This window comes from Taudactylus pleione, unplaced genomic scaffold, assembly GCF_031769625.1.
Source record: "Taudactylus pleione unplaced genomic scaffold, aTauple2 ptg000041l, whole genome shotgun sequence".
Classification (NCBI taxonomy): Eukaryota; Metazoa; Chordata; class Amphibia; order Anura; family Myobatrachidae; genus Taudactylus; species Taudactylus pleione.
The window spans coordinates 60,697,901-60,769,989 of NW_028284443.1; the positions used below are offsets into that span (position 1 = coordinate 60,697,901).

A 72,089-nucleotide genomic window follows, 5' to 3' on the forward strand; every position below is an offset into this window, starting at 1 on the left:
TCCCAAATGACAAAGTTCAGGAAAATGACCTTAAAAAAACATTTAAATCATCAGAGGAGAAACGTAAACTTGCCAGTATGCCATTTACGACACGGAGTGGCAAGGAACGGCTAAGGTCTTTCCCTATGTTCATGACTAGTGGTTCAGCTTAACATGACGATGGAAGCCCTCCTCCCACTAAAAAAATCAAACGAGTTAAGCTGGCAAATGTACAGCGAAGAACTGTGTGTTCTAAGAAGATATCACAAATCCCCAAGGAGAGTCCAAGTGTGGTGGCGGTTGCAATGCCTGACCTTCCCAACACTTGATGGGAAAAGGTGGCTCTTTCCACCATTTGCATGCCCCCTGCAAGTGCTGAAAGGAGCACCCACAGTACACTTGCTGATATGCAAATTGAAGATGTTACTGTTGAAGTACAACAGGATGAGGATACTGGTGTAACTGGCGCTGAGGAGGAATTTGACAAGGAGGATTCTGATGGTGATGTGGTTTGTTCAAATCAGTCTCCAGTTGAGACAGTTGTTGTCCGTGGGATGAAAAAGCCCATCATGGTCATGCCTGGGCAGAAGACCAAACATTGCACCTCTTTGGTCAGGCAATATTTCTATCCAAATCTGGACAACAACTGTCTTGCCATATGTACCATATGTAAAGGTGAAATAAGTAGGAGTAGGGATGTTAACCACCTGGGAACATCCTCCCTTATACGGCACCTGCAGCACATTCATAAAAGACCGTAAGCAGTCCAGGGACACCTAAATCCCGTTGTCCTGTTGTATCCAAGCACCTGCAAACCACACAGTCAACTCCCTCCTCATCAATTTCCTCCTTAGTCAGGATCAAAAGAAGTCCTGCAGGCCATGTCACTGGCATGACTGACTCTCCTATCCAGGATACCTCCGGTGGATCCTCATTGCTATGCCTACTGCTGCCGCTGCTGCTGTTGCTGCTACTGGGAGTCATTCATCATCCCAGAGGGGAAGTAGGAACACCACTACTTTTACTAAACAATTGACCCTCCAACAGTCCTTAGTGTGGAGGATGAAGTACGACAGCAGTCATACTGAAGCAAAACGTATAACTGAGGCCTTGACTGCTATGTCGGTGTTAGACGTGCATCCGATATCCACCATTAGTGCAGTGGGATTTAGAAAATTGATGGGGGTAGTGTGTCCCCGGTTCCAAATCCCATCTAGATTCCACTTCTCTAGGCAGGCGATACCGAGACTGTACAAAAACGTCAGAAAAAAGGGACCTCAATGTCCAGAAAAATGCGGTTCTACCCAATGTCCACTTAACCACGGACAAGTGGAACAGAGCAAACTATGGACTATATGACTATGACAGCCCACTGGGTAGATGTATCACCTTATGCAGCAACAACAGCAACGTCACCAGTAGCAGCATCTCAGAAACGCCAGCTTGTTCCAAGGCAGGCTATGCTGTGTATCACCGGTTTCCGTAAGAGGCACACTGCCGACAACCTCTTAGAGAAACTGAGGGAAATCATCGCCCAGTGGCTTACCCCACTTAGACTCTCCTGGGGATTTGTGATATCTGACAATGCCACCAATATTGTACGGGCATTACATCTGGGCAAATTCCAGCATGTCCCATGTTATGCTCACACAATAAACTTGGGGGTGCAGAATTTTCTGAAAAGTGACAGGGGCGTGCAGGAGACACTTTGGGTGGCCCAAAAAATATCTGGCCACTTTTGCCATTCAGCGACTGTGTGCCGAAGACTGGAGCACCAGCAAACACTCTTGAACCTGCCCCGCCATCACCTGAAGCAAGAGGTTGTGATGCAGTGAAACTGAACCCTCTATATGCTTCAGAGGATGGAGGAGCAGCAAAAGGCCATTCAAGCCTATACATCCACCTATGACATAGGCAAAGGAGGGGGTATGCACCTGACTCAAGCGCAGTGGAGAATGATTTCCATGTTGTGCAAGGTTCTCCAGCCCTTCGAACTTGCCACAAGTAAAGTCAGTTCAGACACTGCCAGCTTGAGTAAGGTCAATCCCCTCATCAGGCTTCTGCAGAAGCAGCTGGAGAAAGTGAAGGAAGAGCTAAGATGGAGCAATTCTGCTTGGCATGTGGGACTTGTGGATGAAGCCCTTCATTCGCTTTGCCAGGATTCCAGGGTGGTCAATCTGTTGAAATCAGACCACTACATTTTGGCCACCGTGCTCGATCCTAGGTTTAAAGCCTATGTGGTGTTTCTCTTCCCAGCCGACACAAGCCTGCAGAGGTGCAAAGACATGCTGGTGAAGACACTGTCAGCTGAAGCGGAACGTGACACGTCAACAGCTCTTTCTTCATTTTCTCCCGCAACTGGGGCTGCCAGGAAAAAACGTAGGTATCCTAAGCAACCCACTGGCGGTGATGCAGGGCAGGCAGGACCAAGTTTGGACATCAGTCCAGACTGAAGGACCTGGCAACAATTTGTAACATGTCTATTGTCACTGCATATGATACTGTCAGCATTGACAGAATGGTGGAGGCTTACATCAGTGACAGCATCCAAGTAGGCATGTCAGACAGTCCGTACCTGTACTTGGAGGAAAAAGAGGCAATTTGGAGGCCCCTGTACAAACTGGCTCTATTTTACCTGAGTTGCCCCCCCTCCAGTGTGTACTCCGAAAGAGTGTTTAGTGCAGCCGGGAACCTTGTCAGCGAAAGGCGTAGGAGGATGCTTCCAAAATGTGGAGAAGATGATGTTTATAAAAATGAATTATCAACTCTTCCAGGGAGACCAGCCTCCAGAACGTACAGATGGACCTGTGGTGGTGGATTCCAGTGGGGACGAATTAATACTCTGTGAGGATGAGGATGTACACAACACTGAAGAGGGTGAGGAATCGGTGGATGAGGAGGATGAGGATGACATCTTGCCTCCGTAGAGCCAGTTTGTGCAGGGACAGATTGATTGCCAGCTTGTTTTGTGGGGGCCCAAACGAACCAATCATTTCAGCCACAGTCGTGTGGCAAACCCTGGCGCTGAAATGATTGGTTTGTTAAAGTGTGCATGTCCTATTTATACAACATAAGGGTGGGTGGGAGGGCCCAAGGACAATTCCATCTTTCACCTCTTTTTTTTCTTTGCATTATGTACTGTTTGGGGCCTAGTTTTTCAAACTGCCATCCTGTCTGCCACTGCAGTGTCACTCCTAGATGGGCCACGTGTTTGTGCCGCTCACTCGTGTCGCTTAGCATAGTCATCCAGCTACCTCGGTGCAACCTTTTGGACATAAAAACACTATTGTGAGGTGTGAGGTGTTCAGAATAGACAGGAAATGAGTAGAAATTAAGGTTATTGATGTTAATAATAGCATAGGAGCAGAAAAACCCACAAATTCAGTGATTTTAGCTGTTTTTATGCTTTTTTTAAACAAAATACAGATCCAAAACACAAAACCCAGAACACAAAACACGGAAGGGTGGTTTTGGCAAAACCAATCCAGATCCAAAACACGAAGAAAGATCCAGATCCAAAACACAAAAAGTGGCCGGTGCACACCCCTAGTTTATATTTTGGTTACTGTATTGTAATGTAATGTTCTGTGTACCCTTTACTGTATGTATGGTGCTGCGGACCACTTGTGGTGCCCTATAAATAAAATGTAATAATAATATTACTAATATTTCTACAAAGCTTCTGCATATAACTTCACTATTAGAAGTATAGGTCTAGGTTATATAAAAACAGACATAGTTTAATTCAAATACTATTATTTTTTAGATTTTATTTTTATAATTTGAAAGGCATAAATATTTATAGATCCTGTACATTTTCAAAACAAGGAGTAGGGTACCATGGGGAATGGAGACCCACAAAAATTACTATAGTAAACATACTGCAAAACAAAAATAGTCAATAACCAATTTTATATAATACAGACACATACAGATATGGCCTCTTGTATCTTTGTCACTTGTGCGGCAAATCACACCATGCATAGTGCAAGTCATACACTTTCGAATGGGTATGGGCACTGTGTTCGAATCCACTACTCCATAGGATTGCATGGTGCAAATGCAGTGTATGGCATGGAATAATGTGGTGCATGCGGCCATGGTTAATCACTTGACATGATGCATGCACACGTTTGCAGTGCAATTGGCAAAGATGCATGAGGACAGATCTATAAATCAGACCAAGAGGGTTCACCCCGTCATCCCAGGGGTGTCTTAATAAGGGAAGGGGATATAGGAGATCTAAGCAGTGAAAAAAAGGTATTGGTAATTTTTGTCCTTACTGCTAGTAAAATATGTCCTAACAGGTAACAGTCAAACTTGTGGACTAAAAAAGATACTAGTGTAGCAGAGCCAGGGCCAAGTAAAGGCAATTCTCATGGCAGATGACATAAAATGTCATACCTATACCCAGAATGGATATGTAAATGCACAAATCCTAAAATCATAAATTATGTCACCAACTAAATTACACTGCCCTAGTTAGATAAAAAATGGGAAAAAATAAGTGCTCCTTCTCTGAGGTATAGGGAATAGTTACTTTTATAATCCACAGCCGTCAAATCTTCTTAAATAAATGTCAATAATAAAAACAGTGAAAATTGATTTCTTATAATTTCATCATAAATAAATGTTTTATTTGTTTCAGTACACTTCAGTAACACCCCTTCAGTTTCATACAGCACCTCAAATAATATTAATATGGCATTTACCATCGTGAAATACTGTCACACTTATTTTCAACAAAGTAGTTAACATATATATATATATATATATATATATATATATATATATATATAGATACATATATATAGATACAAGTAAGATGGGAGCATACCAGAAGCAACCTTTTCAGAAAGGCACAGTGTTAAAGCATTAGGGTTTAAATGCTACCCCAAAAGTAGATCACCTTCCCTGCAGAATGACAGGTCCCTCTTAAGGTGGCAGATACTGGTAGCTTCCACAGATAACAAAGGTATTTCAGCCAACAGCCTTTGTTAAGGTATGTCTATGTGTCATAGTTCCCAATATATAGGGGTGTTTGAAGTGCTTCTGCCGCTCCCATAAGCTTATGGCATGAGGCAGTTTATTTAGAAATATTTACTTTTACTGGAAAGTATAGCCTAATCTCATGAGATAAGGAACTGCTCCTGTGTAACTAAGCATGTTTAATCACACTCTCTGAACTTATTTCTGGAATGCAAGCCACTTCCGCCGGAAGTGAGGTGATCATCCTCCAGTCTACAGCAGTGCGTTCCACCCGCTTTAGCGCACAGCACTTCCGCCGGAAGGCTCCTACCTCTATTGTGCGTTACACTCATTTCAGCGCTCATTAATACATCCAGAATGGATCTATGTTCAGTGCACATGCTCGCTTTAAAAGATGGCGGGCGCACTGGTTACTATGGTGACCCTTTTAGTTTATATCCCAATTGGTTTAAAAGGATAGGAAGTAATTAAATACATCAGAGATACTTATGCTCCTTTCATGGTTCTAAATGTGTTGTTTTCATGTAATTCTATCATAAGGTATACCACTGTCTATTTTGCCAGTAAATGCCTCAATATACAGTCAGGTCCATAAATATTGGGACATTGACAGAATTTTCTGATTTTGGCCTCTATACACCACCACAATGGTTTTGAAATGAAACAAACAAGATGTGCTTTAACTGCAGACTTTCAGATTTAATTTGAGGGTAATTACATCCAAATCGGGTGAATGGTGTAGGAATTACAACAGTTTCAATATGTGCCTCCCACTTTTTAAGGGACCAAAAGTAATGGGACTATCAACTAAAAAGCTATTTCATGGACAGGTGTGAGCTATTTCCTCATTATTTCATTATCAATTAAGCAGGTAAAAGGTCTGGAGTTGATTCTAGGTGTGACATTTGCATTTGGAATCAGTTGCCATCAACTCTCAATATGAGATCCAAGGAGCTGCCACTATCAGTGAAGCAAGCCATCATTAGGCTGAAAAATCAAAACAAACCCATCAGAGAGATAGCAAAAACATTAGGTGTGGCCAAATCAACTGTTTGGAACATTCTTAAAAAGAAAGAATGCACCGGAGAGCTCAGCAACACCAAAAGATGCAGAAGACCACGGAAAACAACTGTGGTGGATGACAGAAGAATTATTTCCCTGGTGAAGAAAAACCCCTTCACAACATTTGGCCAAATCAAGAACACTCTCCAGGAGGTAGGTGTATATGTGTCAAAGTCAACAATCAAGAGAAGACTTCACAAGAGTGACTATATAGGGTTCACCACAAGATGCACACCATTGGTGAGCCACAAAAACAGGAAGACCAGATTAGAGTTTGCCAAACATTTAAAAAAGCCATTAAAATTCTGGAACAACATCCTATGGACAGATGAGACAAAGATCAACTTGTACCAGAGTGAAGGGAAGAGAAGAGAAGGAAAGGAACTGCTCATGATCCTCATCAGTGAAGCATGGTGGTGGTAGTGTCATGGCGTGAGCATGTATGGCTGCCAATGGAACTGGTTCCCTTGTATTTATTGATGATGTGACTGCTGACAAATGCAGCAGAATGAATTCTGAAGTTTTTTGGGCTATACTATATGCTCATATTCAGTCAAATAATTCAGAACTCATTGGACGGTGCTTCACAGTGCAGATGGACAATGACCCGAAGCATACTGCATAAGCAACCAAGGCGTTTTTTAAGGCTAAAAAGTGGAATGTTATGCAATGGCCAAGTCAATCCTCTGACCTGAATCCGATTGAGCATGCATTTCACTTGATGAAGACAAAACTGAAGGGAAAATGCCCCAAGAACAAGCAGGATCTGAAGACATTTGCAGTAGAGGCCTGGCAGAGCATCACCAGGTATGAAACCCAGTGTCTGGTGATGTCTATGCATTCCAGACTTCAGGCTGTAATTGCTTGCAAAGGATTTGCAACAAAGTATTAAAAAGTGAAAGTTAGATTTAAGATTGTTTAGTTTGTCCAATTACTTTTGGCCCCTTAAAAAGTGGGAGGCACATATAGAAACCATTGTAATTTCAAAACCGTTCAACTGATTTGGATTTAATTACCATCAAATTAAATCTGAAAGTCTGCAGTTAAAGCACATCTTGTTTGTTTCATTTCAAAGCCATTGTGGTGGTGAATAGAGGCCAAAATATGAAAATTCTGTCAATGTCCCAATATTTATGGACCTGACTGTATATAAACCTATATGTTCTATAAAAAATGGGGGGACCTATATAGGTTTTAGTGGTGCATATTGCACAGACTTCCATTTAAAGTGCTGATCAATATAAATACAATAAACAACAATATAAAGTGCTAAAAATATTATGCTAAAAATATTATAGGTCTAGTATATTACACAGATGTATCTTTAAAGTGCTTGTAAATATAAATACAATAAAAACAATATACAATTTTAAAATGAATCCAAATAATACATGAGAGGTTAGGAACTGACATTTAAAAGAGGCACAACATAAAAATACAGTTTTGTATGCCCTGTCTACCTTACTACATGAGTCTCTAAACTCCCTGGGGGACAGCTAGCAGCAAATGTCTTCTCATATGGAATTGTAGAGTACACAGGGATATATATTCACAATTCTGAGGTAAGGAAACCATTTCAACTCAAAGACATTATTTAGGCCATATGTCATAAGAGTTTTTATTTCATATATTAACTTCATTTCTGTTTTTGCTAAAGTGGTTTCTATCTCCGTTAATCGCCAATTGTTTTCAACTTTTGTAATACCTATAATTGATTTTATGCCTCCAATGGACAGTTATGTTTCTCTTTAAAATGTTGTGATAGGAAGTGGTTCTCAAAGCCTTTTTTAATATTTTGCAAATGCTCTGTCCATCTATCTCTCAATACCTTGTAGTTCTCCCTACATACTGTAATCCACAATGACATTCTATCACATATATGCAATTTGTTGTGTTACAAATAATGAACTCATTTATCTTAAAAACTTTCTTTGTGGATGCTGAGCAAAACTCTTCCATTTTTGATGGTTGATTAGTATGGGACTTACAGATGCTACATACTGCACATCTGTGAAACCTTTTGTTCATATTCTGACCATCTTTTTTGCCCGGTATAGCACATTTAACTAGACAGTTTTAAAAATGTGGTGCTCTTCTATATGTATATTTCGGATTAGGGGGAATGATCTTATTTAAAATTAGATCTTGCTTTAAAATAAACCAGTTATTTCTAAAACTATGTTCCACAGTCTTGTATTGATGATCGTAGGTGGTACAAACTTATATAGGCAGTGGGTTACCCTTTATTTTGTCTTTTTTATATTCCAAAAGGGTATCCAGGGGTACACCTTTGAAGCCTTCTATTGTTGTTTCAATGCCTACAGCATCGTAACCTTTCTCTACAAATTTATTTTTTAACTCTTGTGCTTGGATTTAAAAAATTGAGGTTTCCATACAATTTTTATGTAAACATTGGATCTGACCCTTAGGGATATTTCTCAACCAAGTTTGGTGATGGTGGCTCTTACTACTGATATATGAATTGCTATCTATAGGTTTTATGTAATTTTTAGTAGCCAATTTATCTTGAATTTTATAAATAGTGAGGTATAAAAAGTTGATCTCTTGTTTGTGTATGGAGAAGGTAAGTGAAATATTAAAATCATTAGTATTAGATTTTCACAAAACTCTTTTAAACTATCCTCCAGTCCACTCCATATAGAAAATATCATCAATAAAACATATGCATACTAGTAAAAACTCAGGTGTGAGCAGAGATCCAACTTAAGTGCCAACCGTATTGCTATTTTCTGGCTTAGCATGGCTCTAACAGCCTCGTAACTGGCACTTTGATCATAGAATGCCGGTTCGCACCACTAAACAACCAGCTTAAAGCACGGTACTGGCATTCTCCAACTTAAGTGGTTCTGGTTGGAATTTTCTTGGGGCCATTAAACATTACTCTGAATTGAATCGCCCCCATAGAGAGTGAAATTTTATGTATAGTCAGAGCTGGACAGGATTAGATTCATAGGTTTTATTTTTACATTTGCTGAAAATAAAAATAGCTGATGCTATTTGTACCATAAACCCTGGACTGGCGTATCAATATTTGAGCAGCTGTAATTAAGTGCACTCATCTACCCCAGGAGACAGCATCCGTACCCCAATTTTGCCACAATATATAGATACCTTTTTATAATATATACAAACATACTACTTCCTCAAATAAGAATGGAAAATAAATACGGCGGACAACTGTGCAACAGGAGCAGCAAAGTGGGAAATGACCAAGGGTGATCACCAACCCCCAAAATAGATATCAATCAAATACAAAAAGTGGACAAACCCAACCTCTGCACATCCAAACAATGAATAAATATGCACTAGACAAGATATACAATGTGAATAAAAAAATATGCACTTAAGCAAAATATACAATAAAGAACAAATACCAAACTTGTGGTCATTATCTTCCTGCAGAAAAAGAATGTTCAATGTGGTACATGGTGTAATGGTTCTTCTTATAAGGAATCTTATAGACAATGAGAGAAAAAAGAAAAAAACAAATTAGTGTAGTAGTTCATTACAGAGTCTTCCATATAAAATAATGAGACATGAGTTCTTCCCCTGAGTGTAAAAAGTAGGCATACCACACTCACGTTAGGGTGTTACGGATTCCTCATATAAAGGTATCTTTGACTGACTGGGAAGTTATTGTCACCAATGTGCGATATATCCAATAATAGTGCTCACCCATGTGGAGTAGGAAATATGGTATATAAAGATGGGCATACCCCAACTCACACTTAAAATGGGTGCATATGAAATGCATTGGTGGCAGCAGGATACAAGGGTACCTTTTGGATTTGGACATCAGTGACCTGTTGAGGATTAGTCCGGACCTATCATCCACTCCAGGTCATTATTATTCCATCTATGTCTCATTTACCCACTGGTTACCCAGTTCATTTATGTTTTTAAATAAGAAATAAAATTATTGAATGGTTTGTGAGGGCCAGTTTCATCCTACTCTATATTGGTACTACCCTTCTCCTATTTGGGAAACGAGGAAGAGATACCACATAGACTACAGAGGAACAGGACCAGCTGACTCTAAAGATACCTTTACAAGCATATGCACCCATTTTAAGTGTGAGTTGAGGTATGCCGATCTTTATATACCATATTTCCTACTCCACATGGGTGAGCACTATTATTGGATAAATCGCACATTGGTGACAATAACTTCCCAGTCAGTCAAAGATACCTTTATATGAGGAATCCATAACACTCTTATGTGAGTGCAGTACATCTACTTTTTACACTCAGGGGAAGAAGTCATGTCTCATTATTTTATATGGAAGACTCTGTTATGAACTACTACACTATTTTGTTTTTTTCTTTTTTCTCTCGTTGTCTGTAAGATTCCTTATAAGAAGAACAGTTACACCATGTACCATGTTGAACATTCTTTTTCTGAATTAAGATAATGACCACAAGTTTGGTATTCGTTCTTTATTGTATATTTTGCTTAAGTGCATATTTCTTTATTCACATTGTACATCTTGCCTAGTGCATATTTATTCATTGTTTGGATGCACAGAGGTTGGGTTTGTCCACTTCCTCAAATAAATTTACTGCTCCCTGTAAAAATACTGCTCGCTTAAATAAATATACTGCTCCTGAAATAAATGTATTGTCCCCTGAAATAAATATACTGCTGTTTTTTATATATTATTCTTCTCTTTGCTATGTATTAATAAGGGAGGCAAGACATTGTATAGGAATCATATAGAAAGTAGAATGTAAGCTCTTCTCATGAGCAGGGCCCTCTTACCCCTTATGCTTTTCCTTCCTGTAATATTACTCATGGAACCTAACCAACCCTCCTTCACTTCTGCCACCCTGCCGCTTATCTGAGTGTCATGACCACTGTTGCAGCAATGTTTATATACAATGTATAAACATTGTTAATTGTTAATTTGTCCTGCATTGTGTAAGTCACAGTTCTCTTTTTTGACTCAATTGTTTATGTACTTTGTTAGGTGCTGTGGAACACTTGTGACACTATATAAATGAGGGATATATATAAACTGGGAGTTGATGTACACTTTGCAGGATAGCTGGAGGCTTAATTAAAAATCAGACGCTTCCCACTTAAAAATTGGGAGGGTAGGCAGGCTTGCCTTACATGAATGAACTGTGGCTCCATTATTAACTATTCTCATCTGTTTTCTTTCTCTTTACCTCTTTTTTTTGTCATAGTAACATAAATTCTAATCCTGTATAAAGACTGTTTTCTTCTTTAAAAAAAATTATGGACAAAAAATAGCTGAAGTACTTTCAAACAATTGTAGATCTTCTACCTTTATTTTTTTATTTTCACCTATTGTCCAGATTGAGTAACTATTAAAGAACAACATTTTCTGGCATGCGTGAAAAGTGGTGCTTTAAAGCATCCCATCATCTTCTCAGTAAAATAGGCAAATATAACAGATAGTGGACATTCCTTGTAGGGCCATGAGTGTGCCTGATCTTGCACCAACTTGCATGTAGATGATGTGGACACCAAAGAGTGACAGGAAATAGCTCTGTAAATAATAGTTTTACTCTAAGCAGTATATATTTTTTTCAAATCTGATTTATTGATTTTCAAAGAAGAAACAATAATGGTATATACCAAAATATCAATAAAAATGACAATCTTAACATACAGAGAAATAATATACCCTGTTCATGCAACAATACATCACAATGAAGGTATCTTAGTAAAATGGATACATCTCAAACAAAGTGTCTGCAGCCAGTAAATTTAAATAAATGTAAGTAATATTGTGAAGATAGATTTATGACATACAAACATCCTTACTGAAAATGTGAGATGATCACCATCACTTATTTGGAGAAATGAACATATTTGAAAAGACATGTGATTCTAACACCTGCTCCATCAGAAGTCAACAGTTTGTCAATATGTGGCATTTATAATATTGATGCAGTACCCATTAGCACAAATAAAATATAAAGATATACAAGGAAAAACAAGGATAAAGAACCAAACTCAAAAAACAAAGGAAGGAAAGGAAGGGGAGGAGGAATTTTATCATGTAGTGTAGCATGATGCATCTTTAACCAAGCAATTCTCGAATCGACCCTAGAAAACAAAATTACCCAGGTCAGAAGAAGAATGTATTAGATAAGCAGAAATCATGGTTGAGCCAGTATTTGTCTGTGTAATACCCATTCTGTGGTTTCAATATTTTAAATATTTGGTCTTGGGTATTCAGATCCAGTTTGTCCATATATAGACCCCACTTTCTATATTATTACTATAACAACCTTTATCGAATTTTGGAAGTGTAGATTTTCTGTCGATGAACATGAGTTGGACCATTTGCCATTTTACTTAATTTAACAATGGAATAGAATTGAATATCCAATTATTAAAAAAAAAAATTTAAACTGACCAACATACTAAAGATGGGGATTGATGATTTTTTTTGTGGGGTCCTAGATTCCACCCTGAGAGTTTTGCACATAAACAAACCAGAGGGGCTGGTTGAAGATTTACTTTGTTACAGAAGTGTTTACTTTGTTACAGAAGTGTTTAATCTTACTATACTCGCAGACAAAATTATAAAAGGAGGAGGTTTAAGATCCTCATTGTAGAGTCATAATATTTATTTAATTGGGTGGATGTGGAAAGGCTCAGTAGGTATTTTTGCTATTGTAAAAGAAATTTATCTCAGCTAGATTTACAAAGAATAGTAGTTAGTTCCAAATATACAGTATATTTATCTAATTTGGTATGGGGAATGATGACAAAATTTGAACACCTTATGTAAGGTATCTGGTTCTGTAGTGGCATGCCAAATTGATGACAAGGAAGAGATATAATGCAGGAGATGATATTTGCCTTGGCAGTCAGAAAACTGCAGTAGATTACCTCCAGGATTGAAGATTCTGGAAGTATCAGCCAATCTTTTATCATGCCAAAGGAGGAAATTAGTATTAGAGAAAGAAGGGAGGAATGATGGATTTCCCCAAAGAGGGATACAATAGGTCATCCTGAGGTTTCTCCAAAATTGTTTTTTAAGAGATATCCATGAATAGTGTCATAAAATAAGGGTTATGTAAAATATGTATGGGGATATCTGAAGATTTGCAGTTTCAGAGAGTGCCAGAAAAAATAAATCTTTGTCAAGCTTTGATTCTGTAAAGATATCACTGTTCAGCAACCAGTCAACAGCATATCTATAGAATTTGGTACTCCCAAAACACCAGTTTATCTGGATGCCATAAGTTTTTCCAAGGTGATTTTTATTTTTTTTTGTTCACCAAATGAACCATGCCATGGTTCTCCTCAATACTATAATATCTCACATTGATTGGCAACATTTGCATCAAATAAAATATTTTCAGAAATTGATACTCCTAAGGATTTCAACTCATCCCATAATCGAAAGTTGGAGAAGTTTCCAATTTTCCAACAAAATTATAATCTATGTAATTGTTGGTGAGAAAATTTCCTCAAAAGATTTACAGAGGTTATCTGTAATCTGGTAGGGATTGTGGAGTTAGTTAGCTAAGGGTTAATAAGATGGAGTAGCTCAGACTTGGTAAAGTTAATACAGTATCCCACTTTGGTCCCAAAGGCAGAAATTATTCTTAAAATGTCAGGTATAAAAAAGTTGGTATCATAGACAAACAACAACATGTTGTCTGCAAACAGGGCTAATTTTAGTTCAACATCACCAATTCTGAAGGCATGAAAAATTGAAGAGGCTTGTAATGCAATTGCCAAGGTTTTCAGAGCTACCACGAGTAATAGGGGGGAAAGAAGGCAACCTTGCCTTGTTCCTTTATATATTGTTATCAGGGATAATAGAAATCCATAACAGGAAACTTGAATCTGAGGATGAGAAAAGAGCAATTTTAGGGTATTTACAAATCACTCAGGAAAATGAAAATGTAGAAGAGTCTGAAATAAATAAAATACCTGTTTGGTGTCTAAATAAAGAATCAAATTTGATGGGAAGAAGTAAAAGAAGTAGAGGAATGGATAGCTGAGGTGACCCGTCTGACATTGACTTCAGAGTAATGTCCCCAGATAAAGCTTGTTTGATCACGGTGAATTATTTGTGGGAGCAAGACTTTCATACTTGCTAGAATTTTAGTTAGCTCTTTTTAGTCTAGATTCAATAATGAAAAGCTTTGGTAAGAATCCGGGAGGGAAAGATCTTTGCTTGGCTTAGGTAACACTTTTAATATTGCTGAATTAAAATGTAAGGGTAATGATTTTGAGTAAAGCAGGGCATTAAAGACCTGCACCAATGTTTCACCTAATCTGGACAAGATGAGCTAATAGAATTTGCCACTTAGACCATCTGGTCCTATAGCCTTTGCTCCTTTGAGATGTTGCACAGCACACTTTACTTCCTCAATTTTTATTGGAGTTGTGAGAGACTGAGCCATCTCAGGAGTGATTAGTAATCTGAAGAGTAAGGGAAAGTTGAGTTTCTGGGAGTCAGAGGAGAGGTAGAACTTGATTAGAAGTTAGCATAGAATTTACCTCCACTATTTTAGCATTAGAGGAAGTAAAAGAGTCTAAAGGAGCTTTTAACAGATAAGTCACCATAAGGGGGTGGGAACCTTTAATAAGATTTGTAAGAAGGTGACCAGTTTTATTGCCAGACTAATAGAATCGAAAATTAATCAAGAAAATTAACTGATCCCACATTCCCTTCATAAATTCAGCAAAAAGAGTTTTTGCAATTAAGTATACATTTCTCATGTGGGGAGTGGGATGATATTTATAATGGATCTCCAATCGTCCCTGTCAGTAGACTTTCAAGTACTCAGCTGAGAAAAATCTTATTATTAGCAATGTGAAAAATGATATCACCTCAAAGGACCGATTTTTCTGCCATCCAAAATAATAGAGGTCAGAATCCAAATGTTCATGATTATTGTTCTTATATTCCTCCCAGGTGTTCTCCAACCTATTTAACTCTGCATTCTGGTTTGATCAAAATGCAATATATAGCACCTATCCTTGTGTATCAATGCCTATTTCCATATAGATTGTAAGCTTGTGGGCAGGGCCTTCCTACCTATATATCTGTCTGTTAATACCCAGTTTAGTTCTATTTATGTTTCCAATTGTAAAGCGCAACAGAATATGCTGCGCTATATAAGAAACTGTTAATAAATAAAATAAATAAAATTAATAGAGTTGGATAAGTAGGAAGGAAATTCCCATAGTCTAATAGGGCCGCTAACATCTGGATTATGTAGAGCTATTGAATCTAAATTGTGACCAAACAATGAGATTGTTTCAATCTGGGGATCTGTAATGTTAAGAAATAAAGCATGTGACACTAAAATGTAATCAATTCTGGAGAGTGAATGATTTGTATCTGATTCGGATCGGATTCGATGTGTATTCCCGATCAGTGGGATGCAATGCTCTCCAGATTAAAACAGATTGGAGCCTTTCAGTAGTGAGGGTGACATGTTAAGGGTGTCCCTGTTTCCAGCTTGCTACTTTGTTTCCACCCAAGGATACTCCCTACTACACTGTAACCCTGATTGTTACAATCCGCTCACCACTCTCTGTGATACACTACATCTCCATTGACTGCTATACACCCGCCCTCCACTGCTGCACCTGCCTGACAATGGAGATAGACTCCCAGTAGCTGCCACTCAGTCTGTCAGCACAGGTTAACAGCTCGTACTGGTGCCAGACCAGGATTATTACCGTACTAGGGAGACACTAAGGAGGCTTTCCAGTTGTCACATTACTACAAGGTGAGCAGACACACACACTCTATAGGCCCAAAGAATATACCTATCAGCCGGCCACTGTGACTTTATATTTGGTATCATGCCTACCAGGAGTTATCCATAGAAGATTCTGGATCACTTTTCACATCTAGTGCTCTGCATTTGGATCCATTTTTTAGGGGGGAACAACAATATAACATATCAAGAGAGCTCGGGGTGCACCCCATTTGCTACTTGCAACACAGGTTGATATGTAACATTTCAATTTTTCCCTGACACTCAATATTGCTCTGGACTTCCTCATTTAGAGATACTGATTTAGTCCATATCTACCTATGAGTTCATTCTCGGCCATAGATCCAATGAATTAGGTTTGTCCATTGTCCCTCACTGTTCTATATCCACTATATACTGGTCATTTGTAGTTGTATTTCAGTTCTTTTAATAATTTTCTATCTGTGTTAGCATATCAGAGAGTTTTTCTGTGTAATACTATGTACTAACTATATTTATATTGGATTATGCATATATGCACTTTTTACATGTCACATATTTAGAACTTGTTATTGTGTACAAGTGAACCAATTTCTTTATTATATGCAATAAATGTTTTTTATTTACCTGTTTTAAATATCATTGGTTCGGGCTAGACAATTGGCACTATTATTTTTTACTTCCTGACCCATAATTTAGGAACAGAAGGGGGGTGGTTGTAATAATGCTGTGATCTATTTAGAAATTCTGCGGACATTAAATTAATATCTCTGCATAGAAAAAGAGAAATTGTGAGCAAATGGTTGAGGGTCAGTAATAATTTTTGAAAAAGGGTCTAGAATACACATTTGTTGCATAAATATTACAGAAGAGCAATGGATGACCTTTGATCTTAAGCAATATAACCACATAACTTTGCCTTCAGGGTCTATAACAGTTTTGAAGATTTCCATCAGGATATGGCACTTAATCAATATAATGACACTGCAAGTCTTTGAATTAAATGAGCTAGAAGCCACAACCTTCCTATTTAGCATATTAAGTGTTGTGATTTCTGTTGGAGCAAGATGCATTGCCTGGATGAATGCTATATTTAAGTTCTGCTTATTTCGATAAAGAATCTATTTCCTTCTATTTGCAGGGGAGTTAAAGCCACCCACATTCCAAGACCCTAATTTTAGTTCAGGCATCACCAACAGTAAGTAGAAATATATAAAGGCATGTCATAAGAATTTGTACAAACATATTATAAAAAAATGGAGTTAGGAAGGGGGAAAAAGAAGGAAAGAAGGGAAAGCAAAGAGATAAGATAGAAGCAGATATATTAGTCTTAGTCACAAAACACATTTTAGTAAAACTATATGAGGAGAAAGTACAATGGTGACATAGCACTTCCAGGAAACCTATTCAATTTAAACAACATAGCAGTTGACAAAGTCATCCGACAAATGTGGAGAATGCAATCTACCATAAGCAGTGTTTTCATCCTCTAATGGCTAAAATCCTCCATGCTGTATATCACAAAGAATTTATACAGGGCACCACAATATAAAGCTTTTTGGAAAAAATAATGGAAACCAGCTTCAAAACCTTTCATGCAGTAAACCAGAGGTTCCAAAACTCTGGCATTACAGTCCACATTTTAAGGATGGCCATGCTTGGCCACAGGTGCTTAACTAGAACCTCAGTCAATTGATTTAACGATCTGGATTCAAGCATGGATATCCTAAAACCCTGAACTGTAATGGTAGATTTCGGGAACCTCTGCAACAAATTCTGAAGATAATTAATCCCTCCAAACATGACAAAAGTGAATGTAATATACTTGCAAAATCCAAGAAAAAATTCTGCATGTACTGTAGCAGGTTTTTTTTTTATCCACAGATTTACCTCCTTAGTAAATGTAACCACCACAATTATTATTGTGTAGCAAAAGAAGATCAAGTTAAGAAGTAATATTGAAAGTTTCAAGAAATTGTTTTTAATATAAATTATCCAATTATATTTTATAAATAATATATATTTTATAAATATATATAGATTTGTATGGGATCTACATGAGTCCTTACAGAGATGAAGATAATAGCACTTAATGAGTTGTTTTCACACTTGTCAATGAAACAAGTAATTAACCAACCTGCAAGTGGAGAACTTTCCATTGAGGACTATAAATATGAATAGTGAACTTGTACTTATTATCCTTCACAAAATCTTGTGAGGACAAAATGTGATAGCAGTAAGAGGATTTAAACTATACAGAGAGTTAAAGCGATTAGTTTTGCCAGCAATGCACAGATTATCATCAGTGGCATATACATTTATACTAATTCTAAAGGTGGGTACACACTATACAGATATATCTGCAGATCGAGTGATCTGCAGATATATCTGCAGATAAAGGTTGTTTGTACATACTGAACAACCATCATCTGTGCCTTTCTTCAGGTCCTAGTGACCAGGGGGCATGTCCCGGTGGGTGTATCCCACCCCTCTACCCGTTCTTACCGCTGTCTGCAGACCACTCGTACACACCTGCTGATGGACAGATCTGTCTGATGTTATGTCAAAGTTAAGTCCTTCATTCATCTATCTCTATGACAGAAAATAGATTTTGTTTATGTGTTACTTATTTGAGAGATGTACAAAATAAAGCTGTAGCACTTTAATTTTTGTGTGTTTCATTTTAGCATCTAAATACATCCTTCTAAAAATGCAGCTCTTGCCATCCTAATATAGTAGCAAATACTTTAGTCTCAGCTGCTGGGTGCTATGCCATGTTCCTGTGAGTGGGTGCATCTCACATGCTACACCCACCCTCAAACAGGTGCAGCCATGCCAAACATGCTGTGGTCCCACAGGATGTTGCTGTATCTGGGCCCAGAATTTCTCTTGGCATCCCTGGAGGTGACAGGCAGAAGCAGTAGGAAATGGGCTTAGTGGTGGGGTAGCAAGGTCATGGAGGGAGGAAGGTGGTTGAGAGAGGGGGAACAGGAAAGGCAGGCAAAAGAAGCAGATGGTTAGAAAGCAGACTGATGAGAGGAAAAAGGGGGGTCAGCAAGTTGAAAAGACAAGAGGGGGAGGATATGGGTGGATAAAGTAGAGGATAATGTGGACATTGAATATGGGGGTGTTTGAAAAAAAGGGTGTTCATGCTGTGGATGAGGCAACAAGTGAGATGAAAACTGGAGATGAGGCTGTGTGATGTAGAGACAGTGTGGATAAAAGTTGTTAAATGTTCAAAAATACAGGTAAAATAACAGTGATGCTAATGTATGAGCACAGCTCTGAAAGTGAAATATAAAGAGAGGTATGTGAGTAGTGGGATAAGGAATTAGCTAATAAAATAATTATTAAAGTGGATTGATGTGATGCAATGAAAAAAGTCAATACAGTACAAAAAGGATTTTCTGTAGTTTTGAAGGCAAAAATTACAATGTACAGAGCCGATCCAGTCTGAGGTGTTTTGAACAACAAAGAACAATCAACAAGAGCAGTATGCAGATAGGTAAGTACTTGCAATGTCCAAGCAGCGACTGCAGTAAGGATTTTCCTGGATATGCATACAGCAGTAGATGGTGAATTTGGTAACTCACATAAGTATGTTGCTTGATATCATTCAGAAAGTGTTCTGGTTTTGAGGATGTTTTTCCTCAGTTTATCTCTGGTGTATCTCTGTCTTAGTTATCAAATTGTAATTACATTTATAATATAATACTTTGAATCTAAAATTGACCAAGGCAGCCACAGGCTATGCAGCCTTACTGATCACTAATAACTAAATTTACAACATGTGTTATTGTGCTCACTGATTGGGACCCCACGCCACTTCCTGTGCTCAACACACACTACATTTGGATGCAATAAAGTCTAAGATAAACAATTTGTGAGAAGGGGGAGACCATCACAGATTCACAATAAATTCCTAACTTCCTTTATAAAAATTGCTCCTAATATAAAAGTCATGACAATTTACCTAAAATAAATGTCCGAAGCTGTGCTTTGCAATCAATATAACTGCATCTGATTGGAGCAGTAGTGACAATTTACCTAAAATAAATGTCCAAAGCTGGATATGGATCTGTGCTTTTGCAAGCAGAAACAGTGCTGTTGCCTGATGTTAGGCCAACTGCTGCGACAGTGATCATTAGTTCTGGCACTTGCCCCATCCCAGTGCTAGGAGCAAGAGATCAGACAGAAACTGGATTCATTTCCCCATATGTGTGACTCAGAATCACATAGAGCTGTAGATACTCAGCCATGACACTCCCATGATACTCCCACAATTCAGGTATTTCCATGCTCTTGCCTAGTTGCCACCCAATTGCTGCCCCGAAACACCCAAGTTTATTGTTAGTCATATCTGACCACGTTCATTCTGACTAGGACAGATATACAAAAATTCCCTAAATTTGCATCCACACATGTACTCTATGAAAAAACTCTTAATTTGCATCTGTGCACAGATATCCATCCAACTCAGAATTTGCCACACATGTTCAACAGCTACATGTGATGATTCACCTACACTATTAAAAGCAATCTGGTCACTTGCAAGTAGGGAACATTTTTTAGTCTATTGTAGATGTTCCCAACTGTGGTCCGCAAGGCTTCCTTATACAGTAGCTAAGGTTTTAGAGATATCCATGTTTGAGCACAGGTGGGTAAATAAAATCACCTGTGCTCAACCATGGATAGATATAAAACCTGAACTGTTGGGGAGCCTTGAGGACCGCGATTGGGAACCTCTGGTCTAGAGTATTTTAGAAACATTTCAATTGTTGTTCATAGCACTGCATGAATACACACATACTGTACACAGAGCAAAGCGCACAGCCAGAAAGCTGGATTTATAACTGATACACAACTTTGCTGACATACATATTTACACTTCAGTCAGGTCTAGTCACTGTTGCCCATATCCTTATTTAAGCTCAATACTCAATTAACAGCATTGTTTCAGACCGATAAAAGATTATTACTCTTTTTAAATAAACACTGGATATTTAATATCTACTCACACTTTCCCATTAATGTATGATTAGCTTTTTAAACACTTCACAGTGATTTACTTTAGGGAACTACATTAAGAAGTTGATTACCATCAATCAATATTAAATATACTGTACCGCTAATATGGAAGAATGAATTACCTTTTTACCCACTTCACACCTGTTTAATTTGGAAATACTAGATTAGTAATGTTTTAATACCAACATGTATTAAATAACCTTCATTAAGCACCTATTGGTATTTTTAGCTAGTACACTTGTAGATTTTATAAAATTTATATTTTAAGAATTGTTACATTGATGCAAATCTTTTAAATTGTATTTTAAACATAGTTGAGATGTGTATGTGATATTGCTTACATTTATTCTAATATAATTCTATGTAAACGTTTACTCTACTGATCCTACAACATTAAAAAATATCTTAAGCAAACTTTAACAAAAAATTACATTCCCTTCATTTAGGAGGCCATTGTACTGGAAGATGTGATCTAGGCTCCTTTATATGTTGTACAGTAGGTTCCTTTATATGTTGTTGACCTTGGGCAAGATACAAACCATTGGGTGAAAGTCAATAAAAGCAAGACAACATATTAGTGAAGCAGTTATTTTTATTATTATTTATAAATAATACAACATTAAACACTAAATATATGAATAGTCTGAATGGGGGTTGGTGCACATGCATTTTAGTCACTTACAGAATGCCACAAGAGGTAATTTTAAAAAATCAGGAGCTTAATTGTTTAAGTGAAACCAACAAATAATACATTACAATTTTCACTCACATTATGACAATATGGACTAATCTAAGGACTATACCAGAGGTTTCCAAACTCTTCCATTACAGTACAGGTTTTAAAGATATCCATGATTGAGTCCATATAGTTAAATCAAGTTGACTGAGGTACTAATTAAATCACCTGTGTTCAAACATGGATATCCTTAAAAAGTGGACTGTAATGGCAAAGTTTGGGAACATTTGGACACAACTGTTATCCTTAAAGGAATAAATATAAGAATCATATAGAACATACAAGAACAGAAAAAAAAAATTATTTAGCTACCTCAAGCAAAATCTGCAAATTGAGGACTTCTGACTCCAATTATATTCTCAAAAATTGTCGCAAAAGTTGCAACCAGATCAAGTTTATTAATAGTTGGAGGTACTGGTGAAGACTATTGGAGAAAAGCTGCAATGTTCCACCATGCAGTTCAGGACTGGGGCTGAACAGTGTATTCAACATTGCCCAACATCTATCGTATTATTGAGATCAAGAAGATCTTTTATTAAAAATATGATATTGTTTTAAATGTGTGACAATTAAGTCTATATCAAATTAAATGTATATTTGTGACATTGCAGATCTATTGCAGATATAAGAATTAAATGTTAAATTTATTTTAAAATACTATACATTTGGGGGTTTGATAGCACTTATTAATGTGTCTTATCCATTTTAACAGATGGTAGAATTTCAACTTCATACCAGGAGGACAGGAGTTTTTTCCTATAACTGTTTAGACCTATTACGTCTAGAGAAAACCACTTGTACCTATAATGATAAGCAGGAAATTGAGGGGGTCAGAAATCTGTACAGTGTTGCAGGTCTCACTGTATATTCATGCCAACCTGACTCAAATAAAGTTCAGCATACTCAAAAACTATAAAGTTATGAAAACAAAGACAGTGTAATTTGCTTATACATTAATTAATTCAATTCACCTTTGCTTTAAAATTAGTTCCTATATTACTATTTTAATTCTGATACAAACATCTTTTTTGGATTAAAAAAGCATTCTTGTACTACAGTATGCTTTTTCTATGCAGAACATTTATTATATAGCCCAACTCGACCTGTCTCTGCCTCACTCTCTTTAACTTTTGCTCAAGACAGAGAGACACATTTACTTAAATAAAAATCTTAGTTGTGGATGAAACACCTCCCTGCAATTCACCAGTCTGATGACGCTAAGCCCACATCACTGGTCAGGAGTTTTAGGAGCAGGAGAATGAGTGGTCACACACACATCAACCTCCTCATTGCCTGCTGTTTGGGTACCATCTTCAGCTGTGCAACACCTAGAGGAAGCAATAGAGAGCACAAAGTTATCAAACACTGACTGGAAGACATCCATGCATTTCAGAAATTCTAAGCAACATCATGAGAGACATTAAATCCATCCTCCAGAAAATGAAGAAGCTGCAAGTGACCATGACCAGCTATATAAGGGAGGTTGGAATTACATTGGCTGTCATTCTCAGTCAGCTGATTTACACCTACCAAGTGCCTTTCTCCATATATGTGCCAAAGGAATCTGGACCTCAGGGAGCAGAGACCTCACCACTTGCTTCTGCTGTATATTGTAGCCCTATGTTCTCAGCACATTCAGATGCAGAGACTAATATCGGCCATAGGGAATAATTTTAAAAAATTCCAAATTACGGGGATTTTTTTATGTAGTTTGTCCCAATGTTTTTTTTTAATTATAATATGTGGCAATAGCATGATTGCTAGATTTAGAGCACATTTTTTATGTCCTCCCCTAAGAAATGCATTTATTCTAGATTGTTTATTAATATAAATAAAAATGTTGACTATAGTATAAAAATGAGTGATGAATATTTGCACCAATGATAGTGTTTTCTCTTTAAGGTGATTCAACATGTGACTATGACAAATCTGTCTCCAATGCATGCTAAAAGTAGTAATCAAAATGCAAAAAAATGTCTTTGACACATACAGAACAAAGACCTTAATGGAATATTTTTGTAAAGAGCCATAAAGCTATGTGTTATGCTAAGCATAAATGATGATAATTATGCTACATATAAGAGATGAGTGGTTTGGCTCATATCACTTTGTTGTTTCGAGTAGCACAGAGTCCCAACTCGGATCTTCTCACCAAGTTTGGATCTAAAAACCAGATATTGTGTACTTTGGATTGCATTTAAGTTTCTCTCTCCTGATTTAAGGAGCCATGAGGTGTTCAAAATTGACTGGAAATGACTGTAAATTAATATTATTGATGTTTATAATTCTATATGAACAAAAACAAGCCCAAGTTTCATGAATTAAGCTGTTTTTATATTTTTTAAAAGAAATACAAAACAAAACCAAAACACTGGAATGTTGTTTTTTCAAAACCAAATACAAAACCAATACATTTGAAGGTAGTTTTTCAAAACCAAAACAAGGTGAGTACATGGACATCTCTACATATAACATATTATGAGGACACAAACAGTATGTGCAAGGTCATCATTATTCCAGATAGGACAGAGAACATGATTGTAATAATCAGCCTTTTCCCTACTTCCACTTTTGTGAATCAGAGCTACATTTTCTCATGTGAAGTTATTCAGGACTTCTCCTGTTAATAGTGAACAATTTATTTGACTGATTATATAATTTAGTAAATAGTGCAACCAGTTCCCCTTTAAGCTCTTTAAGTATTTAAGATATTTCAAATTTGGTTCCAAGGACTTGTTTGCTTTCAGTTTTGAGACTTCTCTCAGGATTCTCTGTTTTGTGTATGGAATCATAGATACTTTTGATCCATCAATATAGCTGCTACATCACTGGTTCATTTCTTTCATCTTGAAATGTACTTTATGTTCAGAAGAGTAAATGCTTATTTGGATTACCTACTCTACCTTGTTTATGTACTGTACACCTTTTCTTTTACTTTAACTTTTTTTAACTCTTATATCTCCTTTATGATGCAGTCCAGCCACTTGTGCTTAGTAAAGAACCCCATCTGTCATCACTCATTATACAGCTTATCAGCCAGTACTCTTGCTCCAGGTCCATCATACCATTTAATCCTGTTACTGACATGCCCTCTGATCCAGTACATGATCTAAACCTTGTTTTAGATAAGTCTATACTACCTAAACCAGTTCCTGATTTGCTCCATGGTCCATAAACATTTAATATAAGTAGTTCTCTATTGACTGTTCTATTTTAACTTTTATCTGAACTATAACATGATTTAAAAGAAAAAGATCTAAGTGTTCCAAGTCAACTAGTAAAAACATCTACATAAGGTTTGTAACTAATAGCTGAGAACAGAAGCTATCAATATATCACAGCTCTAATTAAAGATGCATTATCATTCCTTATATATAGAAATATTAAACATTGTCTATCTTATGAATAGAGAGCATATTGTCATGGACCTACCTCAGTCTGAGGTCACTGTTTTTGAGAGTTTAGTCTAAAGATACAGGGGGCAATTCTGAGAAGTAGTAACTAGTAGATCATAAAGGTTATATTGATACTGTAGAGTATAGTAGTTGGTAGTAAACCCTCATGAAGTCATATCAAAATTGTCCTTCCTTAAATATTCTCCTTTATTTATTCTCAAATTCAAAGGAAAACCCCTGTATTGCAAATGACAAATTGTAAGTGTCATGCGATTCTTCATCTAGAAAGTTGCAACAAGAGCATATCTGCTATATATGGTATGTACTGCTGTAATTTATTACAGTGCCATGCACTCAGTCCTTGATTCATAGTATGGTAAAATGGATAAAACATGTTGGGGCTTTTCTGGCACAAGATGTCCATTTTATTAAGAATAAAAAATATAATTATAAAAATTAATAATTATAAATAATAAAATTAATATAATCTTTTTTTAAAAACTATAAAGTAAGATTTATACTTATATTATTAAATTTTTTGTGCTAAGGAAAGTATTATTTATTTTTGTATTTATCTGATGTTTATCAATTTGGTAATACTGTTTTTCCATTCCACTAACAAAATTGTTTGTACCACTCTATCAGTATCACATACCACTCTTATTCTAGGGTAGAATCAGGTACAATCAAGGAGATTGTGCCACAAGTGCCAAAATGTGTTTTATCTATCCAACTCATTAACCCACTTACATCACAAGTATCAGTTAAAGAATCTACCCTAATGTTGACATTAGTTAATACAATCTGGAAAGTGAGATGTCCTGTCTAGGAGATTGGCTACTGGAAGAAAACAAATTATGGCGGAAATTGTCCACTATTGAAAGATACAGGCTGAACAAGTTATCTCAAAGAGAAATCACCTTCCTTTTTAGACAACCCCAACAGATTTCTCACAGAATGGAGGAATATTTTCCAGAAATGTTTTTTTCACACATGTACTTGATTCTAAAAGAATGATAAGAAAGACTAAGAACCATCAATAAAAGGAAAACGTTTTAGACACTTGACCAACTCTTCCATTAACATCAATACTTACTGCTCAAATGTTTGCAGTGGAGAAACAAGACAACATTGAAAGAAACAGGAATGTCCTCATGAAAAATAAAGCAAAAGCAAGTAGAGAGGCACATCTACATCTGCAAAACTGAGAAAATAGAGAATAAAAGAAACAAGAAAATCCATTAAGAAAGAAATAGAGAAATTCCTGCTATCAACTCTGTATCTTTCTTAGACCCCTACATGAAGAATTTTTTTTTAAATTAGAGATAATCTGTAGATAAGAACTTTTCCTGAATATGCCAGAAAAGCAAACACAAGGCAGATTTCAAAGACATCCATGCAACAGAAGACTCTACAAATATGGCAATCAACAAAACAATTAAGGTTTCTTTAAATGTAATCATCCACTGAGAACCTACGATACAAAATAAATAATCAATGAAGACATAATTTAACATCTCCATGCACCTATAGCAAATGTAAAGCTCTGGAAGAAGATCCTGCAATTTCTTCTTTGTTATGAAAAGAAAACAAATACTGACAAAGATAATAGGAGCACAAACTCACCATTGCATAAAGAGGGGTAAAGGGGTGGGGAAAATCAAGAAAGCCCAGACAAAAACCATCATAGGGACTCAAGAGGCTACAGATAACCAACAGGGATTGGGAAAAATCTTTGATTTCAGCTGTAGAACCTTCACCACTACATTGGCCTAAACCAATTTAAAACACTTGTGGATATCCACAAATTAATTTGGAAAATTACTCACTTTCTTTACAAAATTAAGGAGAATAAAGAAACTATGGCAGTCAATCACACAAAATAATCTAGTGACTTCAGCTTCAAAAATAAATCAACCTTTAATCCTAGCCACATGATGAAGGGTATTATATAGAAAGCTTTATAAAGATTATCTTTGACAATTTTGAAAGTTTGAGAGGAAAAAATATCCATTAATAAATGCATAGTTACCAAAGAAGGGTAACACCATTAAGAAATGACAGGAAAACAAATCCATTGTCATAAAACCAGCAGATGAAGATGACAAAGTAGTCATTATGGACACAAATTTAATATGAGGAAGATGTACAATGACAACTCAGAGATAATAAGACCTATACTACATAGAAGAATGACCAAACCAATAGAATCAATACTGCCTACACAAAATTGGTTGAAAAATACAAATCCAATGGAATGATCACAAAATCAGAAAGTGACTTCCTCACATGATTCCAACTACACCAGTTACTCTATCTATGACTACTGAAAATTCACAAAGATTTTATGAATCCTCCTGGTTGACTGATAATTGCTGGTTGTGTATCACAGGGTTTGTATTTGGCTCTGCAGCTATGTATTGTTGATGTTATGGTGAAAAGGACTATGCAACTACTATATATATGTGGTTATAACTGAGTTATTAAAATGGAGTGCTCCTAAAATTATTGTGAGGGGTTGACCCTCCATCTCATCAATTGTATATACATAAGTTGCATGGTAGATAAGGTGGCTCATTTAGGGTGCCTCTTTCCCTAGTGTATATTATACCTTCATGTCCATAATACACCTCTGGTGTGACAACTTTTGTTTATTAGGGAAGTAAGAGTTCCCTTTTGGTGTTTTTTCTCTGTATGCACTATTGTGTGTATGTCTCCCTTGGGCAATATGATGTGCCTTTGTGCAGTATAGCACTATAGTTATAAGTATGGTGGCATCCCACACTCAATGCTTACCAGTAAGCAATGTGGCCTGGGCCCTAGAAGTCCAGTGGAGTAGTAATCTAGTCTGCCTCTTTCCTCTAGGGTGTCCCTGCTTCAAAATCCCATGGTTTATTTGGGAGCCTCGGTAGTAAAGTCCCTGTTGGTGGTAAGACCAATATCCAGCAGTCCAGTGAATGAAGCCTGCTTTTGTCCTAATGGCATTGTCACTTATTACATTACCGCTGGTCAGAGGAGAGGCTCCTTGGTCCAATGGGACAATTTTGCTAATGTTGATTAGGGGGTCACAGGGAGGAATTTGTTGTCAGTGTTCTGTGTTCAGCGTGTGCCTGTGTGTCACAGCAGTGGTGAGAAGCAATGTCAGCTCATGCTAACAGTGATACATATACACTAAACTTCTATGGAAAATCATCTGACCATTGGTGCCTTAAGTGCCCCACAGGATCATGAGGACTACCCTTTGACCATCGAGTGAGCTGTCAGCAGCGGCGGCACACAACAAACACAGAATACTGACAACAAATTCCTCACTTCCCCATTGCCTTTCTCTATCACTGCTCCCACCTATGCATCTCTAACAGGAGAAAAGGGTCAGTATTCAAACCAACTGTCATTACATTCCAACCTGATGACTCAATTTTTATCAACAGTCAATTAAATTATACAATATATAAAACAAGTTCTATGGCTTAAATGAACAAAAATATATTATTGATATCTTTACATAGATCACAGGGGTTGCCATACAGAAAGCACACTTCAGAAATTAAAACTCTCAAAAGAAAAATTATGTTGTGTCAGTATAATAGTTAAATGAAGACACATTTGTATTTTAGCAAATACAGTATATGCTGTACTTTGATGAGATGCTAGTACCTGTTTTCCATAAATCAATTGTTGACCTGTATAAGGTGCTTCCTGTTCTTCAATTGGTTGCAAGATCCTGTTTTCCTGTTTTCTAATCATTTAAATTTTCTTTTCCTTTACTTCACAGTATCTTCCTGTATGTTTCCTCACCTCCACACATATTGCTTGAACATTCCACGTTCGCAGCTAGTTTGCTATTTATACCCCACTTATATCAGAGCAAAAACCTGGGTTTTTGCTGGATAAACCAGGTCACAGCTCAGTGTAAAAGGGTCCCTGAAAAATAACCTTGGTCAAGTGACCCAGCAATCTAACCCAGGTAGCTACCAGGGTTGGACCCAGGATGGACCTGTGTAATGGTGCATTGTAAATGCAGCAACTCGGGTTATCAGACCTGGGTCATGACTAAACTGAGCTGATTGGTGGTTGTGGAGCAGTTACCTCCCACTTTTTATGACCTCACAGGTTTAGCAGGGCAGACCTGAGTTCAGTGTGAACAGGGCTAACCTGGGGGTAACCTAAACCGAAGGTGCAGTGCAAATGGGATCTGACCTGGGTCTGACCTGGCTTAGAACCATGTCCAAAAACCCTGGTCAGACCCGGGTTTTTAGTGGAAACAGGTATTACTGTTCTGGTATTTGCATGCCTCAATCCTATGATTATGACTTTGATTTGGGTATCCACTCTACACTTAAATCCCATTTTAAGTGCTGTGATTGCAATATGGTAGCAAATAAGTGATTGTACCTTAATTGCTTGCTTACTAGTACCATGGTTCTTAATAGAATGCTGGTTTGCTCTTGACAAAGGCATGATATTGAGCACATGTGCTTCTCATTGCATGCACATACAGTAACTAAGGGCGGGATGTAATAGAGTTTGAGTTTTCAGTCATGTTTAAACTCGCACTTTCTTGCACATTTGTTTTGTACGTGTTTCTCCTGCAACTCGCGCAATGTAATGGAATGCGTTTCGGAAAAAATGTGAACTCACATGCGTGTTTTTGTGAGAGTACAGATCAGGAAGTATGCATTTTTTTGGACCAACCGGAATGTGAGTTTCATTTAGTGTAATGTAGAGTTACGCATTCACCCTCAAAAGTCTCCTGATGCCTACCTCACACACCCTATATAAATCCATGTCCTCCATTTTGTCCTTTGAAAGGTAGTGAGGAGCTTTGTGAAGGAGTGGTGACAGAGAGGAAAAAGAAAAGTTTTGTATTGTTATTGTGCTGCAGCATGGCATCCAGAAAAGCAGTGAGGGTGGCAACGGATGGTGGAGGAGTAGTATGAGGAGGTTGTACTGCAACATGAGGGTGGTGAGGAGGTGAGCAGTGAAGAGGTGGAGGAGCAGGACAGTGAGGAGCAGGAAGCACAGGAGGTGGAGTCTGAGGCTGAGGGTAGTGTTGAGGATGAGGAGTATGAAGCTCCCCCAGCCCCTGGGAAAACATGTACTGGGCGTAATATACATTTCAGTTATGATGAAAATTGCACCCTGGTCCATGCAATTGTCCCTGGTTTTCCCTGCCTGCTTGGGGCACAGTCAGTGGATGTCAGCAGCATGCTGAAAGGAGATGTGGTGTAACATCACTGATGCAGTGAATGCAGTAAGTGAATTCCAGCATGAACTAAAAATATCAAAAAGCGCTATAATCTTATTAAAGGAACACCAAAGATAAAATGGCTGAGGAGCATAGGCAGCGACACATGACAGGAGGAGGATGAGCAGAGACAGTACACTTCACTCCATATGAACAGGAGCTGAGGCCGGTTTTTACTCCTGAGGTTTTTCCAGGTCCACATATTGTAGACACTGACCGGCCATCAACCCTTAGGCTTCCTTGTGAGTATGCAAACAAATGTTACTAATATTCACTGTACTTTCAAGTATTGGAGAACTGATTCTTTTTTTTAAATTGTCTAGTGTGTAAATAAGTGGGCCATACACGGTGCGATATAGCAGCCAAATAGTACCAATCTTTTGTTTTGCCAGCTTTATCGCACCATGTATGGGCTGCTTTTACTTTTAACTTTGCAAATGAAATGTGCCAAATAATTTGATACATTTTGCTTAGGTTCAAAAATGCAAACATATATTGCAGTAACCTTGAACCTTTGCATTTATGTTTATAAACTAAAATTTATACAATATATATGTCTCATACTGTACATTAATATAAAATACTTAGTGTAGGCACTCCCATAATTACATTATGTACTCATCATTGCACATTTTAAGATGCAGGTTATATAATTGTTTAGAATTGTTTGTTTTTGTGTCTTAATTTTTATTTTTACATTTTTAAAAATACAGCTGTTGCACCAAGGAGGACAAGAACTCCAAAAAGGCTTCGCATGGAAAGGTCAATGGAGGAGGCTGGTGAGTTAACAAAATGTTTTAAAAAAAACACTTGCACAGATTAACATGTGTTTGTTTTTGTTTAGAATCAAAACTAAATGTCACATTACTTAATTAACTTTAGCATTGTGACATTAAGGCCTAAACCAATGAATTGCCCAACATATTATTGTTTTGAAAGTATTAATTAAAAGGTAGTGATAGAGATGTGTACACATACATATAGCCTCCTTGCATGTTAAACAGGACTTATAATGTTGGCATGGCATGTATTTTTATTTTAGCCATATTAATTTGAACAATGTGTTTTATTTGCACATCAATGTAAAAAGAATACACAAGCAGCTTCTGCTGTTTCCAATGATATGTGGCTACATATATTTTTTGTCAGACTGCGGGTGTATCTGCATGCAAAATGCTATGTTACAGTGTCACAAGCGATGACACTGTAACGTAGCATTTATCATGCAGTTACACCCGTTGTGTCACTTTATTGCAGTCACTACTAAATGTACCTGTTTTTAAGCATAGATATAATTTGTCCAAACACACTTTTAAACATTTTAGTTGTACTATATTTAAATATTTACATTTCAGGACCATCAGGAGTTTCTGTGCCACCACCGCGGCACAGGCCACCAGCAACAACGGACCCAGGCACACATTTTGGCTTGGTGTCCTACACATATGAAGAGGAGGAGGTTGAGGCAACAATTCCGCTGGGTCTGGTGGAGGAAACAAGCCAAATTCCACCTACCCAGCATCAACAACCACCCACACAGCAATCAGCACAGCCACCCTCCCCACCCACCCCCAGTGCAGATGAGCTGGCTCTGTCCCTGCACAGTTTCTGTCAACACTAGATGCAGTACATGGAAAGTCAAACATTACAAATGGACAGCATCACATACCACCTCAGGAAGCTAATTAGGTCCTCCGCAGTAGCCCAGGGAACCCGTATCCATATGGCCAGTGACTTGAGTAAGTATCTGGTAGAGCTAACATAGGCAACCAAAGATAAAAGTGCAGATATACAGGAGCAAACCGAGGCAGCCAGAGACCAAAATGCAGCCATACGGGAGAAAAACCGAGGCCTTTGTGGCATTATAAAGGGAGCTGGTGGCACAAAGGTCCCCTAAGGGAAGTGCCATCAACATCTACTCCCAGCTGACAAGCCACCAGTCCCCAAACAGCCTCACCAATCAGTCCACCAAGGCAAAGTGCCCATACACAGGGGGGTGCAACTAAAGGGGCAGGGAGGGGTAGAGGCTATCTGCCTCACAGTAATTTTTTTAATCCCAAAAATGTAATGTTAATTTTGCAGAAATCTTACTAGTTTAGTAAAGTTAGTTCATTGAAATTCGTGCCTGTCTTTCTTCATAAACTAAACTTAGATTTGAAAGTTTAGTTTGAACTATATTAAAATGGTACAGATGTTTTAGTATTCAATTAGCGGCGAAAAGTCGGAATCTGCGAAAAAGTATCACCGATTGTGACTTTTTGCCAGGCGGAAACATCTCCGTATTGCAAACAAAATAGTTTTTGCGTCCGCAATGTAATAGGCAAAAAAGATTTGCCTCTGAATAGTTGGAGAAAAAAAATGCAAAATCTCTAATTTGTGGTGCAAGGGTTGGGAAATCACTTAGCACCTTTGGAACAGCCCCTCAAAGGATAACTGTGTCAAAAAAAATAATATTAATACCCCAAAAAGTACTTTGAAAATGGGGGCGACAAAGTGGGGGTACAAATTTGTAAACTAACAAAATAGACTTTTGGGTGGTTTGCAAGTATGGCTAAGGTGTTTTTTGGATTGCAGATGTTTGCTTGAGGTACGTTTTATCACTTTATAAAACGTCACTTTAGCGACTTTACAACATGCTTGCACCTAGTTTCAAGCACCACAAATTTGATAGGACAACTTATTTTTACTTAAAAAACTGCTTAATGCTATTCTTCAGCACTTGTGTAAAGGCACTAATTAGAGGCAATTGCCAGTACTTAAGTACCCCAAATAGCTTGATTAGGCCTATTCTGGGGCATCTACATTGATTTCCAATGTTAGTGCATCTAGTTGGGGGTGTCAAGCTGATTTCTCTAAACTGACAGCACTTTTTGCCTGGTAAACGGTTGCATTTTCGCGTCTTTTGGAATTGAATACGGCGAATAGGGGGCACACACTTTGTCTACAATAACACTGCTTAGTAAATAGACCCCTTCTGAAAAACATTACAGTTTGGGTAATGGTATTTTTACACTTTGAAAAAAAACATAAATAAGAGTATTTACATACTTAAAAATTTGTTTATACACTTATATGCATATTTATATATGTTTATGGATCGAAATTTTCCTTTTTAACCTTTTTTCTACAAAAAAAATGTCACATATAACTCTCCATTCTCACCTTGGTCAATTTTTTGTCGAAATAAAACATTACCATTATGTGCAAGTTTCGAACTCGCATCCTATTACATTGCACAAATTGTACACTGGTGAACACATCTGGATGCGATTTTGAAAAATGTACGATTTGAAAAATGCGAGTTTGCATGATCTCACATGCTATTACATTGGTCAAGATTACAAAATGTGCGAGTTTTGTGGCAAACTCGCAATTTTGCAAAACTCGAACTCTATTACATCCCGCCCAAAATGTGTGTATTCAACTATACTGTATGTAGAGTTAAATGCATCTTGCTGTACTCTGATCCCCTATTTATATGCTTCATTTACTACTGATCATCATCAGTGTGCACTTGCACTATCCATATACTAGATATAAAATATACACCTGGAAATAAATATATTTATGCTTAGGTCCAACTCTGCATGGATCACTGGGCCTGATTCACAAAGGATCACAATTCTGCAAATACGCATGCAATACAGTTGCTAATTTCAGCGGGGATATGTAAATGTTTGCATTCGCATTGGGATTTCAGCCTAACATGAGGATGCCCACTTCCCCTTATTCACACTTGGGCAATATGGCAAAACAATCAGTTAAATCGAGTAACATCGGACCCATATGCACAGATAAGGCAGGTCAGACTTCACTCAGGAATTGCTAACTACAGCACATGATGTAGTGAAAAAGCGGATTTTGCGTCCGCATGGGCAAAACTGCACATGATTGCATCAGCCGAATCCGTAACTTTCCCTAGTAAATTTAAATGTACTGTTTGTGTATAGGAAAAGTAAATATTTTCTTAAAGAAATGGGGCCTGATACAGAATAATGTCAATGTACATGAGTATCTCTGTAGTAAGGTATAAACATGTAATTTGTTGTTTCTTTAAATTGGTATAGACATGTGACTTGCCCTTTTGTTGACTTGGTAAAATGATAGACATGGATGAAGGATGGCAAGCCTTTGAAACTAGAGTGAAGAGAAGTTAGTAGGTCTTGCATTCCTGCTTCAGTAATAATTGTGTCAACATGTGTATCTCACATAAGATAAATGACCATGGAAAGTGCCAGACATTTGACCAGGCTCTGCCAGAAGAAGTCATTAAGAGCTTTGTGTATTTTTCCTGAACAGAGGGCCTGATCCAGAGATGGACATACTGAACGAGTACTCGCTCTGAATCAGGGTGTTTTTTTTTTTGTTCTGCCTCCTGGCCGCTCGCATAGCTGTGGGTGACCAGGTTGATGGTCACGGTGGTCAAGACCATCGCAACCATCGGGCTTGTGACAAGACTCTTGTGGTAGGGTCTAATGGCCGCATGCCCCAGAGAGCTTCTGACTCTAATAGAGCCGGAAACTCTCCCACTAACATCACTGGTGATGTCAGTGGGGCCACCCCCAAAGGACAGGCATTCCTTCGGGAACGCCTCCATTTAGCCAGCCACCCCCCTGCCTGCCTACCAAATGGGGCAAGCTGTCAATCACCATCAACAGCTCGCCCCCTTTGGTGCGATACCTGGAGTGAAGGAGCACCCATCGCTAGCCGGGTCTTGCGCATGCACACGACAGAGCTGGCTCCATCGTGCGCATGCCCAGTGGGCAAACATCAAACCAGTTGGGAGTGCTCAGCACTTGCGACTGGGTCTGAATCAGGTACAGAGATCAAACCAATATTGCTTTTACCAGAGACACATTGTCCACTGGGGGTATGTTATTCACATAAGCCTTGGAGCTAAACTTCAGAAAGGGCTAAAAGGTAATTACAATAACCCCTGTCCAAATGAGAGACCCCAAAGATCCAACCAGCTTGACAACCCTCTCTGAGTTGACAAGGGTTAAAATCACCTCTTGGAGGGGGGTACTGGGGGTGCCTGGAGAAACAGGCATAAAACTGTAGATGACTTCTGGGTCAGTGTTCTTTTCTGAGGGGCTATCATCAAAGGTACAGATTGAATCAGAGTTCATCATTAGCGGCTGCCCTGTCCCCCAAATCACATAAGACAACGGAGGTTTGTTTTTTTACCTTTATTTTATTTCTGAAATTGTAAGTAACTTGTGTGCAACCTTTTATTTAATATTATTATAATCTTGTAACTTTTTGTAACTAAGCTTTGAAGGTATTCTTGAATTAAAACATTAATTCTAGTTCTGTAACTGTGTTTTTATGACCAAAACGCCTCATGGTTGGCATGTTACCTATGTTTAAATATTGAATCGTTGTATGTACAGGTGAGAGCAGAAGCTTACCTTATGAATTAGCATTAAATTGGTCTTCTGCTGGTGTCAGATACCGGAGTTAATAACCACACGCACTGAGGTACCAGTGTAGGTCATGGCGGCGACTCTCAGATTGTCGTATCTGGAAAGAGTCATCACGGCAGTCTGTGACACATGCTATGAGGCCTCAGGCTGCATATGATGTTGCAGTGACTAATTTATGCAAGCTCCTGCAATGCTATCCCAACATACTGACATGACTGCATTCGCACAACCACCCCCCATCTCCACCCACAAACGGCACTTCCTGTCAATCACTCTGCAATGGGTCTGCATACACACTGTGCTCTCATTCTCAATTGCAGTGACTAGTTCGCGCATGTGCACTGCGATGCTTATGCATGCACAGATCGCAACAATTGTCTGACTGCATGCATCTTAACTCTTTCAATCCTTGCTGAATAAGGCCCCCTGTTCAATCTACATGTTGTTCCTAAACTTTGCACATTTGCAATTACATCCCAGTTTCACAACTCCATTCATTACTGCAGATGCAGTACGCTCAAAATGTGTACTACTATGCATTGCCCATACTTGGCACGTTAGATGCTAAAAATGGTATACATCCACACAGACTATATTTCTTACATTATCCAATCCCAATATCTTATATTCATTTATTAAATGATATATTCACCAGGAGGTGCACCTTAACAATTTATATTAAGCATGAAAAATAAACAAAATATACAGTTTTTATTGTAGGACACTCATGGACTGATAATTATTCTTATATACAGTAACACATAGTTACAAATATATCCACAAGAGATCCTTTATATAGTAGTAATTTTACTTTTAGTACTTTATCACTTTATATGTCACTTACCTTTTGAGTAATCATCAAATCATATAGAAATAAAAGTTAAATATATATTTATATATATATATATATATATAGTGTATTTATTACAAAGATAATCTGCACTCACATCCCACTAATAAACTTTTTGAAGGATGCTCCTTTACGGAAAAGAACAAAGGCCCTCATTCAGAGCCGTATGCTCTGAGCAGAGTGCACGCTCTGAATGAGGGCCGGGCTCCATGAAAATGGAGCGTCCTTCTGGACGCTCGTATAGCTGTGGGTCACCACCCACAGGCTATACGAGCGTGCATTTTGATAGCCGCGATGGTCGAGACCATCGCGACCATCGAAATTGCGAGCCGGAGCCTGCGGTTGAGGTTTTCAACCGCAAGCTCCGGAGTGATTTTGGCTCTATCAGAGCCAAAATCACTCCCACTGACATCACTAGTGATGTCAGTGGGCCGGCTTTTGACGGGAGGCATTCCCGTGGGAACGCCCCCGTCAGGGAGGCACGCCCCCGGCACGCCTACCAAAGGGGGCGTGCTGTCAATCAACATTGACAGCACGCCCCCTTTGATCGGACACAACGATGGGGTTATGGTTAGGGGTATGGAGTAGGAAATAAAGGACAGGGACAACACAGCCCCTACAGGCACAGGTCTAACATAACAAACACACACACACAATGACAGGTAATGCCACCCCTCCTCCCTCATTGAATTATTTACATCCCATTACACCTACTGTATATGCTGTGCTGGCTGCTGCTGTCTCCCTGTTCCTTCTCATCCTCGCTGACTGAGAGGTCAGAGGGTCAAACTGGGAAGAAGCAGGGACCGTGTACAAACTACTTGTCAGTATTCAAGTGTAATCAACAGTGTCTGAATACACTTGAACACTGGAAAAATGTTTTGTAGACTGTCCCTGCTTGTTCCCAGCGTGACGATCTATCAGACAGCAGCGAGGAGCAGAAGCTCAGCTGCCATCCATCCACCCCAGCGGCTTCAGCCAGGCTGATCTGTAATCAGCCCCCTGTCCTCTAGCACTTGCACGCCCACCCCACATGGAGGGGACAGCATGAGGAGCTCAGCCACACTTACTGTATAGAAGGCTGCCGCTGGCTGTCTCAGTGTGACAGGCGCAGCGGCAGCCGGCAGAAGCAAAAACTGTCTCAGCAGGCAGCTGCTGCAGGGATAGCGCCTCTCCAGCCTGGCGTCTCCCTGCAGTGCAGGACTTGCTGAGCGGGGGTGGGGACGATTCGGATTTTGGTGTCACCCCCTTGGAGGGTGACACCTGGTGCGGCCCGTACCCACCGCACCCCCCTTGTGATGCCACTGTATACATATATATATATATATATATTATACACACATACATACATACATACATACAAACATACATTAGGGGTGTGCATCGGCCACTTTTCGTGTTTTGTGTTTTTGTTTTGGATCTGGATCTTTCTTCGTGTTTTGGATATGGATTGGTTTTGCCAAAACCACCCTTCCGTGTTTTGGGTTCTGGGTTTTGTGTTTTGGATCTGTATTTTTTTGAAAAAAGCATAAAAACAGCTTAAATCACAGAATTTGTGGGTTTTTCTGCTCCTATGCAATTATTAACCTTAATTTCCAGTCTATTCTGAACACCTCACACCTCACAATATTGTTTTTATGGCCAAAAGATTGCACCGAGGTAGCTGGATGACTATGCTAAGCGACACAAGTGGGCAGCACAAACACGTGGCCCATCTAGGAGTGACACTGCAGTGGCAGACAGGATGGCAGTTTGAAAAACTAGGCCCCAAACAGTACATACTGCAAAGAAAAAAAAAAGAGTTGCAAGATGGAATTGTCCTTGGGCCCTCCCACCCACCCTTATGTTGTATAAATACGACATGCACACTTTAACAAACCAATCATTTCAGCGCCAGGGTCTGCCACATGACTGTGGCTGAAATGATTGGTTTGTTTGGGCCCCCACAAAACAAGCTGGCAATTAATGAGTCCCTGCACAAACTGGCTCTACGGAGGCAAGATGTTGTCCTCATCCTCCTCATCCACCGATTCCTTGGATAAAACAGGAAAAAGGGATTTAGTAGTACCTGGACTGCTTACGGTCTTAGCCAAAGTTTCTGAACTTGACAGTAACTTTTTATGAACGCGGTGCAGGTGCCATATAAGGGAGGATGTTCCTAGGTGGTTAACATCCCTACCCCTACTTATTTCTCCTTTACATATGGTACATATGGCAAGACAGTTGTTGTCCGGATTTGGATAGAAATATTGCCAGACCAAAGAGGTGGAATGTTTGGTCTTCTGCCCAGGCATGACCGTGATGGGCTTTTTCATCCCATGGACAACAATTTTCTCCCCCAGAGCCTGATTTAAACAAACCACATCACCATCAGAATCCTCCTCGCCAACTTCCTCCTCAGTGCCAGCTACACCAGTATCCTCATACTGTTGTACTTCAACAGTGACATCTTCAATTTGCATATCAGCAAGTGGACTGTGGGTGCTCCTTTCAGCACTTGCAGGGGGCATGCAAATGGTGGAAAGAGCCACCTCTTCCCGTCCAGTGCTAGGAAGGTCAGGCATCGCAACCACCACCACACTTGGACTCTCCTTGGGGATTTGTGATATCTTCTTAGAACGCACAGTTCTTCGCTGTGCTTTTGCAAGTTAACTCATTTGATTTTTTTAGCAGGTGGAGGGCTTCCATCGTCATGTGAAGCTGAACCACTAATCATGAACATAGGGAAAGACCTTAGCCGTTCCTTGCCACTCCGTGTCGTAAATGGCATATTGGCAAGTTTACATTTCTCTTCAGATGATTTAAATGTTTTTTTCAAGGTCATTTTCCTGAACTTTGTCATTTGGGATTGTATATGCCCTCTACTATGACATTGGGCATCGGCCTTGGCAGACGACGTTGATGGCATGTTATCATCTATGTCATGACTAGTGGCAGCAGCTTCAGCACTAGGAGGAAGTGGTTCTTGATCTTTCCCTATTTTATTTTTATCGGAGAAAGTATGGTCCTCCATTTCTGTTATATTGATATACAATTGCAGATAAGGCGCACAAAAATACAGCAAATATTTTTTTATTTTTGTTTCAGACTAGAGCACTTTGTGGGTTACACCACCCTTTAAGAAATGAGCCAGCTGGCCCTTTATGTATGGGACACAGGCACACGCTTGGCGCTGCTCCTTTGTTGATGCACGTGCAGCTACAGCCCACACAATTCACAAACACAGAAAATATTTTTTTATTTTGTTTGGAGTGCCCTTTGGGGGTCACAGCACCCTTTAGTGGACAAGCCAGCCGGCCTTTTACTTATGGGACACAGGCGCACGCTTGGTGCTGCTCCTTTGTTGATGCACGTGCAGCCACAGTGCACACAATTCACAAACACAGAAAAAATATTTTTTTTTTTCACTTGGGGGAGCACCCCTGATGGACAGAGCACCCCCTGGACAACACTACAGCACCCCTTTAGCACTGGGACACTGCACAGGACTTTGGAGTGGACACAGCCCCTATGGACAAAAGCAGCACAGCACAGCACAACACTACACTACACTACACAGCCCAGCCAGCCCTAACTCCCACCCTCCCTCTTCACTGTCCACAGCCGAGTGAGAAAATGGCGCTGACGTGGGTACCTTATATAGGATTCAAAACCGACGAGACCCGGAAGGCGGGATGATGACCTTTTGCCTCGATGTCAGATCCGAGTCAGGTGGAAAAAGTCGAGCCTGACTCGGATCGGCCTCGGATCGGGGGGGTTCGGATTTCAGAAATCCAAACCCGCTCACCCCTAATATATATATATATATATATATATATATATATATATATATATTATTTTATGTGATATCTAGTGGATATTTTCGGAAATAGTTGCACTCTTGACATGAACAATGTGTATACAAACAAAATATGCTCCAGCAACAGGAGCACACTCAATTCAGCATCAGTCCCACTACCAGAAAAAGTTTTTGACTTTTGACCTTGATACTCTACCGCTATATGAAATTCAGACTCATCAGTTAAGGTACCATCACATATCATCTTATATTTTTACTTGTAATTTTATATTGCACAATAATCCATCTTCACTTGCAGAATAACTCCTCTATGTACTTATCATTTTTCCATTATCAGTCATCCCCATCATTCATTACTGTCAGTTAAGGTCACTCATTCTACATTAGTCATCAGTTAAAGTATTTACTCTTTATATATTGGATATAAATGCAATATATATATATATATATATATATATATATATATATATACACACACAGTCAGGTGCATAAATATTGGGACATTGACAGAATTTTCATATTTTGGTCTATATTCACCACCACAATGGCTTTGAAATGAAACAAACAAGATGTGCTTTATCTGTAGACTTTCAGATTTAATTTGAGGGTAATTACATCCAAATCAGGTGAACGGTGTAGGAATTTCAATGGTTTCTATATGTGCCTCCCACTTTTTAAGGGGCCAAAAGTAATGGGACAAACTAAACAATCCTAAATCTAACTTTCACTTTGTAATACTTTGTTGCAAATCCTTTGCAGGCAATTACAGCCTGAAGTCTGGAATGCATAGACATCACCAGACGCTGGGTTTCATCCCTGGTGATGGTCTGCCAGGCCTCTACTGCAAATGTCTTCAGTTCCTGCTTGTTCTTGGGCATTTTCCCTTCAGTTTTGCCTTCATCAAGTGAAATGCATGCTCAATCGGATTCAGGTCAGGGGATTGACTTGGCCATTGCATAACTTTCCACTTTTTAGCCTTAAAAAACTCTTTGGTTGCTTTTGCAGTATGCTTCGGGTCATTGTCCATCTGCACTGTGAAGAGCCATCCAATGAGTTCTGAAGCATTTGACTGAATATGAGCATATAATATTGGTGGAAACACTTCAGAATTCATTCTGCTGCTTTTGTCAGCAGTCACATCAATAAATACATGGGAACCAGTTCCATTGGCAGCTATACATGCCCACGCCATAACACTACCACCACCATGCTTCATTGATGAGGTGGTATGTTTTGGATCATGAGCAGTTCCTTTCCTTATCCATACTCTTCTCTTCCCATCACTCTGGTACAAGTTGAGCTTTGTCTCATCTGTCCATATGATGTTGTTCCTGAACTGTAATGGCTTTTTTAGATGTTGTTTGGCAAACTCTAATCTGGTCTTCCTGTTTTTGTGGCTCACATCTTGTGGTGAACCCTCTATATTCACTCTTCTGTCATCCACCACAGTTGTTTTCCGTGGTCTTCCGGGTCTTTTGGTGCTGCTGAGCTCTCCGGTGCGTTCTTTCTCTTTAAGAATGTTCCAAACAGTTGATTTGACCACACCTAATGTTTTTGCTATCTCTCTGATGGGTTTGTTTTGATTTTTCAGCCTAATGATGGCTTGCTTCACTGATAGTGACAGCTCTTTGGATCTCATATTGAGAGTCGACAGTAACTGATTCCAAATGCAAATGTCACACCTAGAATCAACTCCAGATCTTTTACCTGCTTAATTGATAATGAAATTACGAGGGAATAGCCCACACCTGTCCATGAAATAGCTTTTGAGTTGATAGTCCCATTACTTTTGGCCCCTTAAAAAGTGGGAGGCACACATAGAATCCATTGTAATTCCTACACCGTTCACCTGATTTGGATGTAATTACCCTCAAATTAAATCTGAAAGTCTGCAGTTAAAGCACATCTTGTTTGTTTCATTTCAAAGCCACTGTGGTGGTGAATAGAGGCCAAAGTATGAAAATTCTGTCAATGTCCCAATATTTATGCACCTGACTGTATACACACACACATATACTGTATATATAGAAATGATATTCATTATGATAATTTAAAATTGTCAGTCTGATTATTTTTTTGCACTAATTTACTCAGAAAACTTGTTACACAGGACAAGTTACACACTACTTTATAAAGAATGCTTTTCTCAGCCACAAATCTAGATCTGGATGCCTCTCACTTCATTGAGAAGGAGATGATGCAAAGTGAGGATGCTTAGACTAAATATTCTCTGCATTACTACAATCTAAAATGAAAATTTCTACACAAATGGGTTAGGTACTGGATTGCGAAAATCAGGATGCCAATGGTCAGAATACAGACAGCGGCATCCCGACAGTCAGAATCTTGACAGATTTCTGCAAGTATTATATCCCTTAAACTAACATGTCCCCTAACCTACCCCTCCTGCAGCCTATATCTACCCCTCCTGTCCCACAGCCTAACCCTCCCCTTCCACAGCATCACCTTAACCCCCTAGTGCCTAAATATAACCTCTAACCTAACCCTAACAAACCCACAAGTGCCTAACCATAACCTTCCATCTAACCCTAAGCTTTCCCCTAACCCTAATACTTACCTCTGCAATCTGTCAGTATTCTTAAAGTCAGGATGCCGCTGTCAGTATTGTGACCATTGGCATCCTATCTGTTGGGATTCTGACTACATCCCCCCCACACAGACGAATATATGCAACATTTCAAAGAACTTAAGAACCTATGAAAATGAGCAGGTTAATTGGGGCTAGAGATGCAATTTGACAATGTTTTCCAAACCACTTACACAAAGATTATGAAAATGGCAGAAATGTTTCAACTTTTTCATGGATGAAAGATTTGATCACAGTTCTAGCCTGTATAAGCAGATTGGAGACTGTTTGAAAAGTTAACTAAAGCCACATTCAAATTCAAACATGTTTCATGTATATTGGAGTTGTTCATCAAAAATAGAATGCTTATGGCCTACTAAGTCCGTTGGTTGTTTTCAACTTGAAGTTGCCATTTTAATTTCAGTTCCAGAGTGTAGGTTCATCTGCAAATTAAGAGGTCCCAAATCATAAGCAAATTACAGACAAGTTCCACACTATCAATCTGGTCTGATATGATTGCATTTTAAACTTGTCCAAACAGTTCAAGCATGTCTAGCTATGGCATAAAGGTCCAATATCACAAAAAGCAAAACCCATAAAGACCAGATATCATCAGGACTCTTATACATAATATACGGGCATTATTGATTCATGGATAAGTGTGTATCTCAAATAGTGCCCTTCTAGTAAATGTATATAGGTAAAGGAATTGAATATTGTCTCCTATAAAAAGATAATAGCTTGCAGTGAAATAATTTAGTATTTTAGCATAGTGCATGAATTTTACAGTATGTACAAATATAAATATTTTTTTTCAGGTACAGTTTGAGTTTCTAGTCACATATTCAATGTAGTATCTTTCTATGCCTGGGACATGCAGTCAAAGTGAATTATCTGATAAAATTGAAACTATGTTTCAGTAAACTTCTCACCACTACTCATTCAGTTACTTATAAAAATGCATAAAAATCTAATATGTGAAAGTCCTCTAAGGATTTAAGGCACTATCTGCTCATCAAACCACCCATCCATGGCTCACAACAGTGAGGCCATCGCTATTGGTCAGCCAGGCCACAGCAGCCGCAGAGTGAAGCAGCTCTGACGGGAGATACCAGCGTGAAGGACACTCCATCTAGGACCCAGCCGACTTCACTAAGTTTCCGCTATCAGCTGAAGACAGAGGGACAGTTAAAATAATTGCTTACACAAGCATAATATACCCGGTCTCCACCAATATATTTCAAAAAGAGCTATTAACATTTATATGTGTATAAAAACTGTAACATATAATTTTTCTTTGTTATTAACCTTTTTATTTTCAGGTGCCACCAACATTATTAGAGCACATTTTCTATACTTTTAAATCATTAAAAAATTATTGGATGATTTGGATTGCGTTTTTAAGCCCAAAATTAATAGATGTATATAAATATATATTTTTGGAACAGTTTATGAACTATGGAGACAAATACAATTATGGGTATTTGCACAGGCTCCTGAAGTCCAAAATGACTATATGTATATAAGTACAGTACATATACAAAATATATATATATTACACACCCAAACAGTTATATATGTATGCATATAGAAATACAGAGTTATATTTATCTTAATATCTATTTTGCAGAAAAATCCAACTATATATTACGCACTAAGGCATTAAGGTTGAATATCTTAATCATGAAGGTGCTTTATACAGTACGTCAGTCTAGTAGATGACATAACAAAACAAATACTACATATCAAAGAGTTGCTGCTCATGTTACTTGCAACCATTCAGTGTTAATGTAGGTTCAGTATCAATGGATATAGGATCTACAAGATAAAATTTATTTGACTAAAGTGAACTTAGACTGGACTGAAAGATTGATTGCCCCTTGGTTTGGATTTTGTGGTTTACATAAAAAAATAGAAAACTATGGATTCTTGGTGCATCTTTTTGTGTTAATCCCTGAATGAAAAACTGCAAATATTGTTTACAAAGACATTTTGTGATCAAGGTCTACAGTGTAAAATATACATCACAATATTAGATGCCACTACTGTCTTTGTAAAATTAGTTTTGCTGAGAAATAGACATCCACATGAGCAAATCTGCATACAAACACCAGTTGATTTATATTATTAGTTTTAATAACTTTATTAACTAGATTTGTTTTATTTTAAAGGTTGTAGTTATTTAATTACTTCATCTGCATTTAAATCTTGTAATTATTATATTTTATAATGAATTTCTATAAGTCTTTTTCAGTTCTCATTTTATGCAAATGCTAAAAACAGCCTCTATACCTAAGATTTTGTGATTGCACGAGTGAATTAATAATGTCACAGCCAGGATATTTTACCTGTTTAATTGAAATGTAAAACTCAGTATTAATTACATATATTAGATTGTTTTGCATTTATTTGCTGCTGTCCATTTAACCAGCAGCAAATGTGAATTCATTAAAATATTGTTGCACTCTACAGATCTGCAGAAACAGCTTCTCTAGGGAGCTAAGTTTCACCCCTAGAGCATTTGCATTCAATTTGATTGATAGCACAATGTGAAATATTCCAAAATGACCTACTTAAACAAGCATACATAATGACTGTGGAAAATATGATCTTAATGAGCATTGACCCAGCTTCTCAGTTTTAAAACAAAAACATTTCAAAAAGAAAAATTGTTGATGAAATTATCTTAAAAAAAGCCAAAAAGAAAATGGAAATTCATGGAATTTTTTTAATTATAAGCATATACTTTGAATTTGTATCTTTTATCTTAGACATTGCAAAAATAATGTTTAAGCAATTTACCATACAACTATAACCTTTTATTCAAAAAGGTGTGTGAGCTCTTTTTTCAGAGTTCAGTTATTCAGAAAGTTACAAAGTGCAAAAAAAACAAACAAAAAATAGCCTATTGGTGGCCATATTTGCCACCTTGAATTTATTAGGCATAGTGCTACAAATTACAGAATTCACTGTATCTTCAGGTTGGTATGATAGGGTGCATTTTGTTAAAATGCTGATGGAAACTCAAGCTGTTATAATTATTTTGCTCATAATTTAATTTGTTAAGCATAGACTGGTATCAGATGATGTTGGGCACAGGCTATCAAAAAGTTTTATGTACAGGCTAGATATAATTATATGAATTATTGGATATAGACTAATGGGAACATACAGACATAATGTGATGGATATATACTTGTGTTACTTTTTAAAGATAATAGTGTTGAGAAACATAAGGAAGGCCATGCTGTAGATGGTGCAAGAGAGCAGAAAGATACATAATGTAGTCAATATGGGTGGACATAATGCAAGAAGCAGGTAAAAACCTAGGAGAAAAAAACAAAAAAGACAAGGCAGTTTTCAGGACTGACATACTGTAGTAAAGCCAGGAGCAGAAATGAAGCATTCAGGAAAATAATGAAAGGTTAAAAATGATCTAGCATTATCTTGCTCTAATTGACCAAGCTGCAAACATTTATTCAAGTCTGATCGAGTATCATAAGGGTAAGGCAGAAGTCCCACTTACAGATTTTGATTCTTCAAGGAGAGACCTCAAAGTGCTCTCCATGTAGAATACAGATCCTGTTATTCATGTCTGCCTGATGAAGGTGGACAACTAATGGATAAGAACAATTTATGTTTTCATTCCTTGACAATAGGATACTTGTTCAGTAATGTTACTAATAAGCCACACTGACTATGGTATGTTGAAGTTATTAACTTGCTAGTGCTAATCATAAACTGTAATCTGCTATTTAGCAGACATTTAACTGCTTTACTAACATTCAAAAAGTTGTGCTTGGACTATTGGGTATTGGGTAGAGACTGATCTATGTGGGATATTAGCAGGCACTGATATTCATGATTATATTTGCTAAACTGTACAGTATACATTGATTATCCTATAAGTTTTCATTATATCAACTCACTGCAGTTTGCTATGCAAAGCTTTTTAGTAGGAATCTGCTGTGGAATTTAGACACACAATCTTGTCTTAGCGGGGCTGGTCCTCTTAATGATTGGGTAAAAAGTTCCTAATGTGGTATCTCCTTTATATATATTACTACTACTGTGATTATTGAGTTTTATTTATGTATTTTGTATAAGAATAGTATTGTTCATTACAGTTTTAATATACCAATATTTTTTTTTTTATATTTTTGTCTTTCTGATTATATTATGAGGATTTAGCATTAACCTCTTTAGTTGCAGCAGAGGATTATACTTACTGTAAATCTACACTTTGTATTTCCTGCCCAATGCCTTGCTTTTTAAGATTTGACTATGTATTAATATATACATATATTTTCATTTTTGTATTTAAATATTTTTACTTTAGTAATAATTGGTGCACTGTGAGTTAATTCATTGATTGCTTAGTCTATGTTATGGTTTCATGCTTGCATTCTTTAGTACTAAGTGGTCTATTTACTAAGCCTTGGATGGAGATAAAGTGGATGGAGATAAAGTACCAGCCAAACAGCTACTAACTTTCATTTTTCAAACACAACCTATGAAATGGCAGTTAGGAGCTGATTGGATGGCTCTTTATCTCTGTTCACTTTTTACCCAATCCAAGGCTTTGTAAATAGATATTGTAGGTTCATTCATGCTAATTTGAGTTATTTACTTTTATTTTAATATAAATTTTATCATTACACCAATCAGATATTTTGAACTTTAGCGATAATATTTATTGTGTTTATTGTTAGCCATTGTGAATAGTAGTGTGAACAATGAACATACAGTATAGTTTGCTTTTTACTGTATTTGTACTTTCTGTTCAATAAAGCACTGTTCATTGTTTCCATTGTGACAAATCTTTCTCAATAAGCAAATGTGAAAAATGTGATCTTTAAATAACTGTGTTGTCATAATCTCCCGCTAGAGATTTAATATGACTTTTAAGAGCTTGGTCACTCTTGCTGTATATGAAGCTTGATTATATATAATAAAAAAGATCTTGCCCACTAAACTCTCTGGAACCCACACTAAAGATTAACACCTTTTGAATTTAATGTACTTGAAGAGGAAGAGTTCAAAAACACACTCCAGTCTAAATAAAGTCAATCATGATTAGTAATGTACACTTAGATTTGCATCAAGCTAACATAACCCACAATGTTGTTTTGAGAAAGATGTACTTTAAACCAACTACAAAGCATGAGAAACATTGAGAACAATGAACCTGTTTGTGCAAATTGTCAGTCCAATAGATTTGTCTTAAAACATGCAGTTTACAAAGATTAGCTCTTGGATTACACTACCATGGTGTAATTCAACTGCAGAATATGCAGGGTGCATATAGTAGGGTACCCACTGATCCCTTTGACCCATGGTATTATGTGCACCACACACCCTGCACTCATTTTACTTACATCACTGAGAAGGTGCAACATGACAAAGTGCAAACAAAGTACAAGACAAACATAAGACAAAACATTATATACAGGGTAGTAAAAACTACATTTCACTGCAAAACAAAATGGTAAATGTAACTAGGCTACTAGCACTGCTTGAACCTGTACCTCAGAAGATGGGCACAACAGATTAATAGCCACTGATTTAAAAATAATGCAAGGTAAGGAGATGATGGTGTTGTCAAGCAAGGAATATTTCAAGACTGAAGAGTGAAAAGGGACAAAAGGGTGAGTTAGGAATAGATATACTGTACCTGGAAAGTTATAGAAAAGATTGTCAAACTTGTTTACTCCAGCTGCTACAACAATGTAATATTTTTTACAATATTCTTTATGTCATTCAACATTAGTTTAATCCCCATAATTCCCATATAAAAAATTTTTTTTTCTGTCTCATTCAGCTGTATCCATATTTCTCTAAAAAAAACTTGTTCAATATTACACAACCAGAAAGCACTACACATATTTACATTTATTCTAAACATAAGCATTGCATTTGCAGTATTATTTGCATGTATATATTTAGGGTTACATATGTTATGCACAGTTTTATTTTCTTTCTATGTGTGATGAGTACATATAGGGAGCTTTTATATGGTTTTCCCACTGTTTTTTTGCAAACTGACTACAAAAAACTATGCTTATAATGGGGTTGGGTATGAAATTCCAGCAACTGAATAGCCGCCGGTTCGAACCCCGAACAATGAAGATGCTGACAGGGGCAGTAAGCAACCCTACCCCCTTAACTTAACCTCCCTTTAGTGGTGCTAACACTAACCTCCCTCCTGGGGTGCATAACCCCAACACCCCCTTCCCGCTCTCTAAAACTAACCCTCCCCAGGAGTATGCCCAGGAGTATGCCTAACACTAGCCTCTCCAAGGGGGTAACTAACCTCTCTGTAGGCTAGTCCTAACCCTCCCCTGGGGTTGCCTAACCCTAATATCCCCCTGGGGTCCCTAAAACTAACCCTCCCCCCATGGCTAACACCTTAAAGGGTCCCGCTTACCTTCGTCTGGGATGCCGGCTGTCTTCATTCAGGTTGCCAGCGGTTGGGATTTCGGTGTCAGGCTAAAGATATGTCAGGATTTTGATGGCTCTCTTTAGTCCTGAGTCGGGCTTCTGACATTGGGACTCCGACAGCCGGCATCCTGGCTGCTGGTAAATTAACTACAAACTTTATAATGTCTTTTATGTTTTTTTTTGTTTATAATTAGATGTTTAAGGAAAATGATTCTATGTAATTTAATTTTGGGATTCCATAATTATTAAAGTTGTTACAGCATGTTCATTATCTACAGTATTTACATTCTAGTATTTAAAAGATTTAGGCCCTCATTCAGAGCCGTATGCTCTGAGCAGAGCGCACGCTCTGAATGAGGGCCGCCCTCCATAATTATGGAGCGTCCTCCTGGATGCTCGTATAGCTGTGGGTCAACACCCACAGCCTATATGAGCGTGCAGTTTGATGGCCGCGATGGTCTTGACCATCACTAGTGATGTCAGTGGGCCGGCTTCTGACGGTAGGCGTTTCCTTGGGAACGCCCCCGTCAGGGAGGCACGCCCCCGGCACGCCCACCAAAGGGGGCGTGCTGTCAATAAACATCGACAGCACGCCCCCTTTGATCAGACACAACGAGCGAAGGAAAGTCCTTCGCTCGTCGCGTTTGGTGCATGCGCACGACGGAGCTCCAGCCGTCGTGCGCATGCACAGTGCACAACATCGACCCACTTGCGAGCGGACAGACGCTTGCGAGTGGGTCTGAATCTGACCCTTAGTTTTAACTTAAATATAATATAAATGTACAATAATAAGCTAACAAATTCTAATGACAATTCCTATAGCAAATTAATTTGTTATGGTGTGTTTTCACCAAATACTCCTTTTATAAACTGATCATTCCAAAATTTTTTTGTTTTTAAATAACACAATTACTCAGACACAGAATTATAAAATAAAAAATGTCTATACTTCTAAATATGGGGCACAACATATATTGCTGATCCTACTAATGAAAACAAGAGATAAAATGTCATAGGGACATGAGTTTATAACAATTCCAAATAATATACAGTTGCAGATTGAGATTTCTTTATTAAGGGAATATGCCGTCGACATAAGAGAGAACGACAATTAAATGATAAAAAGGGTCAATATCATTGTTATCAAAATCATAGACTAATTGCATTGTACAGTGTGAACATATTCAAGTAGAGATGAGTGGCTCCTGTTCTCTGAGAACCCAACCCACCCGAACTTTGTGATCCAGACAGGGATCAGAGTCTGGCTCGGGTTTTCCCGCCAAAGGGCCAAAATTCATTTAGCGGCAAAAATTTATGTTTTTTTTGCCATTGGCGAAAACGGCCATTTATTCCACCATTGGCGAAAATGGAAGTTTTTCACCAAAAAATAGCAAAATTTTCAACAAAAAACAGACAAAAACGGCAACAGGCAAAAAAAAACTGGGGAAAAATTTTCTCCATCCCAGACCAGGAGAACTAAAATTGCAAAATGCCTATTTTTGTCTAAAAATGTGGGGAGGGATTTTTTTCAGAACCCTTTAGACACCCCCTAATGATAAATGACAAAAAAAAAATTGTAAGTTGCGTACATTGGCAAAAAATTACATCTCAAATTTTTGGAAAAAAAAAAATAGTGTTGAAAAAAGATAGAAAGCATTTTTTTCCAGGAAATTACTGCTCCACGTAAATTGGGGGTACGTTAAAATGGGCGTAAATATATTTTTTTGTCATAAAAATGCATATTTAAAAACCATTGAAAAACTGCCTGCTGCGACCATGTGCGATGTGTAAAACATTAGACACATCCACACTGCCCCCAAAAAATCAGACCCAATGCGTTAAACCATTTTCAACAATTTTTTTTTTCATGCAAAATTTGAGCTGTAATTTTTCACCAAAGTATGCAACTTACATTTTTTTGGTAATTTATGATTAGGGGGTGTTCAAAGGGTTCTGAAAGAAATTACCACATTTTTGGCAAAAATAGGGATTTTAGCATTTTTTTCTCTTGGTCTGGGATGAAGAAAACTTTTCTCCAATTTTTTTCACCTGTTGCCATTTTTGCCTGTTTTCTGGTGAAAATGTCACTGTTTTCTTGGATAAAAACTGCAATTTTCACCGCTAATTGCATACAGCCCTAACTTGGATCCCAAAACGAGGCCAAACATTATCATCTTGCTGTCAGATTCTCATGAGTTTTGGTATGTACAGTATGCAAGTCCCTCCCTGTGGTGACTGGCACCATTTGCTTGTTGAGTCCTGGGCTGTCAGGGTTGTGCTTCCACCAAGGGGGGCTGTGTTGTCCAATACAGGAGTGGGCTGTGCTGTGCTGTGTTTTCTATTACAGGGGTTCACTGTGCTGAGCTATATTGTCCAATAGAGGGGTGTGCTGTGCTGGGCTGTGTTGTCCAATAAAGGGGTGTGCTTTGCTGGGTTTTGATGTCCAATCCAGGCAGGGTATGCTGTGCTCTGTCCAGGGGGCTGTGTTATTTATCGTTCCTTTGCTAATCCAGGGTTGTGCTGTACTGTCCATCAATGGGTGTGCTACCAGGGTTGTGCTGTCCATCTAATGTGCTATCCATCCAGTGCGCTGTCCGTCCATAAGCTGTAAAAAAAAATAACTAAAAGTTTTTTAAAAATTAAAAAGATAAGTTAAAAAAGTTACTAGTATCTTTTTGTGCTGCACCCCTCACTGTGATGCTGTATGCTGTACCCAAAACACTGTGTATCCAAAACACTGTGATGCTGCTGGCTATATTGTGAGTGATGCTGTAGGAACATCATACTGCAGTGTATAATTCGTAAAGTATTGTGAGTGACGCTGTCGGGTAGAAATCCCACCCCTCTGTCCCTACAGCCCTCCACATCCGACCTAGTATTGGAAAGTTGGTTCACCCTCCAACACATGGAATATAGTATAAGACACAGAAATCTTTACCAACATGGCTATGCAGTGTCACACCTGGTTACAAATAGTTTTGCAACATGAAGTGATGACATTCAAAACAAGAGCCAAGGCTTATTTTACAGACATGACAATAATTTTTGCTCAAGCACATTGATTTAATGGCTAGCTCATCCAATAGATTTTTTTAAAAATGAATCAGCAAAAATTACATCTACAGATGTTAATAAAATTAATGGAAATAAGATCCAAAGATATAATCAGCTCAAAGACTGGGGTGATACAATGAAACTGTTAACATAAGACACTCAGACATCTATACAAACAACTGTGGATGGCAATACAATAATGCTATAGATAATGAAGCTGCAGCCTTCCCACCCAACTATTACAATTCGATAATGATTAAAGCTTTATACAGCAATTGTGTTTCCTGTGGGCTTAAACTTGCTAACATGTTTAATAAGAATGTAATGCTGCCCCACAAAAGACTGGATAATCAAGAACATAAAGCTACAATATATATTATTAGCAATTGTTTATAGGGCACCATAAAGAGCAGTGATACAAACAAGATAGATAAAGAACAGTAATAAAATTACAGGTAACCAGCATACCTTTACATAATTAGAAGCCATTTCATAATGAACTGCATATTTGTAATTGAATAGTTACATAAATTACAGGGGGAGGAAATGCAGTCAAATGCATGGGCTAATTGCACTGTATAGTGTGGGAGATATTTTCAAGACTTAAGCAACATTTGTACTCAAAAGTTTTTTCTGTACAGAATAGTTTTCCCATTGTTTAAGAATAAATAAAGGGTCATATATAATAGCCTGCATGATGCAGGCACAGGCATCATTTTGTTGAATATGTCCATATTATAAGTGACAATAAATGAAAAGGCAAAACCAGATTGCCACTTTAAAAATTATGATTTTGGTACTTACAGATAAATCCCTTTCTCTGATTCCATAGGGGACACTGGAGTATATACAATGGGTTATAGATGGGTGTTGAGTGGAGTCTGGCACTTTAAATCTTTTCAGAAGTGTAGTTGGCTCCTGCCCCTCTATAATCCAACTGAACTTAGTTAATATTAACCAAGTCTGAATGAAGATGGATAGCAGAGCAACACAAGAGGAGAGACCAGAAAGAACCAATAATGGCGACCAAAAATTGCCATGAAACTGTTATGCTGTAGACAGTTTAGATGCAGCTGAAAAAACTCTACAAAGGAACACTGCAACAAAGAACAGCACTAGGATGGCATCCAGTGTCCAAATTGGAATTGGAGAAATGGATTTATCCATAAGCACCGAAATCCTAATTTCTCATTCATCCATTTGGGGACACTGGAGTATATACAATGGGGATGTCCCAAAGCTGACCTCCTGGGTGGGAAGGTGCTGAGAAACTTGCAGAATCCCACAACCAATCATATTTAGGGATTGCCAGAGAACAAACATTAAAACCTAGCAAAAGCAAGACCTGTGCACCATACAGCCACATGGCAAACAGACAAGCAGAAACACATTGCCTGATTGCCCCTGAGTACCCCACTGAAACACAGAGTATCAGAGAGCACCAACAAGACTCTTTCATAGCATGTAAGTAATATGAGAACAATACACAAGAAAAATGTAACTGAATCCAGAAAATGCAGCTACAGCAAGCCAAGAAGAACCACAAGGATGAACAATGTGGAAGCCTACCCAGTTACAAAATAGACCAGCTTTGTGAGAAACACAACCCAATCATTGGGAAACAAAGTAGGTAGAGCATTTTGACAGGCCTGCAAGCTCCGACCTTACAGAGCTAAGTCAAGAGCTAACCATAGAACTGTCGGCCAGGACCATATAGATGTCCACCTAAGCTAGGAGCTCAATCCCATCCAATTGTTGGAATTATATGGGTTAAAAAGAAAAATACCACCAGGTTGAAAATCCCTTTGAGTAGGGGGAGGTACAAAAGGTAACTGGACTCAAGGGCATCCAGCAGAAGAGTCCTGTAGATCAGGTAGTAGAGTAACTGATGCTAAAACATATAAAGAAGACAAAAATATGCATGCTCAAGCAACCCTTTCCACCTGGAAAAACCGACAAGGTCGGGACAGCCAAAGCACAGTGTGACAAGCAAGCAACAGGAGACCTGTAATGATATGGAAAAGTGCCATTGATCCTGACTGCCTTACCCAAGTCAAGTAGGAAAAGCAGATATCAGGCAACCAAGAGCAGTAGTGCAAGGAATATGAACAAAACCTGGTGAGGATTATCCAGCCATCATGGAGATGGAAATGGATCACTTGCAAGAACAACCAAAAAAACCAAGCACCAAACTCAGCGAGGCCAAACGAGACACATACAGAAGACTGACATGGAGAAACACCAGAGAGGCCCAAGACCCCATGCCACCAGACACCTGGGAGAGGACATAAACTAATTGGTATGCACCAACTAGGAACACATCAATAAGGACCACATGTGCACCAATAAAAAGATTAATGACACCAGTCAACCAGGAACACATGTTGCCTAATGAAAAGTTTAACTTCACCTGTCCCCAGAGGGAATCAAGAAGTGGATTAAGGAACCCATCAAGGCCAAACCACAACAAGGTAAGGTAGCAATATAAGAGGCCCCCGAGGTGACATACAGAGATCTGAATGAATCCTACTGTAATAGATATAAAACAAAGCAACACTGGGGATGTGAGACAGAATAAAAACATAATTCCTCCAATTTCACTGTAATGGACAGAAAAGAAATGGACAGTTTAAAACCAACAGCAGCCACATAGAAGCAACAGTGCATGCTCACTTCACTGAGAAGTGAGTACTACTGCCCTATCACAGAGGTTATTTGTTTGGACACCATACCACATAATTGCCTGTCCCCTCAGGTGGAGTAATAATGTTTCTGAAAGAAGATGTGGCAAAGCAAAGATATTGGACTTTTCCAGCATATCTGACACAGCCTTCATGCATAACATTCACCCTAGCAGGGAACCTTGCACTGGTAGTGCTGGCAGAAAGATCCAAGCATGCAGTGTATACCTGACAATGTGTATTGTTCCCAGAAGGAGGGAAAATGGCTGAAATAGGACCATGGATGCATATGTACCATAGAGAAATGGCCTATCATCCAAGAGAGGAATACGTCTCCTAATATGAATAATTATGCTCTATCTGATAATAGATATAACCCCAGAAAAAGATATGTAGCTGATAGAGGGACTGAAATCCCTCACTTGCCTGACCATGTCTATTCAAAGTATAGGGATAGAAAGTAGTTGAGTATCTAACAGATAAAACCTGATGCAGTAGGTTCTGGTCACCAGGACAGGGCAAGCATTGATGTTTAAATTACTATTGAATGTAGGAAAGTTCTTAAGCTGTAGAGACATGAGAACAAAATACCTTATAGGGACAGATGTCTGCTATTCAGCCTTTTAGGTACTATGTCATGTATGCATTGTTACACAGTGAGCTTGATACTCTTGTAAAGGGATTTGTGTCAAGAGTGCATGCCTGTGAATGTGGAGTAAGCTCCTTACCTATGAGTGACCAGGAGCTGCCTGGTCCCTTCCTGGATTCTTACTGACCTCTAGTCAACATTGCAGACACCAGCACCCTCATTCAGGTTCAGTGCCAATATGTTCCATAGTTAGTCTACATCTTGTTTCTAGAGACTGAAACTACTTCTTTAAAAGTTATGCCCTGTGTTTAAAAAACTAGCAGAGCTGTTAGTAGAAACATGTATGGTCCCACTAAGGGACCACAGGCTATAAGTCACAGAATCACACAGCACAAGGACAAGAGTCCTCAAAGTACTCCCATGGGAGGAGAAAATAATTTGCAGGATAAATAAACTGGGTCAAGGGAAGACCCAACTTTACAGCCCCGCAACCTGAGAGTGTTCTATTGGAGATGTTCATTTTTAGATGTATAGATATGTACATCTAAATGACAAGGTGGTCTTCTGAACCCATTTATATGCTAAGAGAGATAGAGAGGCCAGTCCATACAGTACAAACCCAAATTGAGTATTTGTCAGCTAGAGGCTTGAGTTGACGGTATATGAATGATGCTATGAAAAAGCTCCATTTTATAAAGCACAGCATAATAGGAGGTCACAATAGGGCAAGCATTGTCTATATGGCTGCTGCATCACCCATGATGCTGGTAACACTAAGAAAGGAGAACTTTCACTAGTACATTATATAGCCAGTCTCAGATCTATGAACAGAGTGTCCTTGCTGGCCATGGCTGTTATCGGATATGGTCATGAGGGGCTGAATGCCAAGTGGGAACCCATTGGTACAACTTACCCACTATACGGATGCCATAACTGGGCCTCTCTGGCTTTGTTTGTGGGTCTGGAGTGGGATCTGGGTTGTTTGCTATAATTTGTCAGCTACTGGCAAATAGGAGGCAGAGAGCAGTGCAGCATGGACTGGGCTGTGCAGTATATGTGCCCTAGTGGACCCAGTGAGCTCTGTATAGTCCAGAGACACTGATAAATGTCTGTCAAAACAGAGAGCTGACAACATTCCCGTAGCCTGCCCTGTTTATTCAGTGCGCAGCTTGCTGCTAGGTGTTCCATGACTTATAGAGCACCCTCCCACTACTCAAGGGTGGTTGGGATATACTTACTGCTGCGTAGCCGGCTGGTGCAAGTTGGGCATGTGAGGACCCAGACACAAGCTGCAGGCAGCTGTGGCAGGTCTCCCTAGATTCCATTAACTCTGTGGCCCCAGGACATGGACAATAGCTGCAGACAGTTGTATTGGGTCCTGCCGGCGGCTCCCATAATGCAAGCAGATTAGCACAGCATGCAGTTTGCCTGTTAAAGAAATATAAAGTAGTAAAACTGAATGAAAATAAATGGCAGAGGACATGAAAATGCATGCAACTCCCTCAGCACTTAATCTAATTTGGGTTTGGGTGGGGTATAGAGGGAGAGAGGTGCCAACTACACTTCTGAAGAAATTTAAAGTGCCAGGCTCCACTAAACACCTATCTATAATCCATTGTATATACTACAGTGTCCCCTGGTAGATGAAGGATAAATTCTGGCTAAATCACTGGAATCCTGCCTGTATCTTGTAGCCTGTTACATATTTCTCACAATGCTGAGACTTTGAGGAAGTTTCAGCGATTGGCAGAAACTATTGCATTTTATAGTTTTATCTCCAATTAGTGCCCTTATAAATGCATATTTTCAATAACTGCAAAAAACACTAGGTAAATAAAAATATAACATACTCTATATGTGATGTTGATGATTATGCTCACTAATAAACGTATGTTTGCATACAAACAACATAATATGTAAAAAATATTTTATCTATATTTTATATTATTGATTATATACTAATAAAAGTCATTTTTTGAAAAGGGTATGAAATAAATAGCAGCTCTTTAAATGCCTAAAATTTAAACAAATTGAATTACTGTGGTGAGATAATCCCTTTACAGATGTATTGCCAGGTCTCAGCCATGCACATGGAATAAGATCTCATCTGGTAAAAGAAGCTGAACAATGTGGGAAGCGCATTTGGCTACACGTTAAATACTTTTACACTGTTGTTAAGTAAATCTGATTTATTTCTTGCATTTCTCTTCTCTTTGATTGTTGAATCAAAAATATGGAATAAAAAATAAGAATCTTGCATGTGTGGAGGTATTATTCCACACTATTACTGTACATTTCTTGAGACATACTGTATCAATCTGGACAATTCATTTTGATGTAAATAGGGCAGCTATAATAATACAATCCTTGATGCTAAAAAGCCCACGCTGTACCAGTACTTGACTTATAACATGATTTTGAAAAAAAAAAAAGAAGACATTTAATTATATATGTGATTAAAGGAAGATTATCAGCATATAAAGAGAATCTTCATAAATGCAGAGCAGTGGGTTTTAGTGATTGTCCTTTAGTAACACTTTGCTGATATTCAGTTTTCAGTTAGAAAGATTGTAGCGCACACACAATGCAATACTGATTTGTATTCATATATAGCATTAATATTGCCACACAGCTGGTACTATGTATAACATGGGTAAAACAGAGCATGGCCATATCTCTTTTCTGTTTTTTGTTTCCACATTTTGCCTGATGTTGTCATGGCTGCTGTCCATCAAGGCAAAGTAAGGCCTTTAGGAGCATGGCCAACACGCCAGCCCCTATCTGGTTCTCTGTATCTTGTAGGTGAGAACATTTTAAATGAAATGTAATGGTGTGTGAAGCATACATGAAGGGATGTGCAGAGATTGAAGATCTCTTCATGTTGTGCTATAAGTTTACATGTTTTGGTCAAAATATAAACAAAATCTCCATGCTCTTATTGGTTAGGTAAACAGAGGTTTGCATTGGTAGTAAAGATCCTACTTGTTATTCTGATTTTATTCATATATGACACTATTATTGCCATTCAGCTAGTCCTCTGTATCCAGCTCTGTGAGTTCTGTGGGCCCTTGTGCACCCCCAATATTTGTATGTCATTTTTAGAGAACACCTAATAATTTACTAAAGTTGTCACCTATAAGTAAAACAGAGCACAGGTATATTGTTTTCTGTTATTTTCAGGCAATATTAAGTGCCTGGCTTAAAGTCACCATCAATTAATTGGACCAGTTTTGCTTAGATTCCTGCTCAGAAAACTAGGTGAATGTGTCCAGCATTATACAGTAGTTTACAAATACAGCACCTATTAGAGTTTAGATCATTTGTAGGATTTTAACTTTTTAGTTTGAATTTGTGAAAGGATTTAAGGGGTTACTGTTCAGTGTTTCAAACTTGCAAAAAAGTGCTGATTCAACATTACACGCTAGTGCAATGCTGAATGTAGATTCCCGATTATCGGGAATCTGTGCATGAGCAGGACCCATTCTGCACAATGGCAGAATGGGTCCTGCATGATCACATGCAGCCCCAGATATGCCTCTGCATGATTGACAGTAGGACATTTTCGGGGCAGTGTGGGGGCAGGGAGTTCCAGCATTCCCAGAAAGTTTTCCCATTGTCCGAGAGTGGCAAGACCAGGATCTGCATCCACGGATGCAGTTCCCTTGCCTTGAAAACTAGCCAGCTTGCGTAACCTGAGGCTTAATCAGCTGGCCTGCACCATCCACCAATGCGATCATCGGTTGCAGTTCCATCCACTACTGAAATACACACAATTCTCTTCATTTTATTTACTAACAATAATACAATAGGTAAAATCTGAGAAGTTTCACTAATACATACTAAGAAAATACAAGGGTAAGAAACAATTTGTAAATTAATTATGATTATCTGCTTATTTACATTAATCTAACAATGTAAACTATTCTTCATATATTTTCATAAATAACGACAATTTTCATTAATAAAACACAAAGCAGTGTACTTCTGTTTTGATGATACAGATCCAAAATTTAGTCTTTGTTGACTGTTATTGTAACTTACAGTAAGCTCTATAACAAAAAAGAATTTAAGCGATTTTTCCATCTAATAAAAATCAAATAGAAAGGTCTGGTTTATAAACAAATTTAATCTAAAATAAATAGAAAAAAAAACTACATTTTAAAAGAGATAGTCCCTTCATTATAAAAACATACAAATAAATGAGGATAGTTACAAATGACTGCAATGTTCCCAGCTAATGGTTTTTATTAGGTTAGCCTAATAAAAAGTATCAAGTAGTGGAAAAAAATTATCCTCTGATGAACCTTCATGACTGAAGGGAAACGTGTTAGAACCGGCGTTCCCCCTGATTACTCTGCCTGCACCTAACATTGATATTCACCAGCCACAGATCTCTGCCTAACAGGATTTCTAATAGACGCAGAAAGGCACACCTGCAGGTTGGAAGACCTTGTTTCTCTGCTCCCACGCGACGCTTCAGCGCTTCTGGCTTGAACACACTGCAGGTTTGGTCAGGACACAGATTTCTGCCTAACGGGATACCCAACAGATGTAAAAAGGCACACCTGCTGGTGGGAATATTTTGATCTCTGCTTCCTCATGACGCTTCAGCGCTTCCAGCTGGAACATACTGCAGGTTTGGTCAGGACGCAGTAAGTTTTACTTGGCTATTTGAGGAATTTACCCACCTCCTTTACCCACATTTTTGCGCCCTCTGATCAGGATATTCTGCATGTGGCAGTGACAGATTTGGGGTTGAGATAGGCTCCCCGAAACATCCACAATTATTGTGTAGTAACTGCAGATACATCTCGGTGCCTTTCATTTTTGACTAAGTACTTTGATTGTCACTGAGCTTGAGAAAAGCCAATGACGCAGACGCTGGAACTCTACAGTGAGGAGGAGGGAAATCATCCCCTTTAAAAGTATTCAATCATTACAGTGTGTCCATATGTCTGACTCTATGTGACTGGTGTGATTTAATATGTGTCAGGAGAATTGATACATTGTATACAAGTGGATACAGATTAATAAGCTCCGGAAATCATTGGAAACTAACGGAGCAGGTGCTTCTATTTTTCCACTACTTGAGACTTTTTTTTATTAGGCTAACCACCTTAGCTGGGAACATTGCAGTCATTTGTATCTATCCTCATTTATTTGTATGTTTTTATGATGAAGTGACAATCTCTTTTAAAATGTTCTTTTCTATTTATTTTAGATTCAATTTGTTTATAAATCAGACCTTTCTATTTGATCCTCAACACTACCTAGTATAGCGCAATTATTTAGTTTTTATCTTCTGTCCTTATTTTGGAGGTTGCAGACATCTCTTTTTATTGCTGCAATCTGGGTGTGATTTGTATTCATTTATCTCACTTGTGAAGGACCGTGTTTGTTTTTTCAGCGCCATCAGATTTAATTAGGTTTTGAATGTAATAAAAATGTCAGGGTACACCCTATGCGATCCACTGATAGAACATTCTGATGTAGATCGGAACGATACATCAAACGGATCGCATTGTGTGTATGCCCGATCGCAAGTGTCCAGAAGTCATTCATCGCATTGTCCCATCTGCTGTGTTGCGCATGCGATGATCAAAGCCATAAATGCAGCATGGAACTACACATTGTGCCATCATTCACTGCATCATGCAGTGTGTATAGATGGCACAATGTATTGTGCTGTCACATTGTGCCATCACTGGGTATACACATTGTGTAGCGTGTCCCCAGGTTTCATTACACCAGTTTGTGCAAATCAGGCAAAGTAGATTTACATTAAGTTTATAAAAAAAGGAGTTCCACAAAGCTGGGAATGATCGAATGATGGACAGAGGCAGATTTGCACACAAACAGGCATACTTATCAATAATATTGTGTGTTTTCACACCCTTTTCCAATATTTTAGATTTACCTAAATGTACTAAAGGGCAATTGCAGGAGACTTTATAAACAATTCCTCATGCAATCTGCTCAGATTTACTAAATTTGAATTGTAAAAAATAATGGGGGAATCCTTGCCATAATATCACCACCTGGAGATGGCATTATTAGGGCTTTCCCACATTTTATGGCCATCTGCTCTGCTCTAAAAGGGAGAGCAGAGCTGGGAACCAATGTATGTGATCAGCCTTGTGTGTCTAAATAGACCACAAGCTGATCACAATAAAAAAAAAAAAGAATAAAAACAGGCACCCAGTAACTGGCGATCGGTGATTCGGTGAGGTACTCTGTGACTCCGTTCAGCTGATTTCCAGGCTTGTGCTCTGTGACTCCAGTCATCTGATGTGTGCTGTAAACTTGCGTCTTAGAGGAGTCATAGAGGAACTCACCTGATCACTTATCACCAAGGCAAGTGCAAACAGAGAGGCAGGGGGGTTGGGGGTGAAGGGGTAGTAGCCAGTGGAAGCACATAAGCAGGCACAGACTCATGGTATTTTTGAGAAAATACCCTGAGAACAGTGTGGAGAGGATTTGTGGGGACAGAGCTTTCTGGCAAGCTCTGTCCCTGCATGCAATAATTAATACATCTTTGCAATTTTTTTAAATATCTCAATGCAACTTCGGGCAACATTATCACATCTGATTCAAATGCCAGATACAGATAGTAATAAATATGCCCCAAAGCATCAAATGCTGAAACAATACTGTGTTCATTTTATTTATTAATCAAGAATTAGAGAAAGATGATAAAAATATAGGTAATACAGATAAATATAAAAGGACTCACACAATTTCTCTAACATGTCAGCACTGCAAATGTAATTTCCCTTTCAATACACATGCATTGCTACTCTTCAGGCATAAGGTGTCAGAATTATAAAGCACCATATTGAGTGTTGCTAAATAGCAAGGTTCTTAGAGTACCTAGATGTTGTATTCACATTAGAAGAAACTCTAGGATTAGAATGTGGTGAATATTCATTCACAGTAGGTTTATATAGCCAACAATAATAATTGATTTATCCATAAATGCATGCATTTATTTCTCCAGCATCTGCATGTACTTAATATAAAATAACAATGTTTATAATATATACTGTAAATGTATTTTTATGAAACTTCATAATGTATGTTTAAAATGTCATAAAATAAGCAGAATAATACAGTATGCCATCTAATCACCATTTCAGAGAGTGCCAATATGAAAGAGAATGCATCTACTGTGCCCCATGCTTAGGCATTTTCCTGGGTATATTGTCCCTGTCACTTAATGTAGTACTCCACTCTTGCAGCTGCAGTACCCAAACACTCCTTTAGGAAATTGATTTTTTTTTTAAAATAGAGCCTCTATTGAAGGTTATAGACATCTATAAACAAACAATGTATACCTGACACTATTTAGATAATAAAAGAAAAAAAATATATGTTTTTTCTACATTAATTGACCTTATTATATTTACTTCCAATATTTACTAAATTTAATTACTTTTTCTAAATTCAGTACTGCTCATCAGAGAGGCTGCTTAATTGATTTCCCAGAAATATGCTGCAGTGCTGCTCTATGGATAAATTTATACCCGACTGAACAAAAAAGCGGATTAATTACAAAATAGGCTAAATAGCACAGTTGAAACAACAAAGAAAATAAATATATGTAAGGATTGCTGGAGGGACATTAAAGCTACATTAATGGAGAAGAGAAGAATGAGGGCTATATTTGTAATTACTAAAAGGCTTTACAACATTAAAGTAAGCATTGAGCAGATCCATAGAAGAGGTTGAAAGGACTTGTTAGGGGTAGCATAGACCAAAACTAAAGCCGTGTATCCACTACCCAATTAAACAGAGCGATTGAACAATAACAACATCGTTATCATTCAGTCCCTCGTTAATCGGGCACAAATCAGGCAGCAAAATTTTGGCAATGACCAGTGATGCGCGTTCACGCTGGTCTTTGCCGGCATCACTCATCGCCCGAACATGCTGGTCAACCTGACAATATCGTCAGGTTGACGACCATGTTCGGGGAAGAGGGAGGGTGCCTACACTGAATGATATATCGTTCAGTGTGGGCACTGTGAAGTTTAGTGAATGACTGAAGATAACAATATCGTTATTGTTCAGTCTTTTCACTGTCGGGTAGTGGATGCCCTCAGTAACACCAGTGATTTTCAGAGGATTTTTAAATATTTACTTGTGTTACAAAGTTATACAATGCTGTCATATTATCGCTTGAAGTTCCTGGCATAAAAATACATCTTTGTTAGTCTCTACAAAGGATGTAAAAAATATATGTAAATTATTATAGGACTGAATAGAATTAAATCAAGCCCACAATTTTGAAGCAATAGAAAACTTCTAATTGTGATAACATCACATCCTTATTTTCAATTGATTAGTCATAGCAGGAAGTAAGGAAACTTGTGGCAACACATATTTAAATCAGGTTTCGGAATTAAAGTCATTGATGTTTATGGAGGGTATTGCTTCATGTATTGTAGAAATACACTTATTAATATTATTATTATTAGTTACTCTGTATCAAGCTATATAATATATTAGATTCAATACATTTTACATCAATGAATAAAAACATAGTGCTTAACTGGAACCAGAAGTATTTTGCTTTCTTAAGGTGAGATAGATATTACCCTTAAATAGTACATTCTTGACAGATGATTCTGATTAAGCTAAAGTCTACATGCTACTGTTAGGTCTTTGTTATAGACTTGAATACATTTAAGTAGTATCAATTGCATCCCTACATTTTTTTGTTATTTCAAAGGGCATTCAAATATTGTCTCAATATGTAGGCAGGATATCTGGGTAAGATAAGGGTTAGCACCAGCAGTGTTGAGGCATAGGTGTGGGTTTATAGAAGTGGAAGTGTTGCCCATAACAAACAATCAGGTTCTAGTATTTATTTTCTAGAAGGTGCTAGATAAATGATAAACAAAATCTGATTAGTTGCTATGGGCAACAACTGCACTTCTAAAAGCCTGCATTTTAGTAAATATACCCCATGGAGTCTAAAAACCACAATAGCTGGTCTGGTCTTTGCTGCTGCTGTAGCTTGTAGTTTTCTAATACCCCTTTTACACCAGAGCAAAAACCTGGGTTTTTGCTGGGTCTACCCGGGTCGCAGCTCAGTGTAAAAGGGTCCCTGAAAAATAACCTGGGTCAAGTGACCCTGCAATCCAACCCAGGTAGCTACCAGGGTTGGACCCAGGATGGACCCAGGTAATGGTGCAGTGTAAATGGTACAACCCGGGTTATCTGACCTGGATCATGCCTAAAATGAGCGGATTGGTGGTTGTGGAGCATACACCTCCCACTTTTTATGACCTCACAGGTTGAGCAGGGCAGACCTGAGTTCAGTGTGAACAGGGCTGACCTGGGAGTAACCCAGATCAAAGGTGCAGTGTAAATGGGTCTGACCTGGGTCTGACCAGGGTTGGAACCATGTCTAAAAACCCAGGTCGGACCTGGGTTTCTGGTGGAAAAGAGGTATTACTGTCCTTTAACATGACTACCCAGGAGATACAGTTATTTGGTAATAATAGTGTATTATGATCCAGAAAATGATCAAACACTGCAAGATGTCAGAGGCACAAGCTCTGGTTCAAGAACAGTGTTCAGGCAAAGTTAATACTCACAAGCTCAGAATAACTCATTAAACAAGCAGAATTCTGGACACACAGTACAGTACCAAAGTTGGTAAACAAGCAGGAAAACTGGTACAAAATAGATCCAGAATAATAACAAGTTCTGTTGCTAGGCATATGCACCTAATTCCCTGGAACCAAAAGTTGTGTTGATTCAGCTTATATAGAAACTTCCTATTTGAACTTTGGTGCCAATTCTAAATTGCAAGAAGTGCTACATTCACACCACTGGAGAGTGCCGATAACCAAGTAACAATTGCCCATTAGATGAAAGGAGACTTTCTTGTCAGGAACACAGTGCAAATTAGCCAGCAGATGGCATAAAAATGCAATTTGTGAGCATTTGTTCAATAAATGTCTATTACAAATGTTAGATCTAAACAACTTATTGGTGGTTTCAAGTTAGCAACCTGACTTTGCATGGTATCTACACAGTTCACACAGATTAGTCAACTAATCATACTTGAAAACTGTTAATTTCTCAAAAAATAAATGTAGCCCTTTTTAAACCACTTTATAATTAGAAAAAAGACATTATGAAGTAAAGAATAAAAATTTAATATGTACATAAACATTTAATAATTTTTCTGCAAAATAATAGTTTACGGGTATATGTAATAATTGCTTTGAATTGTGTTCTAAATGTGCTAATATTAATCACTAACACTTAGCAATATTTTAATGTGTATAATTTTACTGATGTGAAGTTGCTGAAAAATAAAGAAATCATAAGCAACTTTATATGTACACATCAGATATTCATAAAATGCAAAAAGCTATTTCAAATTAAATCATAATTAAATGATAAAAAATATCTAAAATAAATAGTATATCAATTGCATATCTTTTGAAAATCGAGAAGGAAGATCTTGCTAATGAAATAGTGTCAGTAACAACTTTGTATGATTAATTATACAGAAATTCTGTGTTTTTGTAAAAAAAGAAACACAAAACAAAATCAAAACACATGTCAAAGTCATTCAAAAATAATGTTTTCAAAGTCTCAGTCAAACAACACTTATCATTTTCATTTAGGTAATGGATTTGCTGGACTACTTAAAATGTTAACATATGCATCTGTATTGTTCTCTTTTACATTACTACTGGATCCTGTGGTATTCAGCACAAGCATTAGTTTTGAACTATATAAATACTTTACAATATACATGAATGCATTTCATCATCTAAGAGAACAATGTCTTATTCTGAACTATATAATGTGTTCCAACTATACTCCATTTTTTGTTTTCAATAGTTACTTTTAGAATTTAAAAAAATACCTGCTAAATGAGCCCTTATACAGTATAGCAATGATACTGCAAAGAAGGGATTGTGAATGATCGCCAAGTTGTTTAGCATTTACTTTATACTTTTTTGTTACTTGACAGTGCAGGTAATGACAGATTGAATATTACATTCCTACATAACATACGCTGAACAGTAAAGCACTGCCTGTACTTTTATTCATCCTCAGAATATTTAGTGTGCCACTTGTAACTTTATGAAATTGTTAAAGGTTTTATAGAATTGAACCAAGGTATAAAACTTCTCGGAGATCATATATTTATTCTGAAAGTGAAAACGATGGTGGTTTAAATGCTATTATAAAAAAAGCAAAAAAAAAACTTGTTAGAGAAATCTAATACACAATTGCATCAATGGTGATATATCTGTTTTATTAATAGAGATAATAGATACTGGATATGATAATAAATCCAGCCAATGTACAGTGAGTCAAGGGTATTCTTGTTTGACCTGTCCTACACTATTTATAGCAATGTCAGATTTGGAAAATTAATTGGAAAATATTGAATAAACACTGTTTTTTTTTCATTCTGACATTCTGAGAAATATGTAAGTTGACATCAGAAGGGGTACATTTGGGAACTAATGAATAACACTTGGCTCATAACATTTCACCTGAATAATGGATGACAGGACAGACAGTTTCATCCTGGCAGTATAAAATATGTGAACTTACGCAATGGCTTATCATTTATGTCATCTTATAAACCATCAAGCCGTTTTGTTGTTCAAAATGCTTGCATAAATAGAATACATTATAGAATAATACAATGAGTAAAATAGAAAAAAAACTTTAATTTAAACATCAAATGAGTGACATTATATATGCATACATACATACACACAGAGCAGGATTCTTCTTTATCTGTTTCATGCTTCAGTGCCTACCTAATTGATATAAATGTGCCAAAGCATGCTACAGTAAACTAAGCTGGTTACTAACATGATCGTCTCTTTACAGCTAGAATTAGGTGGCATGTTCTGGGTTTCAGTAACAGCACCTGCTTTCCTAGCAGAAGCCCACTCCATCTGTAAAAGTACACACATGTACAATATCATGGCATACAGTCAATTTATGTATGTCTCTGTACCTCAGATATAAATGCCACATTTTTACAAGGGGCTTCCAAATGCTTTATTTAGGAACAGAGCAAAGCAAACCTGTTACAATAAGCCTAAACTAGACATTTTATATAGTTAAGTTGCTTTACATAACTAATAAATATGTCTGAGGTGGGTATCCAATTAGCATCGCTAAAGTAGCGCTGCTACTTGATCGCAGTGGGGCTATCCTATTAGCACCGAAGTGCCGGCAAACACCAGCACTTATCGTGGATATTTTTCGGTACCTGATTTGTCACGAAATATAATCCATGATAAATGTAGTTTTTTAACCCCCCAAAAAGCGAAAACACATAGGTCTGCGAGCTTATTGCGGACCCTATGTGTTTTTTTGAGAGATATATCCTATTATTTAGTTCAAAATAGTTGGATAGAGTGAAAAAAATCATTGGCGAAAAACAGGAATAATTGGCAAAAAACCCCAGTTTTCGCCGATCATGGGGATCTTTTACCACCCGAACAATGTTCGGGGCTATTTGGATACCGTTCTATGTCTCAAAATGTTGAATATTCACATAGTCTTTTCTAGTAAGCTTGAAATTAATAGTATACTGTATTTTAAACATGGTTTTTAAGAAACATTTCAACTGCAGTGATGTTATCTATATCCGTCACACAATGGGTCTGGTTTCGGATTGGTTGGATTGGATGCAAGTCCAAAAGCGGAAGCTTCTCCTTCTTATCAGTAGACTGTGCATGCACCATAATAAGAAATTACAGACTGCACATGCTCTGCACCAGACTTATACACCTCCAAGTAGGAAAAAAAAGTCGGAGGTTCACTCCATGTGTGGTTCTATCATTATGTTTGGCAAATTGAGGTTTTGTGTTCAGCTACATGGAACAGATACATCTCATGGCATAGTCATAGGAGTGTTGTGGGCATGTAGCCCAACTTCCATGCCTGTTTGAGGCACATTAATGGAATTCAGATACCTGTTTCAGACAGATCGTTTACATACAGCATGGGGCAGGTGCAAGTGCAGATACTATTGATGATGGCTGTGGCTGTGTACAGAAATACAGTTGGTAGGGAAATGCAAAAGCATGAAGACGGTTGAAAAATCACATAGACAAATGGTTACTCACATTAGCATTCCTAAGGCAGTAAATCTGGCAGCCGCAGACAGTTGCTTATGGCGGCACTTTGCATCTGACTCTGAATCAGGCCCAGTGTGTGTTTCTGGTACTGTGGTTTCTGTACTGTGGAATGTATCCAGCAATATTCATTTACCATAGAAATTAGTGTTCTTGCTGCATCTACCATGTTGGGACTGAAAGCAAAATGCTATTGTATTCATGGTTAATTTGTGTGTTTGAGCCCACAGATCCAATGTAAACATACAAATTTAAAGTCACAGTCAATATTAGTTACTAAATACAATTTACACAAACTGATGCTTGGTAGGAGACTTCTGCAAAGTTCTATTCCCTTAGCTAATTTTTAAGCAAAGCTCATTCACAAATGATGTATTCAACATCTAATCTCTAAAAGTGCTTGGCTCACTGATTAGCTCAGCTTGCCTGTGAGGGTGAAACAGGAGCATGGGGGATGGATCATATAAGTGTGAAGCTTTACTTTAATGAGTGCAGATTTGTCCCCTTTTTCAGTTTAGCAATGTGTTGGACACAATTGCTTTACAGGCAATTCCAGTAATTTAGTAGATAACTGTATGACCTGGATTGTGGACCCTTAATCCTCTGAGCTCTATAGCAATAACAACCACTTCACCCACCATAGCTATGCCCATGCACATCACAGTGTATTGGAACTGAATCCTTTTATAAATGCTGCAATACAGTTCACAAATAGATAATTGTAAATACAAATTGAATAAACAACACAGTATATACAGTGGTAACATGTTACAAATTCAACAGATAAATACCCAAGCAGAATAATGTAAGGAAGTTGTTAGTACTCTGGACCTAATTCAGACCCGCTTGCAAGTGCTGAGCACTCACAAGCGGGTCAATGTTTAGGCCCTGCGCACACGCAGCGGCCGCACTGTGCGTGCACAAGCCCAGGAGCGAGAGAGAAATTCTCTCACACCGGAGCTCACTACAAAAGGGCCGGGTGTTGATGTTGTTTGACAGCTTGCCCCATTTTGTAGACGTGGCGGGGGTGGTTTCACAAACGGAGGTGTTCCTTAGGGAGTGCCTGCCATTTTGTGGGCGGCCGCACATCAGAGCAGGAAGCTCCCTGGGGCTTGCGGTTGCCGAGACCCAACCTTAGGGTCTCGTCGCAAGCCCCGATGGTCGCGATGGTCTTGACCACCATGACCATCAACCTGGTCGGTCGCTAAAGCTGTGGGTGGTAACCCACAGCTTAGCTAGCGACCAGGAGGCCGCACTTCAAAATACAAGTGGCCGCCCACATTCAGAACGAGTGCTTGCATTTTGCAAGCATCTCTGAATGAGGGCCTCTGTCCTTATGAATTATTGGTATTGCAGTACCTCTGTGCTACCAGAAGTGCTGCTGTTTTATTTTGGACACTTCCTTCTCACATTTAGAAGTGAGTCTGTATTCCCTGTTTGATCACCTTCACTTGCCTCACTGTTATTTAGTCCTGCCACTCACTATGAACCTTGCTGATCATTGATTCATCTCACTGGAAAGTATTTATTTTTGAGCTCACAGTCTGTCCAGTTATTCTGATGTCATGTAACTATACCTTGGATTTCCAGGTCACCATTTGTCTGCACTTCCCAAGATACATGAGTCTGTGAAAACCTGCAATGCCTGCTACACCTGACACAAGTGCTTTGTTACTCAAGACTACTGCTGTTGTGATTCATGTTTTGGACTTTCTATCTTTGACATTTCTATATTGCCTTGATACAGTTTGCCATGCCTGATAGTCTGTCATGTCTGATACCATTTACTGTCTACCCAAAACTGTATTTATTTATATTTTCAAAAATTCCAGTTTCCTTGCCAAATCTACCTGCATTCCTCTTCCACAGAAACAGACAAAATCTCAGGTGCACAACTCCAAATTATTAATAATATATATAAATGCAATAAAATTTTGCAATCAATAGAGGTTTTTAGCATAATCATGGCCAAGGTTATGGGCCTACCCACCATATCCAGGTAACCTCTTTCGGGTAGGTCCCTAACATACTAAGGTTCAAATCCAGAGAGCAGGACCCCCCAAAACCAGCCCAGCTAAGCCGCCCCAGGGCACCACCATAGTAAGAAAAGTGCAGTGTAAAGAGATAGTTAGGAGCAGCAGCATATAAGGAATGAAAGTAAAAAAGTGAAGTACATATATATTAGACACACAGTGAAGGGTTAAAATGTGTTATAAAGGAAAATGTGTTATAATGCAGTACCCTGAGATAGACCAACCAACGCAATCCAGGGGGACCCACGCCCCAAAAACAAACCAAAATTGCACTACAGTATATAACTTGTAGGACTTACCTAGAATTGTGCCTAATACAGTGTGCATATACATTACCATACTCCATTGTTTTAAACCAATATGGAAGGGTGCTAGTCCAGAATGAGGCATCTCCTTTCCCTCAGATGTGCAATAAAGCACATTAAATGGAGTATATGAAAAAGATTTCTGGACTGCACAACCTGACTATATATATAATGGGAGGTGCAACCTGATTAGACTAATTGCATGCACAGAAACAGACAAATTCTCAGGTGCACAACTCCAAATTATTAATAATATATATAAATGCAATACAATTTTGCAATCAATAGAGGTTTTTAGCATAATCATGGCCAAGGTTATGGGCCTACCCACCATATCCAGGTAACCTCTTTCGGGTAGGTCCCTAACATACTAAAGTTCAAATCCAGAGCACAGGACCCCCCAAAACTGGCCCAGCTAAGCTGCCCCAGGGCACCACCATAGTAAGAAAAGTGCAGTGTAAAGAGATAGTTAGGAGCAGCTGCATATAAAGAATGAAAATAAAAAGTGAAGTACATATATATTAGACACACAGTGAAGGGTTTAAATGAGTTATAAAGGAAAATGTGTTATAATGCAGTACCCTGAGATAGGCCAACCAATGCAATCTAGGGGGACCCATGCCCCAAAAATGAACCAAAATTGCACTACAGTATATAACATTCCCCTTTCACTGCATCATCCTTGAATATACCTTACTGAATTTATTCTACCTGTGACTTATAGTTTGGATGCACTCCAGGGAGTACTGTATCATAACAGAAGTTTGAGATACTGTACATTATTGTCAGTAACTGGTATGGAAAAATGCAATTACAGTATAACACAAATTTATATGTGATGTATTTGTAGGCATTATTTAGAGTTATACATAGTTATGCATCGTATGTTCCTTATTTAGAGTTGAGTATAGTTACACTGACGTGGTTTCATCAGTTGCTATTAAATTTTACTGTTTATATTTTTTTCGGGGCTGAAATAAACTAGTAAATGCTTTTTTTCACCCCATGAAAAAGTACTTTATGTA

At 38.1% G+C, this 72,089-nt stretch overlaps 1 long non-coding RNA gene across 2 annotated transcripts; it reads right to left on the reverse strand.

Annotated features, from left to right (window-relative positions):
• Positions 1-21,434: 21,434 nt before the first annotated feature.
• Positions 21,435-60,223, reverse strand: LOC148538215 (uncharacterized). 2 transcript variants are annotated; one of them, XR_015872547.1, is made up of 3 exons: positions 60,024-60,223; positions 56,829-57,018; positions 21,435-22,848 (listed from the first exon to the last, which is right to left on the reverse strand). It is a non-coding gene; the product is annotated as an uncharacterized LOC148538215 (long non-coding RNA). The 2 variants fall into 2 exon arrangements; XR_015872546.1 differs by lacking the exon at positions 21,435-22,848 and adding an exon at positions 51,398-51,871.
• Positions 60,224-72,089: the final 11,866 nt, after the last annotated feature.